We start from the raw sequence: 72,089 nt of genomic DNA, 5'->3' as shown, positions 1-72,089 counted from the left end.
GATTTGTTAAGGAGGCGGCAATATCTCCTCCGGTTCTACTTTTTTTTTTACGAATCTAAATTTACTTGTTCCACAAACCGCACATTCGCCTCTGATAGCATTCCTGTTGTTGCGCGTAACGACTTCGATTGGATTTAGCGTAGCAGTTCGAGTGCGACACTTAACACAATATGAATCCATAATATTCTAATAACATGAATGTAATTGATTTTTCAGCCACGAAAAAACGCGAGCAAGTAAAACACACCGAGGCATTACCAAATTCGATTAGAATGATAATTATTGGACCATCTGGTTCTGGAAAAACGCAATTGTTGCTAAATTTGATAATGAGATGGCTAAAATGGGACAAATTGTATTTGGTTGCGCCGTCTGTTGATGATCAGCGATGTTATCAAGTACTAAAAGAATTTAGTGATAATACTGAGGATGGCACAATAGAATTTATAACGGATATCAATGAAGCTCCATCAGTGGAAAGTTTAGACGGTGATACTAATAATCTTGTTGTTTTCGATGATGTGATGCTGGATAAACAAACTAACCCAGCTAGGATATTCTCGCGTGGCCGACACAAGAACACCGATGTGATTTACGTGACACAGCGATATACGCAAATTCCAAAGGTAATTAGAGATAATTGTAATATTTTATCAGTTTTCAATGGCGTTGATACTCACACGCTAAGAAACATTCATCAAACTTGGTGCAACGGCGATATGGATATAAATAAGTTTAAAAAATTTTTCAGTAACGCTCAGGCAACACCGCACGGATTTGTCACGATTAATCTTCATGATCCACGTAGCAGGTATCGAGTTGGTCTTGATCAAATTTACTCATAAAATTGCAGTCCAATCTTGCAATCACACACAAATTTTACTATACCCCCCCCAAAAAAATTGCTGTTTTTTTATGTCTGAAATTGCATCCCGGGTCGAAATTTCGCGGATTAATTTTCGTAGAAGGCGTTATTTCTGCAATCTGAGGCTTCTACGGAGAAAGTTTGTGTGGGAGGCTTATTTTAGTCTGTGCCACCTGGTCTGTACGACTTCCCTGCTGCTGTGGGATACTAGAGCGACAATGGGAATTAGCATTACAGGACCCCTTGGGAACATATAGCGACAATGGAAATTTAACATGGAGAAAAATCGTGGGAACATATAGCGACAAGGGAAATTTAACATGGAGAAAAATCGTGGGAACATATAGCGACAAGGGAAATTAACATGGGAATAAATCGTGGGACCGTTGAGCGACAAGGGAATTGAATATGGAGAAAAAATCGTGGGACTGTTTAGCGACAAGGGAATTGAACATGGGATTTTTTTTTTTTTAAAAAAGGGGTAGGCAATGGAAAGACTATCTCTTTTCGAGAAATATGGCTGGCCCTGAAAAGGGCCTTTGGGTTTTTCTTCTTCTTCTTTTAACTTCTTAACTTCTTCCACCATCCTCTTATTTTGTCCATCATTCCTTTCTTCTTTTTCTTTTCTGTTTCCGGCAGCCAGTCCGGGTGGCCCATGGCCCGGAACTTCTCTTGGATTTTCATCCAGTTTGTGTTCAGTTTATCGAATTCATCCCTTTTTTTTCTATTTTCTTCTTCTTTTCTTTCATTGGACCACTTTTCTTTGATCTTCTTGACCTCTTTGGTCAGCACATTCCTCATTAGTTCTTCAGCTTTCTTAAGTTTTTCTAACCCCCATTTCGCGAAACACCAATCTGTCCATTCTACAATGTCTTCTAGAAAGAACCTTGCACTCGTCACATGATCTATCGCTTCTTTTAACTTACCCACTTTGACATACGGTGGGTTAATTAAACCTCTGATTCTCTTCTCCTCATCCTCTATCATTTCTTTTACAATATTTACGGATAAGTGGAGGCTGGTTACTTGTCTTGAGACGAAGTCTTTTGTCACTGCATACCTCCATTCCTGTTCAACCCTTTCTACTACACTCAATCCATCCACCATCCAATACCAACTTCCCATAAGATCATTGTATAAAGCTGAAGCTGCTGGCATCTTCTTGTTTGCTTATTCCGTAGAATGGGTTCCAATGGCCAACACTGTTAGTTTTATACTGAAAGCGCGTACGTGATGGAAAACATCCCCTAAAAACATAAAATTGATCTTACCTAGATCATGACCTAACAACGCGCGGACGTGAAGGAAAACATCCCCCTACTTTTTCATTTCATATAATATAACCCCAACTATACTCTTCACACACGCTAAGAAACCCATAATCTACTATTCACACAAACATACCTGAGCTCTTACAAACACAAACACACAATCACACAAACACATACCCTCACATTTTTTTAAAAAAGAGTTAGTGTTTATTTTCACACTACTCTACCTACACACATTGGCAAATCGATCGTTATTTCTTTTCTAGAGTATTGGGTAGCCCTGAAAAGGGCTGTTTTGTTTGGAACTTCATGGACACCTGGTTAATGGTGGCACCTTCCAGGCCTGGCGCCACATACGCATCTTATCCCCCAGTTACTTTTTACCTTTTGGGGGGAGAGAGCAGAGGCAGGATATTTCGCTTCAGAATCCCAATTTTCGCTCTCTGGGATTTTGAAATTTCTTCTCTCCTTTTCCTCCTCCTCTTCTTTGTTTCTTCTTTCCTCTTTATATCTTCTTTCTTCTTCTTCTTTATATCTTCTCTCCTCCTCTTCTTTGTTTCTTCTTTCCTCCTCTCTTATCCTTCCCTCCTCGACAATGGCTTCCGCGGCCAGTTCATTTAATATGCGCCTGGCATATTCCAGATGCACATGAAGCTCCAACAGTTTCTCAAGTCTCGTGTTCATTTTTTGGTGTTGATCAATCAACAAGGGTAGCTGGACTGCCGAACGAGTTTCAATTTATAGTGAAAGCGCGGACGTGATGGAAAACATCCCCCTAAAAAACATAAAATGGATCTTACCTAGATCGTGACCAAAATCAACAACAACGCGCGGACCTAAAAGAAACACTCACTCACTATTCTAAAATTTTTTATAAATCACTTCAATAGACTATCCACATACGCAAAGCAATCCAATCTAACCCCAAATATACACCTCAAACACTAAGAAAAGATATCATTTTAATCTACTATCCATACCAAGTTACGTGAGCACTTACTAACACACCAACACATACACTTCCACTATTCATAAAGAGTTAGTGTTTATTTTCACACTACTCTACCTACACACATTGGCAAATCGATCGTTATTTCTTTTCTAGAGTATTGGGTAGCCCTGAAAAGGGCTGTTTTTTGTTTTGCTATGGCATTCTTTTTTTAGTTTCTAAGAATGCGATGTCCTCTGATTATAGACTTTCTGGCAATAGGTCTGCTTCTTCGGAAAGAGAAGAAGAACTCTTTGGTGTCGATACGGCAATCGACAAAGCCTCTGTCAGGTTCAGGTTGCTGCTGCTGCTGTTGTTGTTGCTGTTGCTGCTGTTTTTGAAGTCTGTACTTCTCTGTCCATTCTTCTTTCTCCCTGTTCACTTCTTCTCTGAAGAGCTCTTCTATCAGGTCTTCAGTGATTTTTAACATTCTCACATTCTCTATTTCTTCTGGCTTCGGTATCAGACTGTGTCTGACCCTATGCAAATTCACGTAGGCTTCGTTGAGCTTAGCTAGTTTGGAGCACATCTTCGTAGGAGGATGAGTCGACAATGGATGGTTAGACTGGAAACAACCCCGGTTCTTAAAGTGAAAGCGCGGACGTGAAGGAAAACATCCCCCACACGGTTTTCGAGCCGCAACGTTCAGTGAGTGTCATGAGAGGGATAGTAAGAAATGAAAGAGCATCAATTCAACATTCTTATAGCTAAACAAAAGACAAAAGCATTTTTTCAAAACACAACATTTTTTTATTCAAAAATCACTTAACACTAAACAACAACATTTTTAACAATAATCCAACACTATAACATCAAACAATTTTTTTCAAATCACAAACATTTTTTTCTTCAAATACAATCTACTTTAAACAGGGCTGACAACGTTGTGAATGAAATTGTGATTTCCACTGTTGGAAATCATTAGGCCATTGATGGACACTACGTTTCCTAGCTTGAGACAAAAGATAAGCATAATGGTCACAAAACCATCGATCTACTTTCACATCGTTTCTAGCAGAAGAACGAGGATCAAAATGAGTCACTAAATGTTCTAAGGAATAGCCCAGGCTGCGATGATGCAGAAAATACACACAGTACTGTCCACACACCAAGGAATCTGTGCCTTGCAATTTCACATTATTGAATCGGGTGGTCTGAGCATTTCTTCTCATAAAGTCGATGATATCGTCTTCCAAAGGGGGCAATCCGTACGAATCGAAATATTCCACACATCCTTCTTGAGGAAAGTAGACGGCTACCCAGTGGGTTCCTGGGAGATGACTCTCGTCCGTGTTGATCACGTAAGCTTGATGGTCTTTAGGTTTGCGATGAGGGAGTTCATCTTTAGCACAGACGACGGGATTCCAAGAAGCCGTATACGAACTGTGGTTCAAAAGGTAATAAAGTTCCCAGGTATCCATTGTTTTGTGTTTTTTTCTTCTTCTTCACAGGTAATAATAAGTCGTCAATTCGATCCTGACTTTTTGCTTGAAAATGTCTGACGAATAAACGGTTATTCGTTCTGTTTCCTCACTCTGATTCAGGAGAGCTTCGATACGATGGATCTCTTGAGTGGTTAATGCTGGACAAGAATGTTCACGCAAGTCTTTATACCACTGGTGCAACACGTCTTTGTTTGAGATGAGACTCCAAGCTTCGTCCAGATACTCGTCCAATTTTTCTTCTTGACTCAACATCAGGCATTTATCGTGTTGAATTTGACTGGGATGATCGTTTTGACATCCATAGCAATTTTTCTTGATCAATTCCGTCATTTTGTCGACCAAGTGTTTGGCAAAACAGGAGACTAAATGGGCTTCTTGTTCTGGCCATCTCGACTTCATCATGATATCTTCTTCGTCTTTGTCTTGAGATTCTTCTCCTTCCACGGTCTCCTTACATTCCATCTCCAAAGTTTCTCCACTAGGTAAAGAGGGATAACAGTCTTCCATGGCTTTCTAATAATCTAGAATGACTTCTCTCAAACTGTTGATTTCTATGGTATTATCGAATTCTGCATACAGGATGACGTTCACTGTGTTATCTGCGGGTAGTGGACTCGCAAACTGAATTTCCACACGAATCTGGCCAGATTTTATAGGGTGGAAATGTCCCTCGTCGCTGCCTTGGTCTGGAGTGAAATCGAAAGCCCACAAAGTGTAGCCTCCCTCATAATCGTCGTACGTAATGCCATGACTGGTGTTGGTTCCTAACTGTCCGGTGGCTTCGTACAGGGACAAGTACGATCTCAAGTAATTCTTCTTCTCAAAGTCAGGCTCGAAAGGTCGGGTACACAAGGTCTTGCCATCGCGACTGACCTCGATCTTGGACACATTGTAATGCTTAAACTCAAAAGGATTTTCGTTGTAGGCTCCGTTGAAGGCTGTATTCTTGACGATACCAACAATCAAACGCTTGGGTAACTGTCCTTGGAACAGATGATCTTCGATCATGGATCGCTGTCCAGCAGGAATGGTGAAGGTTTTTACTTCTACGCGTCGGATCGGATACTTAGCGGTCGTTCTGCTCAACGTCTGACTGATGTCGTTACCCACTTTAGGTAACACTTCTACGCGTCGTACGTAGAGCCTGGCTTCCTCGATGACAGTTTTGCAAGCAGTTTTACCTATCAAATGGAAAGCGGTACTGCTCCGATTCAGTCTCAGGCGGACATTCACCCCGTTCAGCAAATACTTCTCTTGCAACCACATGTCCAAATGCAAACGATCCATCAGTTCTAAACTTTTGTTGTCTCCTATGATTCTCTTTCTTCGTTCTATAAATCCGTCATTGTTTTCTTTCTTTTCATCAGTTTCTAAATTTTCAAACTTTCCAGCTTCGTCAGCTTCCCATACCACACAGGCATTGAGATGAGTGTTCTTGGCGTCTATTCCGTACGTCAAGAGATTTTCCAGGTACGCTCGATAAGGGTAAGTATCCATGCTGCTGCTGACCAGTTTGTTGTTCAAGTACAAGTCCACTCCGCTAAACAAGGAATGCATGAAATTGTTGACGGGAGCTATTACCTCATCGCCATCTAGGGTCGAATTGTCCTCATCGACAACTTTGACTTTCAAGTACAAGTAACTGCTATTCAGATCGATGTAATCTTCGGGCTGTCCTTTGATTTCAAACTCGATGGGAGCTGAGGCTGTCAATGAGGAGACGGGGTGAAATTCCACCCATTGGGATTCTTGCATCGTCATCATGGTAGGGGGCATGGCAAACAGATCCAGTTCCGTCTTGGAACAAGCGCAAGATTCTCGGTGCATCATTTTGTTCTGTGTTTCAATAATCGAAAACGTCTAAGTCTCGTACGGTTCTTCTTTTCTTGGCCTTTCTCGCTTGAAGTCTGGTGAAAGGGTGTTTTCCTCTTCGTCGTCTCTTTCTGCCTTGTCCTTGCTGAATGCTTGACTCGGTAGCGTGCAGGGCATTTATAGGTGTGTCTCGTCGGCCTAAAATGTCTTTGCCCGTTTGCAGCAAGACATTTTTGCCTGCCCTCATGAAGGCTTCTTTAGGGTTTTGTTTGTCGATGATGACATTTTGGAGAAATTCTTTGCCTTGCGTCAGTGCCGCATCTTTCAAGGCGTGCAATCCGCGTGTCACCATCGGTTTCAACACCGGGCCACCGAACGAAAGGCCGATTTTAACATGTCTCCTAAACCGTGTCCTCGCTGCTGAGCCACCCCTCGGTACACTGGATACATGACTTACGAGTCGTGAGAGAACCGTTTTCGAAAATGGAGTTTCACCGTGACTTTTCCTTTGGTGAATGGAATATTTTGTCCCAGATCTCCTTTTATAGTAATGTTGACCGTGTCCAAATACGACTTGCTGACCGGCAAATAGTGAGGATGGACAAATTCGCGGTGGACGTGGTAAGTGTTTCCACCTTCCTCGTCAGCGTTCGTGGCAGAATCCACTTTGAAAGGAATGACACGCAGTAACGGTACAGAGGTGTGTCCCACCACGTTATACTCCACCACATCGGAGTACACAAACATCAAATTAAGTCCTTGGTTCAGTTCTACCGGGGCACGAAATAACTTGCTAAAAGACTCGTTGTCGTAAACGATGGGTGATTCGTTTTTCTTCATCATGGTCATTCTCATGTCCATGTCTCCGCCCAACATGTCAAACAATTCAGGACAAAATAAAATGGACAGGATTTTACTCCCGTCAAATTTCATCAAGAAGCGACGAGCTGTTTTGTGGTATTCCATGGTGACACTTTTTTTGACACTTTCCAAAGCTTTCAGAAACACGACATTAAACCTGGAGGTAATGGTGCTCACCAAATGTTGACCACTAAAATAATGCCCTGGGGGAATGAACAAGTGATAGGTGGTGTACTTTTGATTTTTTGTGCCAGGGGTTTTCTTGTCATATTTGCCATAGGTATCCAAGTACTGTTGCAATTGTTCGTCATGAACTTCCACATCAAAAACATTTTGATTGGGAAGGACATTGAGGACTTGGGTCGGGTGAATCATTTCCACTAAAGCCACTTCCCAATGGGCTTCGTGATCTAAGGGGATGGCTTGAGGTAATTTGGCCGTGTAACAGCACAACGTGTTGTGGGGAAACACCTCCATGGAACTGTCACTGGGTAAGGTTAAGTAAAATTGGTTTTGGTGACTCATAATTCCAGAGTTCTGTGGCTGTCCGAGGGGTTACTGGACGTCAGAGGCGTGTCTCCTCCCAAAATGGAGTTCTGGTTGGAGTGGTGACTGGCACTGGCACTGGACACAACGTTCCCGTTCGAGGAGAATTTCAGGGAGGGATTGGGAAGCAGGTAACCGATGCAACTGCTCAATAAAATGGTCCACAATTGTTTGTCTCCTTGTTGCAAACTCAAATTGGCGATGGCTGCCCCGATGACACAATACACCACGAAGATTTGGCAGAAAAAGACGATTTGCGTTTTAGGCACACGTTCTCCACACCACACCCACAAGGGTTGTTTTTGTAAATCTTGTACAGAAGAACTAGGGGAAGAAGGAGTGGTCGACGTAGCTGCGTCTGCTGTGTGAAAGGGCATGATGGTCACTTCTTCTTTTTATAGTCGATGACTTGCGAAGCGTCGATCCAAGAATCGAAACTGGGTGGATATCCTTTCCAACGTACTTTGACTTCTTTGACACGTCGTTTGCCCACTTTACGGGTTCTGCGTTCGAGAATGCTTTCGATGTCGTACACGTCGTCTTCTTTTTTGGTGACACGTTGTAACTCGGGCAAATAAAACGTTCCTTTGAGTACTTCTCCGTTCATGTCTTCCAATTTATAGACGGCAGGATGACGGCCATGCACTCGTCCAGTGACGCGAAACAATTCGGTCGTCCAGTTAGGTAAGTAACCTTTGTCGAAAGTGCGTTTGGTTTTGCCAATGCGCACCCAATCTCCTACGGTCAACTCTCCACTTTTCTTGGGGACAGCCCTCGTCGGGGACGTACCGAACAGACGCTCAAACACCAACACTTCGTTGTCGGGAGTCACGTCTTGCGGGGCACGTCCGATGCTTCGATGGTAAGATTGGTTGTACGCTTGCACCAGATGCGGTAAGATGTCGATGTACTTCAGAGTGTGGTGATGCGTAAAATATTTCCACATGCGTTCTTTCAAAGTGCGTTGAAAACGCTCCACGATGCTGGCTTTGGTTTCGGGATTCTCGGTGGTAAAAAAATGAATGTCACGTTTCTTTAATTCTTTTTGGAAAGCTTGGTTCAGAAATTCAGTGCCTTTGTCCGTTTGCCATCGAAGAGGATGACGACCGCTTTGTTTCAACACCCGTTGCAGGGCTCGCACTAACTCGCTGCTCGATTTGGAAGTCAAGGGCACGACCCAGGCAAATTTGGAAAAGACGTCGATGACACAAAACAAATATTTGTAACCACGATTGTAGCTGGCCAAATGAGAGACATCGGCTAAATCGGCTTGCCATTGATGATCGATGCCTTCCACTCGGGTACGACTTCTGGCAAACTTGCGTCGAATGGGTTTGTGCAAAGTGTAGGTAGCTTGTTCTTGTAACCATCGTTGCACTTGAGGTAAACGGAGACTTTTCAGTCGCGTTTTGGCAGCACGATACAATTTTTGAACTCCTGCGTAACCTGCAGGATGCGAGGGATCGTAGTAAATGCTAGCTAAGACTTTTTCCATTTTTTTGCTGTGTTAATAAGTCACCCACTCTTCGGTGATGCTACTTTGGGTGGGTCGAAAGGGTGGTTTGGAAACGGATTTACGTGTCCGATGGGCTACGGGAGTAGAAGTAGAAGGTAGTGGTGGTGGTGGAGGTGGCAATGGAATGGCTTTGGTTTTCTTTTCTTTTTTCGCTTCTGGTTTCCCTTCTTTCTTTTTCACTTCTGTCGAAGGAGGCGTGGACATCATCTTTTTAACCCAAGCTTTCATTTCTTCTCGTTGGGGTGTGGGGGACGGGGTCAACAAGGATGCTGCAATCTTACTCGAAATGGGAGCTGCTGACGGTGTTTGAAACACTTCGCGCATCTCTTCTTCCTCAGGTCTTTGTGGGGTAGCATCTCTGGTGACCCTTGGGGATGGTAGTGGTGGTGGGGGTAATGATGATGATGGTGCTGGACTTTTCATCAAGGTCTTAAAATCTTTCAGAGTGGGTAAAGCTGTTTCGTCTAAAGCTTTCTGGTGAAAGAGTTGCAGTCGTTGCAAGAGTTGACCGTACTTTTGCGATTTTTCTGTTTCGGACAAATCTTGGCGATCCATCAAGGATTGCAATTCGTGTTGTAACTGGGACATCTCGCTCAAATGGGGATTGGGAGGTAAATGCGGGGTGCGTTGTTCTTGCCACCGATGGTATTCCATCCATCGTTTGTAAGGCACTAAAGCTAGTTTTCGTCCTTCCATGGGGTTGTCAAGGGTCGATTCTGAGATCTTGGAACTTCCGAGGGCCTTTTTATCTTGCTCCCACCAGTCCTCCCAACATGGTTCCCAAGACTCCTTTCAGTATGGGGCCTAACAAGAGAGGTAAAATACCTCCACGTTGGACCAACATCTTCTTTTTTTGACGAATGGGAATTTTCTTTCGAACCATTTGGCGAAGAACGTGACGATGTTTGCCTAAGCATTGTTTCTGGTGTTTGGACAAAGGGATCGTGCCTTTCAAAACGTTCAAACAACATTCGCACACGGTATCGATGACCTCTTTGGAGGCCGTTTGAATGAGTTTTTTTCGTAGGGGTGAAGAAGCTTTGGACAGGACAGATAACATGTCCCCATGTTTAGCTAAACGTGGTGGCAGTCCTTTTCTTTTCTTTCCTTGGGGTTTTCTGGAGGGTGACATTTTTGCTTGTGGGTTCCGGGACATTCACCGAACAGACACTAACGTCGATGACTTAAAGCACACCCTTTTATCTTTTTTTGGGACTATCGCTTTGTCATAAAGGTGACAATGTTTTTCCCAAAATCACCAAGGAATCCTCCCCTTTGTTGACGCCTCTTTTTCTTGGAACGACTGTGTCTTTTCTTAGGGTAATGTCGATGCTTGCCTAAGCGCTTTGTCGGATGACGCGTCTGCCTTTGTCTCTTTCTTTTGTGGCTTCTTGGAGGTGACATCTTTTTTACAAGTTCACTGATACCCCGACTTGGTCACAGGCTCTTTTTATACTGGAACGCGTCGCCACTGATTGTCTTTACGTTTTATCAGTTTGAGGACAGGCATGACACGTCGTGCAGGGGTACGCAACGGACTAAATCGAGCCAGTTCTTGCTTGGACAAATCCAGTAAACTTTGTAACATGCCCGATCTTTCTTGGACTTTGATTTTGGGAGAAGGTACTTTGTGAGCAGCAGCCACTGCCACTAAATTGGAGGGTTCTGCCACTGGGGAAGTTCTTTTGGGGGTCATCAACGGAGATGTTCTTGGTGTGATCAACGTCTCCAAGTACTCTTCAGTTCTGGGTGTCATCAACGGAGAAGTGGATGAACGTGAGGATGCCGGAGACGCAGTCACTGCCGTGGCAGGTCGTGGTTTGCGAGTGTAAGTTTGCGTCCTGGCCGAAGTGCCTCTCTTGCGACTAGTTTTCTTCTGTGGACTTTTCTTTTTCTGGGGACTTTTTCTCTGTTTCTTTTTCTGGGGGCTTCTTTTCTTTTTCCGGGTTGGTGTCTGGTAAGAGGAGGGTCCTGCCACTGGAGAAGTTATTCTTCTTGGGGACCTGGTCTTTTTCTTTTTCTTCTTGGGGCTTCGTTGGACTTTTGTCTTGGGGATAACTTTGGGGGCATTAGGATCCCATCTTAAGAGTGAGCGAATGATGACCCCTCCTAGAGTACCGCTCCCTCCAGGTTTCAAAATGATTTGTTTTTTGGTTTGAGTGTCAATGCGGGGATCGGCCAGTTGGACCAAAGCGACTTTGTTTCGATCGAAAAAGCGTTTGGTTTGATGAGGAATCTGAATGATTCCTTGGAGTAATTGACGTGCCGTCACCGTGAACCATCGTAAGACTTCTTTGAGACTAGCTTCTAAGACACGGGCTCGTGTTTGTGGATCTTTTTCTCGACTGATGCCATACAAGGCACGAATCAATTTGACGGGAAGATGCGACTGAAGGGACGTCATGTTCACACTGTGTGAGACAGACGAAAAAGGGTCTGAGGTTTTTATAGATTTTTTGATGGGGAGTGAAATGAAGTCGAGGACGGAGACGTGTACAGGACAGGCCCTCCGTCTTGGCACCAGTGGTGAAACAAGTGGGTACGAAATCGCAAATCCTCGGGGGTCGTAGGTTTCAAATCGACGAGTAAATAGGCGTGTGGCGTTTGAGTGGCATCGTCGTACGCCTGAGTCAGCCAAGGCGTTCCTAACTGTTTGGCTAAGACTTGCACTTGCGATTTATCTCGAGGGCTTTTAAACAAGACCACGTAATGCGCATTGAGACTGATGGTGCGATGGGCTTTACTTTGTTGAAACAAATTTTGGGTGATGTAAATGACACTGGCATTACGGTGATGCCCTTTGCGCGTGAACCACAATTTAATTTCTTCTTCGTCTTCTCCTAACATGTCGTCGAAAATGACCAAATGGGTTTGACGGGAGTCAGAGACGATGCCGTCGTCTTCTTTAGGAATGCCTTCCACAAACACGATGGAATCACCTTGACTTTCTCGCAAGAGGCTGTACGCCGATTGCCACTCTTTGTAACACCACACGATCCGTTGAGGGGGCCAATCGATCAAATGATGTTTATGTTCGATCAAACGTTTGACGAATTCGGTTTTGCCTGAACCGCTAGGTCCAGCAATGAGCATGTTAAAGGGATGGCGAAGATACAAAGCCTCCCAACTGGCACGATCTAAGTGTTCGTCGATGACTTTGACAGTAGAGATAGAGGGAGCAGAGACAGCAGAGGTAGCCATGGTGTGAGAAATGTCACTTGTGACACGAAAACAAACAAGACAAGAGTTTATATACTTTTTCAGAACACGTTTATTGAATGTTTTTTTTCAAACATGAATACGAAAGAAAAAAATACATAAAAGCCAAAGGCTTAAGTACAAGGATAAAAGGCACATGATAACGATGAACGTGGAATAAACACAAGTGTCTGTACAACATGTTTTGGGTAATGTTCTAACCAGTTCAACAGGGGGTAAGGTCACACAAGTGTCCTCCCGAAAGGGTCTTTCAGGTCTGTCCACGACAGTCCTGTCCTGGGTGACGGGTTCTTCTGGCACCGTCACTAACACGGGTTGAAAAGTAACTTTTTCCTTGAACAACTCTCGTGCATACTGGGCCACTTCTTGGGTCCAAGCCTCAAAATCCCATTCTTTCCAGGCACGGACATCTGTCCAATGGGGATGTAAGTCACAAGCTACACACACATCGTCATACACGTCTTGGGTAGCTAAAAGTTGACGAATCTTTTTTTCCCGTAGAGGTCGAGAAGTATCCAGATGAAAACGCAAGGCTTTGAGCAAAAGGAGTTTTTCGTGACCATTTAAGGCCATGGAGGTGGTAAGTACTGATCGTAAAGAGTCCACAAAGAATCGGCTGGTAAACGAAATCCCAAAAAACAAGTCACTAAGACACACACCACTTGTCGTCCCAAATTGAATGGATACAGTTCTTGCAATAATCGATGGTAATGATCCACGGTTTGAATATGGTCATTGAGTTCCTTCCACGGAATCTGTTGGATGACATGTGACATAAGTCGTGGCATGGCAGCCTGTTTTTATAGTCTCTTTGTTTCGGAAACAATACACGTACTTTCTAGCCAGAGATCTTCGTTCTCCAGTAGGGAATCTAAATCTTGCATACTGTAACCGAAACTTCAGAGTTCGTTTAGAAGTTTCCTCTTCCTCTAAGTAGATTCCACGTAAAATATGTTGATAATCCTTTAACTTGTCTTCCTCGATGTATTGCTGTAGGTGAATCTCGAAGTAACCAAAATAATGAACATTTCGATCATTCACTAACTCAAAGTGTTGAACAAGGTCTGACCACTGAAACAATTTCTGACGAATCAGTTCTCTTATACCATTCAGGTACCAGTGGTTAAAGATCTGGTGACGTAACGGATGCAATTGTTCTTTACGTTTCACTTGTATTTTCACCAGCTCTCGGTAAATGCGTTCTCTCAACTCCACAGGCAAAGCACGAATGTTCTCTAGCAAAGTATCCATGAATAGGTCATACTAAATCCTCTTTGGTCTGACACAAGAAATGTACTCTTTGCACAAACATGGTTTCACTTCAGTGTCGAATTTAAATCGTTGAGTCACTAATCTACACATTACAATTCGTTCAGAAGTTTCCTCTTTCACTAAGTTGACATTGTGTTCAAGATGTTGGTAATTCGTTAACTCTTCCTCTGGAATTCGATGCAGTACGTTTACAATGATGTAGGTAGAATCGTCCATACCAAACCAATCCTTTTTAAAACTAGAGGATCGTTGATCAATGTCTGTCCGATGGAACACTTTCAATTGAATCAATCCTTGTATAGCCTTCAGGTACCAGTGGTTCAAACACCGGTGACGTAACGGATGCAATTGTTCTTTACGTTTCACTTGTATTTTGACCAGCTCTCGGTAAATGCGTTCTCTCAACTCCACAGGCAAAGCACGAATGTTCTCTTGTAAAGTATCCATGAACAGATTATTATGGTAAGAAGTTACTTCAATGTCTCGGTCCCACTAAAGGTAAGTAATGACAATTCGGTGACCATCGAGCATGTTCTACGTAGGCCGAATCTTGCGGTTCCCAGTGGTGAAGTGTCACATCGCAACTGAAGCACCTGACTTTATCTCCTTCGCCCAAGTAGAAAAATCCGGCTCTGGCTAATTCTTCGGGGGTCGGTCCTCCCAGATACTTTGGCCATTTTCCTTTGAACGATTGAAGACGATTTTCAAAGTCGCAGTATTCCGACAAACGCACAGGAAACGAATATTCGTTTTTCACAGGTTCGTTTCGATGAGGGTTGAGTGACATGGGTAGGAGTTTGCTCAAGGCTGGATGACATCCGTAGGGGGGTAGACGTGAAGGTGAACATTCCCCTTTAAAACGAAACCCAGTAAAATGTCCAAGAGGACGAGCGGCATCACTTTCGCATCCGACAGGTTTGACACGCACAGCATCACTTTCCATGATAGGGGTAGGGGCACTAAAGTTCCCATGATGCTTTACGGCATCGCTCAGGTCACAAGGTACAGCATCGTATCCATCGCAAGGCTCACAATCGCACTCGTCTGCAAACTCCGTTACGCAATTACAATGGTAACCACATGGACAATCGCAGTTTCCTTCCGGACATTTTCCGTCGCAATGCCTGGGTCTTATCCATCCAGTATTAGTCACACTAGAGGAAGATACAACTTTTTTACAATCCCCAAACTGGAACGATGTCTCTTTCAAAGTATTCATCTTGTTCGCTCGGTCTTGGTAGTCACAATGAACTATCGATCTTGCCTAGGGTTCCTTTTTATATACAGACCAATACCGACGTGACCGTACGGTAACGTAAAGTGATTGGGAAGTCGCACTCGCTTCTGGTATACAATTTGATAGACTTTTTCCAAGGGTCGACTGACGATGTGGTGAGTGGGTAAACGTACAATCTTGTTCGGTTGATAGGTGGTCACTTTAAAGTTTCCATCCTCTCCCGATTGCAAGGCTTCTTTCAATACCCCAAAGTTGACCACTCGACTGGTACGATGATTCAGAGTCAGTCCTTTCACTTTGCACGTCGTGTGCACTTCTCCTTGTTTGTCCCGGTATTCGTAGCCGTAATTTTTGGGACCACCACTAACGAAATTTAGAATCTTGTCGTCGGGATGCTCGTCTGTCCAGGCTCCTAAACGGTCTCCTTCGATGTCAGGGTGCTGTTGAATCGGGTGATGGATGTAAATGCAACTGTCCGTGTCAAAGTACAGGACGCGTTCTTCTAACAGTTCTAAAGCTTCGTACAATTTTAAGCGAGCATGAGCTGTCACGTAAGCCGCAATGATGACATTTCCAAAAGGGTCGTCTTGTACAAAGTCCAGATCTTCTTCGTAATTGACCAAGATCAAATCCTCTCGAACGACGTCCACGTGTTTCATGTATTTGGTTTTGTCGTGAATCATCTGGAAGTAGCGGGAAGGTTCTGTCAAATATTCCGTCTTGGGTAAACACGGTCGTTGTGCCATTTTACCCCACAAGCAATTTAACATCACTTTGGCAAACGATCGCCTGCCTTCGTTTTTCTCGATGTGGTCTAAAGTGATGCCTTCTTGTTCGTAGTATTTCTCTTTGAATTGTATTTGGTCTTCGGGAGTGTGACACCAGGAAGGATAGCCGCTGGCTTCTTGTTTCAGTTTCAAAAAGGCATCCACGTAGTCGGCGAAAATGCCTTTCTGACTGGGATCACCCTTGTGGTATTGTTGTGTCTTGGGAAAGTGACAAATTTCGTACACTTCTAACAGTTGGTATCCCATGTCCAAAGCTTTGAACAATTCTACGCTGACCCAGGTTCCCGTCAAGGCCCGTTCTTCCTGGCTGTGATGACAAGGCTGGTCTTGGTTGCACGTTTCGGCACAAGTACGGCACAAGGGAAACATCAGTTTGCCTTGACAATGGTGAGGTAAGACGGGATGGTATAGGTTCGTGGGAGGCAAAACTTTGCACTTGATCAAGCCTTCGTATTGTCGAATGTTTTTCAGGTCGATGTGTTCCGTGAACAATTGTGGGTGCCCTACAGGAAAGCGACAATATTTGCACACGTAGGGATACAGCGAACACACGTCCAAGTATTTGATTTCTTCTCCTTTCTCTTCGTCGGCTTGGTACAGCAAACAGGTGGCATTGGTCCTTCCTCCGTACAAACTATCCCTCGGGTTCAGCGAGTCCATGAACTGGTAACTTTCCACGAGGCGTTTAAACTCGGGATCGGTTTTCATACGGTGATCGTACTCGTGTTCCCACATTTCCACCACTTGGTATCCTTGCTGTTCTAACTTTAGGCGTCGCTGACAAGTGTCCTGGTACAAGTCTTCCATGGTTCGTTGCAAAAACTGATTTTTAGTGCCACGGTCAGGGTAACAAACAGGACATCCGTGAAATAAGCAACCGTTAAACTCGTACACGATCTTGGGGTTTTCTAAGTCCCAGCCATCGACCGAATACGTTCCGATGGTCTTTTCGCCCCCTCCGTTGCGGGCATGCTGAATCCACTTGTCTTCCTTGTCGCACAAGTAATGTAACCAACGTAGGGCTTTGACCGGGTATTGACGTTTGACAAAGTGGGTCGTTTGAGGGCTGATGACAGCCACGGTGTTTTCAGGCATGAATCGTTGTCGATACACTAGGGAACACGCTTTGGCAATGGTGCAAGCTTCTTTCAAAGGATCCACCCCTCCGTGTTCCATGAACAGTTCTCGAAATTTTCCACAGCAACGCCGTAAAATGTCCACGTCGGAACGACAATACTTTAGCATTTCTTCCTGAAAGTCGAAAGGGTCCGAGGCGTGAGCCTGGTACCAAGCGTAGAAAGCTTCTCGTTGTTCGGTACGCATGTTGTCGGGGTCGTAATAGTGAGCCTCTGGTAAATGGGGTAGAACGGCGTGTTGATTGGCTTCCGTATTGAAAAAGTGTGGAAAGTACCCTTTAGCCATTTCTGTCATTCCAAACGTTTTAGGCATTCGACTCAAAGGCATGGCCAAATAGCTCATCGAATCTTTAAACTGTACTTGTCCCACTTGCATGAAAATGATTTTGGCTCCGTTCAAAGTCACTTTAGGACGCTCGGTGCCTTGTTCCGTATAGTATCTGAGAAGAAACTGTCCATCGTATCCGGAAAAATTGTGAGCCATCACCGTGGCATGACGATGACAATCTCCGTAACGTTCGATGTCCTCTTGGCTCCACGTCTTGTCGACGGGGTCTAAGACCCATTGGGCAAAATCGGCTAACGTGTTCGGTCCTCGAAAGATTTTTTCACGTCCTCCAGGAATCTTGCTGCAGTGAGGGCAATGACTGAAGATAGGTTCTTGAATGCACTTCTCGCACGCTCGATGAGCCACGCAGAAATTAGGGATGTGAATGCCAGTCTCTTGCATGCATTCGAAATCGAAAAAGATGAAATTGCCTTTCTTCTTGTGACCGTCCTCTTTCTCTGGTGGGGGTTGGTATTTTTGCACGTAACATTGGTGTTCCAAGTCCACGATGTGGTGACAAATGTGACATTTTTTCTTTCCTCGACATACGTGTGCCTTGGCATTGTTGGTAAGTATGCCTTGTCCACACGTAGAGCACAATCTCAGGAGTTGACAAGCACATTTCTTCTGTGAACCTTGTGTTTTCAAATGTTGTTGGTAACAGGTAGGGCTGACAAACGTGCGCAGACAAGTTGAACAAGGCACTGGTTCTTCGCTCAGACAGGGTGGAGAGGCCAAACATCCTGGGCATTTCGATCCACAATGCTTGTGTTGCTCTCGATTGTTATAACCATAATCACATTTCTCACAATAATAACCGTATCCTAGGAATCCAGTGATACTGGTAATGGTATCGAAATGGTCATCGTGATGATAAACGTGAATGTATTTTCCGTCCTTAAAATCTTGCCCTCGAAACAACAAAGACCCGCGCACTTCTTGAGGGTACACTTTCAAGGTGTATCGTGGAGCTAGGGCATCTTGCAATTTTTGCATCTCAGGTATGCCACAGGGTGTGTCTTTGGACATGCCAGCTTGTCGTAACAGGAGTTCTGCTTCACTTCGTTGTTTGGCTCGATCGGATCGTTGAATAGTTTTCCAGGTTCTTTTCCATTCTACCGTGTCGTTCTTGTTGGCATAGGTTCGTCCCACCACGATGGCACGGGCTAAACACATCTGGTCATGAGGATTGTGAATTTGGACAAGGCTACGCTTAATGCTGCGAAGGTCATTCACCAATAACATCTTTTTGCGTCCGGTTCCTTGAGGAGGAGAGACGTGGGTCATGTCCAATGTGGCTTTTCCATCGGTGATGTCAAACTGGTCATTAGATTGTTGCACGTGTTGAATCTTGTCCATGACTTTGGAAGCGGTCAATTCTGCAGGGGTGCTAAACTCGATCCAAACAGGGGATTTCAAACCGTCGTGTTGTATGGAAAGTCTCAAGCGATCGTCTTCTTTGGGTTGACATTGTCGCTTGAGTGCAGTGAGCAGAGAATCCCACACTCCGGTGATGAACCCTTCTGCTTTCTCTAACGGTACTTCGGACTTGAAATCTTTAAACTTCACCGTGTATTTGTAAGCCGTGGTTCTAAATTTTCTAGAGGAGCGCTTTTCCGTCTCTCGAATGGAATAGTATTTTTCAGGGTTGACTAAGGGTGGTGAACTTGGTTTAGAGGGTTCTGATTCTGGTTCACTCATGTCCTCTTCAAAATCACTGGCATGAATTTGTGCCAAGATTTCAGCCCTGGTACGAGGCGATAGATCACGTTTCTGCCTCTTACTTTCTTTTTCTTCTTTCTTCTCGAATGAATGGGATCGTTTCATCTTGAAAGCAAAAAGTCAAATGACTCAAGTTCAAACACCATGAGCTACTTTATAGTCATAGCAGACCAGCGTATATAAAAGGGTGTGTGTCTTATCCTTTCACTATTCATTTCACTCTCAAGCCGAGCACAACGATGGAAGAGACTAACCAGATGGAACGTTTCGTCAGAGCTTTGCGAGGGGTCATTAGAAAATTCTCTTCAGACCAGCCTACGGACTACTCTCCTTCCTTTCGAGATAAAAGTCAAGATACTTGCTATATCTGTCAGAAGAAAGGGCATTGGTCTTCAGAGTGTCCAGACCGTCAAAAAACAGGAGCTAAAAAAGACAAAAGTCAAGATACCTGTTATTATTGTAAAGAAAAAGGACATTGGTCTCCAGATTGCCCAAAAAAGAAACAAGAGGAGTCAGAAGAAAAGAAGGATTCTTCAGAAGAAGAGAGGGATTCTTCAGAGGAAGAAAGCAGACAGGTGAAGAAAAAGAAACAGGAGAAGAAAAGAAGAAGGGAAGAAAGTGAGGAGGAAGAAGAGGAAAAGAGTGTGACGGTGAAGAAATTCAAAAAACAGAGAGACTAAACAAGGAGAAAGAAGAAGTCAATGAACTTTTTATTAAAGTGTTGTGCTGTGAATTGTGAATTGGATTGTAAAAAATGGAAAAGAATAAATGAATGATATAAGGTAAGAGTCTTTGAGTTATGATTTTAAAATAAGAAGCTACACTCACGCACTCATACACAGACACGTACTATAAGGGTAAAATGGGTGGGGTTTATTTTAGAGTTATTGGCAAATTGAAATTGTATTTCTTTTCGAGATATGTGGGTGGCCCTGAAAAGGGCCTTTTTTCTTTATGGTGCAGGGGTGAGTTTAAGCAATCAATTTTAACTGCCTTAAGCCTTTGCCACGGCCAAGGCCTACTTCTGGACTGCGTAATGATGATAATGATTGGGTTGAAATCACTAAGGGTGGTACGGTAGGCTTAGTCACAGGGTTGACGTGTTTAGCTCGGGAAGGTCGTATTCTCTTCGGTCGTGATAATGAAGTCTGATACATTTGTTTCAGACTTCTTAACTCCGCTAAAATGTCCAACAGTACCGTGACCGTTTGATTTTCACCCTCTTGTTTCTTTGCTGCTACTTCTTCTTGCTGTTGTTTTTTTCTTACCTCTTCTTCTTGTTGCTGTTGCTGTAAGAGAAAAGCCTGTTCCGCTTCCTTTTGTCGTTGTATAAATTTCTCCAATTCTTCTTTCTGTCTCTGTCTAAAATTCTCCACTTGCGGTAATGAAGAAGGTAACGAAGGTTCCGGAACAAATTCTTGCGAGGAGAGAAAATCGACAAAATCCCAATTCACCTCTTCTGAAAGTAAGTCCGGGTTCCCTTGGGCGGTCTCCCCTGCTGGTGCACCCCATTGAATCGTTTTCTGAGTTTCCGTCATGTTGAATCACTGTCGCATAGATTGACTGCACACAAGCGCTAGCGAATCTATATAGACTACGTGACGTCACAGACTGCTCTCTTCGGATTGGATGCGGGCTGACTGAATTCTGTAACGCGTGTTCGGATTGGTGAATGAACTCAATCCGTTTCAATCCTTTCTGTCCCTATAAATAAGCGCAGTTCACTGCATTGATTCACCTATTGTCAGAGCCTCAACATGTGGACAGACGTTGAATCTTCAACCCTTGTGTCAACAATGATGTTCAGGACGGACATGCTCATGTATGTCCGATCCAAGTGGACCGTTGTCCACAGGACCAGCAGCAGCCTGTGGATAAGAAGAGTCTATATAGAGAGACAAGGTTGCCTCAAGAGGACTCTGATGTATGGCCCTGCTGTAAGACGAAGTTTGAGGACAAGAAGATGTCGCAAATGCCCTTTATGTTAAGGGCATATTAACATAAACCAAAGGCCCTTTTCAGGGCCAGCCATATTTCTCGAAAAGAGATAGTCTTTGAATTGCCTACCCCTTTTTTTATTTTTTATTTTTTTTTTTTTAAAAAAAAATCCCATGTTAATTTCCTTTGTCGCTATATGTTCCCACGATTTTTCTCCATGTTCAAATCCCCTTGTCGCTCAACAGTCCCACGATTTTTCTCCATGTTAATTTCCCTTGTCGCTATATGTTCCCACGATTTTTCTCCATGTTAAATTTCCCTTGTCGCTATATGTTCCCACGATTTTTCTCCATGTTAAATTTCCATTGTCGCTATATGTTCCCAAGGGGTCCTGTAATGCTAATTCCCATTGTCGCTCTAGTATCCCACTTAACTACTCTCATGGCCTTTTTTAAAGGAAGGAGAAAAAAAGTGATGCCTATCAATAACAATCAATCACACAGTCCTTGACCATATTCTTGTTATGCATAGATCTCTCAGAGTGATGTGAATCGTCTAACTAATGCATATTTCTGGTTTTTTTTATGTATTTGTGGAAACGTCCAAACATGTTCTAATTAATTGCAACCCATGTGCGATTCACACAGTTTGCTTCCTCTTCGTCCTTGAATTAATTGTTTCGGTGGTACGGTTTGGAGGTCAAATAACTGGTGCGCACTTAAGCATGGCCTGTGTACAGATGGTACATTTTTCGAATGGCGGATCAAATTAAGAAACACAAAATAAGTGACACCTATCTATAACAGTCAATCATACCGTCCTTGACCATTTTGTCGTGAGAGTCTGGCTGAATGAGACTAACCAACAGCAATATTATCCTTCATTGTATTTCAAACTAAGACATATAGTGGCTATATATGTCATAACGGTTAAGTGGTTATTGGGTTCCAGTCACACAACTTTCTTGAGAGAATACATCAACATAACATACATCTGCACATATCGTCTGACTAATGCATATTTCGGGCAGTGTTTTATTCCGATCAGTTGCGGAAAGGTCCAAATATGTTCCAGTTAATTACAATCCATGTGTAATTCATAGCTTGCTTCCTCTTGGTCCTGCTGACTGAAATGATTGACTAGGCCTTTTCTGTTGGAACGTGATTTCAAATGATTTTCAAAAATAATTACTTAAATCATATCCTAGGGTGGGGTGTGAAAAGCATGTGACATTTTGGATAAGTGTCTGTTTCGAGAAACGGTCAAGATGTTCAATATTCAATCCTGAGATCAAAACTGCACATGAAATTGAGTCAGATAAGAACGTTCCAAACTGAGACAAATAAACAGTAAGTGTTTAGAATCATTAAATAACTAATGTCTTATAAAAATGTTTAATCCTACTGATTATGTAAAGACTGAGGTACATCATTTTAATTGTATATCGTAGCCATAGATATATACATACACTGTTGTTGTTTTCATACCAATAAGAAATAAACGCCACTATATATGGAGGCAGTGAGGAATAGACTGAATGTTACTTTTTAAATCGTTATACAGGCTTGAATGCTCTCTAGTTCTGCATTAGTGTATTTTTTATACACTACATTTTCTGCATCACTGTTCACTACGCAGGAATCTGTAAGCAGCATCGATGAGATTAGCTATTTGCCATTTTGCACCGTTCTGTTCTTTGATCAGTTTCATGGACTTGCAGAGAATATTGTAGGCGTTAGTTAATCTCCCATCTTGCGTCAGACAGTAAGCCAGAAGGTTAAGAGCGGTGTCCTCAAACACGAGATCCTCATGTCCGAAGACATAGATCATGTTGTCCAGAGCAGCGTTCTTGTGTGACCTGTTGTTCTGTCGCTGATAACATAGGAATTCAAGGAAATAGATATAAAATTCCGGGTTAACTACCACAAATTTTAGCAAGTATTGTTTATATGGATTGCCTTGATCTGACCCTGTCGAACAGAACATCTCTGGGATTAGTGCTTTAGGAGTGCAGTTAATCTCTGAAGGGTGATAGAATACCGGCAAGGCAAAGTATTGACTTATTAGTTGTGTTGTTGATAGGTTTTCACTTAATATTGCTTGAAGTGTATGTTGAGATACAACTCCTGTTTCCGATATTTTGTAGTTGCAGTATGTGTGTATTTCACTGAATACATCCTTAGACATATCAAAGTTGTCCTGGATCAAATAAAAAACAGCTAGCTTCAGTTTTTCAGATGCAACATCAGACGAAGACCACTAACGTAGAAGCTCCTGGGCCATATCCAGACTATTCTGGTCAGAAGTTTCCTCAGAAAGACTTTTAGATGCAAGTTTTGAACCTATAATGGAACAATGCAATTTCCACAATATGGTGTTTATTTCCCGTCTTGGTTCATGAGTGGGAAAGTACCTATCTACTTGATGGGTCTCAAAAATAAAATCATATTTAAGATATCATACTATAACTACTCCTAAGTTCATAAAGAGAAATCAAACTGAGGTCATCAGAATTTGTGTGACATCTTGACTTTGTAATTCAAGTTCCATGAGAGGAATCTGACAAGTTCTCACCAGCATCTGCGCAAGGTTGTCATATGATATCACTACAAGATATCCAGCTGACCCTGCACATGGCCATACACTTTACACTGGAACATATTTTCTTCTGGAATAAAGTAATTAGGGCACATTTTACTTTCATTCCAGTTGTACAACAGTCTTAAACACAGTTCAACACATTGCAGTAGATTGTCAGGTTGCCAAATGGCTGTCCGTGTGTTTTCCATTATGTAAAATATGCATGTTTTCCAATGATAGCTGCTCAATGCATCATCACCTACAACTGGTTTTACAGTTTCAGTAGAATATAGCACTTATATTGTGTTGAATTAAATAGCCACATGAGAAATTTGTCTCCATACGAAATAGATATTCCCCATTCGATGTGTTTGTCTTAGCTATGATTATGACCCACAGGAACCAGCAGTGCACCCGTCTCCTGAATGAGACCAATTGTTTCATGTGATGGCCAGTTGCGCCATCTGTTCCTTGTTAATCACTAAGAAGCCTGGTCTGGCCAGGCATGGAGTCGCATTCCAGACATAAAGTCAGATTTATATTCTCCAAAATGACCTGTATTAGCAGGACCGTGGTACTCATTAGAATCTTTTTGGTAAAGATGATCACTGCAGAGAACAAAGCGACCACATATATCCAATTGGAACAGTTTTTCATGTTTTTTATATAAAGGCTATGGTAGATGACTGTTTACACTGTGTAACTTTACATACTCTGGAGGTGTGTTTTCATCACTTACTATAAGGACTGTTGGAATACGGGGCATCCATCTCTCAAGATCCTTTATAACTCTTAATCCCAAATACACAAATAATGTTGTTCCCTTTTAGATATCACAGAGATCACCTCCTCTGATTGTATCCACATATTAATTCTATTCCAACGAATATTCTCCGCGAGTCCAACTGTATCGAGAAATCTATTCAGCCTCAAGGACACTTCGATGTAGTAATCTGTAATGTTTGATGTCATCTTTTGGGGTGATTTTTATCAGTGTCCAAAATAAAATGGCTTGCATTAAAAAATAATATCTTACCAAAAGTGTCTATGTGTGTAGCTTGCTTAGTTCAATTTCAGAAATTGTTCTGATTAAATTTAAGTTACTTTTTAAAAAAATATGTTAAGAAAGGACTTATGGATATAGAAATAGGGCATACACCTTTTTACCGTTTGTGCTTATGTAGAAGAATTGCCTAACATGCATCCGTGTTTATTGAAATTCACTACAAATTGAATTAAATATAAACTGTAGGACCGCATATTTATATATTGTTGTTTGACGAAAGTAAAGTGATAATTGAACATATGGTACTTTTGGAATATCATTTTGTTTTTATTTACCGTAACTACAAGAATGATTAAATGATGAAATGGATACGTGGATATTAGACTAGTAGTGATCATTGAAACATGCAATCTGCTAAAACAGAACTGAAAATTTACTATTATTTTTCTTTTATTGCATTGAAGATACACACATACACATGTGTGTGTGTCTGATTATATCATGTCTATCTGACAAGTGTCAAAATCTGTGATAAATCATTTTAAGAATATTGTCTAAGTGTGCTTTTGTCTCATAGCTGTGTCATTGATGATTCAAGATGATCATTGGGCCAAAGCGGCACTGGCACAAATTAGTAGGGTTTATTTTATTTCTGTGACAATACACTTTGCATTTTATTCAATTTGGTTGGATGAATTGCAATGTAAGTGTTTCCAAGATTTTATATTATTATTTCTTTCTAAAAAATCACAGAATTTCAATTCATTTAGGTAATATTTTGACTTGGATATATTTTTAATGAATGGCTATTCCGACTTCTGTTTGTTTTGTCAGCCTGTGGAAAGTTCAGATAAAGGTGCATTTTGGTTTAGGTTCGTTATGACTTGATCACGCTTTGGTTGATTACGTTTCGGTCAAGATATGCTCTTACTTATGTAGATTTTGACTCGAAATCATTTGAACAGTCTAGAAATGGGTATTGGCTAACAAGTGCAACCCACATTACGGATGATAAATCTAGTAATTATTGATTTAAACTATGGTCTTTGGTATGATATACTTTAAATAATGTAATGTTTTAGAAAATACATTTTAAACAAATTAAATTAGGTTTTCTCGTAATTCACCAGGAATAATGTGATTTATACGGTCTCAAATTTGTAACCCAAACAAGACAAATTTATTGCTGATGTCCTAGATCATGATGTTATATAAGCATGCTTTATTTCTATAAATGTATTAAAGTAGAAAGAGTAATTGAACTGTATGTATTGTCTACCACATAGGTTTTATCTGGTTTATATTTAGCAGTTCCTTTTTCAAATTCGGAATAAGTTTAAAAGTTAAAATTAATTTTTTATATTGTTTTTGAGACCTTCATAAGACAAGGTTAGAGGTTAGTTTAATTGCCATTGTGTTTTTAATCATGGAAATATATACTGTGCTAAAATTCTTCTGCTTGTCTTACGATATATTTTGCACTGTTTGAGTGTATGATAATAATAGTATGAAACTTACACAAAATTCACCCAGAAAGCATATTTTATTTTATTTAAACAAATTCAATAACAAAGAATTTCAACTGATATGTCACTCACATTTTTACATCCATTTTTACATACAAATGAACAGACTCCGGAAAAAAAGTGTTCTTTGTAACATCCCCTGCACAACTGTAGTGCATCCAAGTGTAGATTTTGTTGCAAAATACCATATTTTCATACAAATTTGGCAGTTGACACATTCTTTGGCAATCTATTTTCATTGATGAATATTATTTCTTTCTTCTCCAGGTTAAGCTTTGGTTGCTATGATTGGTATGTATATTTAAATTAATTATTTGTTTGTTAGTTTTAATTTTTTTAAATTTCCATTACATGTTTTACATTATATGTTAAATTGTACAAAGCTTGTTGTCTTCACTTTTTTCTGTTACTTTTTGTAAGAGCCTAGACTCGTAACATGATGTACTCTTCAACTTTGGGAATAAAATCATTCTATTTTTTTTTCTCAACATATTTGACAAGGTGGTGTCTTATGGTATTTTCATCAAACTGTAAATTTTACATCCCCAACATCTACGCTATTACAGAATTCTGACATGTTGGTTATGGTATAAACCCCACAGTTGACACCATTGGACTGCTGTTGGATGCATGTATTTTAATACCTAAACCGTTAGTCCCTAATGTTAAATGCATGATAACTAATTCGGTATAAAAGAAGTTAAAAGTTTACTAGTAATTGTATTTTTCAAAATGTAATTTTTTTGTGTGTCTTTTATTGCAGTGACCCAGTGGTCATGCCCTGTATGATGAACATATACACTGGACAAATGTGCAGTGAATATTCCCATTTGTTCCATTTGGCTAAAATTGGTGCATGTCCAGTAAACTGAAACCCGTCGATATTAGGAAACTGCAGCCTGAACATTCGCTGATCTAGAAGTTTGCCAGCAAAGCTTTGATCAAGTAAAAATGCCACGTTTGTGTTTAATCAGAAATACAGCGTGCAATTCTGGAATCTAGTCCAGATCCTTTCGTTGGCTTTTTAATTGCTTGAAGGCGAGTTCTGAAAACATCGTAATGGTGAACGTTTTGAAGATTTTGTAACTTCATTTTCGAGTGTTTTTTATGTAATGGTATATTTCTGTACAGAAACTGCTGGTTTCTGGAAGCAGCCATGAGATTTCCAGAGATTTTGGAGAAATTCATTAAGTTGTCGAAATTCAGTTGTACTCAGAAATTGCTGCCGCATGTGTTTGTGGTACATTTTCAGGAGAATTGTTTTGAAGAAAGCTATCAAACTTGATTTTTTTCCTTGAACATGGAACTGGTGATTAGCATTGTTTCTTCATCATGGAGCGAGGTGTTTTCACAATATCATTTTTTCCAGTTCAGTTGTAGCACTGAACAGGTGAAAAGTGGTTCTTTTACTTCAGAATCCAGTTGATTTTTTTTTAGTTGCGACGTATCCTTGCGTTCTTGCAAAGTTGAGTTAAATATAAGACTTTTTAATCTGATCATCGAACAATAACCTTATCTTTCACCTTGAAACGAATGTTCAACTATTTTTACTAAAACACACAGTACAAATAATTGTATTAAAATCTATATTATCTTGAATTATAATCTTAAATGGAACAGTAATTTGTGATAAAGAAGCTTCATACAAAGATTTATAATACTTTTGTTCTGATTATTTTATGTTATTTGCAATTAAAAGAACAATTATTTTGTCAACATTTCACGAATATCTATGTCCTAATATTTGTGTGAGTATTACTGATAGTTAATAAAAATTAAACCTAAGACAATTGCAATAAATATTTTTGAATGTTATTTTGTTCTGTTTTTTTTTTTTTCACTGAAATTTCTTTAAAATCAAATATATGTATTTAAAATGCACAAAAGTTTAGGTTCGTTATGACTTGATCACAAACGTAACAATATATATTATTCCTGTCATTGTCTGGCCTTATCTAATAATTTATAATACAAATTATACTAAAAGAATTTTTCACTAAATACAAAAACTTAATGAAAAACTGATGATGTATTTTCTGTTTTTATTTTTATTATACATACTTTGAAAAAATGTCATTAGAGAAATTGTAAGTGGGAAAAGAAATAAAAATAAAAACTTTTTGTGTGGCAACAATTTGAATAATTTTGAACATAAAAACTAGGAACTACCAGATTAAAGAAGCATGATGTCTGGAACTATGGCTAGGAAACTGAAGACACTTGCATTTCTTTCTTTGCCAAAAAGGAAAGATTTGTCCAAGCTCAAAAGAACTCTTAATTGTTTGGTAGGTTATTATAATGCCTGTGTGATGTTTGCTTATGTTGTCACTTCCATCTCTTCTTAATGAACTGTCAGATTTCTGTCTCAACATACCTAGCTAAACTTAAATTATAATTATTCCCAATATGTCAAGCCAACTTTCTATACTTTTTGTAATTAAGCCAAGCCAACTAACTATAATTATTCCTATCATACCAAAGCAGTTTGCCTAAATTAGTTGTAATAACGGAAATATTAAAGTATTGAGCATTAATTAAAAGTAATATCATTGAAGAGTCTATCGAAATACCCCAAACCACTCCGAACCACCCCAAACCACACCAAGCACAAACCCTCAGGTTACATATATAAAGTAATTAAATAACAAATACTTTTCCATTTATATAATTTACTGGACTGGAATTTCGGTAAACCAGCAATCGAAAAATTGCTCGCCCCATACTGTAATTATCGTCTCGATCACGAATACGGTAATTATTCCTTTGTCTTGTTCTTACCTTTGTATTCAGCCGGTACGTTTTAAGGCGACAATAGCCAGGATATCAGTTCAGTGAGTGAGAGGTCTACATGACTGATTAATCCTATGACGTTAGTATGCTGTTTGTTTAACTGACAATCTTTGGCGGCGTCGTTAAGGACAAAATATGACTTGAAGAAATTCAGTGGCATCTGTTATTTACTTTAGACCGACTTATGAGTCGATAATTTTCCACATCTGTTTGCTTACTCAATGCGTTATATCCACTCATTGTTTGTTCCGAATGCCCGTTTGATATTTTATATACGTCTATGTTATTATTGATGTACCTATGTTATTATTAATGTGATTTGAGAAATTAAACAACCGTACTGTTTTGTATCCCTGAAAACCTGTCTTCCAAAGAGAGGAAAGAACAGAAATAATGAAAAAAAGGTTAAAATAAATAGAAGAAGAGGGAAAAGAAGGAGCATTAGAGCAGGAAAATTCACACAATCATATAAAAAACTGAATGGGGGGGGGGAAGAAACTGGAAAAGATAAAAGATAACAATAAAGAACTAACAGAAAAGAATGACATTATGGAGTGTGTCCTACAGTATTACAAAGACCTATACACTACGCAACAAACTGATAACAATATCATAGATAGTTACCTAGAGGAAGTACATTGCGAGATGATATCAACAGAACATCTTAAGCCATTGGATAAAAACAAGAAAAAAAAATGACGGGATATAAATCCACAATTTACGGTATGAGTTCAAAATGCTTCAGCATGTAGATGATTGCACCAACTTTATGAGATACCAGATCCTACCAATACCTAGCAAAGCATCTGGATCTAAGATAAACCATGATCAAACAGAAATATTAAAAGTAGGCAACTGGTGGGGTGACCATCCGGGACTCCCACCACACCTAGTGAAAAATAGGGTAAAAGTACTAAGAGTTTATTTTGGGGAAAATGATGGTGAAGAAAACTATAAGAGTATGCTGAGGAAAATAAAGGAAAATATAAACATCTGGGCACAAACGCCATTATGCATAATGGAGCGGGCCCAAGTGGCCAAAACATACTTCTACTCGAATATGAACTATATCATGAAATCAGTAGATATCGAAAATAAAGTACTGAATAAAATAGATAATGCAATAATAAACTTTATATGGGGCTTTAAAACACACCATATAATAAAGGAAACTCTGTATAGATCAAACAGAAGGGGGAGGTTAGCACTATCAACCCCACTACTACTAAAATGCGCAAATATACTGAGCAGATTCAAAGCGATAAATGTAGAACCAAAGACTCCATGGGAGACCATATATATATATATATATATATATATATATATATATATATATATATATATATATATATATATATACTGGTTTGGTTTTAGCCTAAAAAACAGACCAGATATATACAAAAACAATCAATTAATGAAAAAACTGGAGGTACCCAGAAACTTTTGGAATATTAAAGATCTCATAATTAAATTATGAGAAAAAAAGGATTTGTGGAATAAAAAGAAAGAGGAAACATATAACTGGATAATGGAGGAAATCACTAAAACATTAGACTTAAAATAGAACAAAAAAACTGGGGGGAGGAGTAATTGGTCAAGAGTGTGGGGGCACTGGTCCCTAATCAAATCACTAAAATCACAAAGCCTAATTTTTAAATACCTTCACAATGCATGGCTAACTGGGGATGTTGCATTAAGGAGACATTTGTGCAAAAGAGCTTATTTTACTAAAAACCATGTAATCACACAATGCGAAAAAAAGGAAAGACCAAAGAATACAATTAATTAGAGAGATCTGCAAAAGAGAACGGTACAGAAGGAATAACATACTCTTCCTAGATGGAGATTTTGACAAAAGCACAATTTTGAAGGTCAATGAATACATAATTGAGATCATGATGGCATGCGGGTAAATCATACAAATAAACAAGTATGCTTAACAAATCTATGTTTAACTTGTATGGATGGGGTGTGAGACACCATGAGGGGGATGGGAGGGGGAGCTTTGGTTTGCTATCCATTAAGGGTGTGCTACTGCCAGTGTGCGGGCCAGACCCCCACCTCATCCCTCAACTCAAACATGTGTTCTCACTCTCTTTAAGCATCTAAATTATCAAATTAAGAGCCAATTTAAATCCCGTTGGTAATATCTCAAATTTTAAAATTACTGAAATAAAGAAAAGGAATGGGAGGGGGGATGGGAGGGGAGCTTCGGTTGCTACCCATTAGGGGTGTGCCACCGCCAGTGTGCGGGCTGGAGCCCAAACCCTATCCCTTAACCCGGACCTAAATTAAAATGTACTTAACTTTTATTAGGGTTAAGAAAAAGAAACCAATGGATGGGACAGGGAATCTATGGGGGCGGGGGGGGGGGGTAGTACGAGGCAATGACGTCATGGGGCTATGTTACATGGCGCTACGCGAAGTGAACAGGCATATGAAATAGTCTGGGAAAAACACCCCACGTACGAAACTAGCAGACCAATCAGAAAAACAGGGGAATATGCTAGTTGGCAACTAATAATCTTCTATACCTTTCCTATCTAACTATACAGTTCCATTACTGTATAGTTCTTTTCCCTCCTGTGGAAATTTCTTTAAACCCTTTTGGATCTTTTGGTTAACATGTTGAATAATCAAGAGGCGGTCAAACTCGAGTCGGGAGAAACACAATTAAATAAAGAAGGTGTGGACCCCCACTCGAGCACAGCCGGCCTCATTCTAGAATTTAACTAATGTGAGGAACGACACATACCAACACGCATATAAAACAATAGGTTTATTTTTTAATAACAAACCTGTAGTACACCGTTCACTCGCCGGAATTCAAAAATATTAATTAAAATAAATATCTAAATTTTATCAAAATTATCAAATGGATCTGTGATATCCAAATAAAAATATATATTAAGACAACTGGGATGAATTGAAAAAGTCGTGCTGTCCCTACACAAAAAACTATATGGCACACACACAATATAGCATATATACAGATAGCACACACGGGACGTAGAAGACATCTAGCCAAGGTCAACTAAGAACTCAGGGGAGGGATTTCGAGTAAGGTGATAGAAACCGAACTCGGATGAACAACCCTATTGATAACACTAGGACATAACAAATACCCTATCAAAAATTTATTTTAAATTTTTTTTTTATCAAAATTCTTTTTAAAAAAAATAAACAAACAACATACCTGGTGGAAACAACAACACATAAAACACCCATTTTTGGGATTTGGGGGGGGGGCTCTGTCTGGTGCCCCCACCCACCCCAAAAAAAGAGTTTGGGTTGTTTTTGAGTGTTGACAGTGTTCGTACACATGGAGCCAGTGTACCAGCAATGAAATTGAACTTCCTTACAAATTACTCTCGTGGATTAATCCGATTAATGCAGGTAATGGATAAGTTTACAATCAGTTACAAAACGTAGAACCTAAAATACACCCAAGTTCACGAAATTTTGCTAAGACTTTACGAATGTTCGATCAACGGGTAGGTACCCAAAAATTTAATTTGTCATAGCTTAATAGCTGCTCACAACGTGGAAGATAGAATCCCCAAATCAGTAGAAAAAGGGTGCATCTTATTACTGAAATACACTCAAATATACACAAATTCAATATAATATACTTAAATGAACTCAAATACATCATTATTAATATTATAAGTATATTTATATTGTTTTATTGGTTTATTTAATGAAAATGTAAAGTATTTTATGTGAAATATTAATAATATATTATTAATAATCTGTAACTTTAGCGTGTTAATTTTCATGTATGGATGTAGTTCTCAAATGATGTTGTTGTTGGGCTTAACGCCATTTTTCTGCATGGCGGACAGCATAAATGGAGGAGTAAGAACCCGGGAAACCTCAGAAAGAACCACCGACCCACGAAAAGCTACTGGCAAGCTTTCTCACATACCCACATGAGCCGGACCCGAGAAACGAACCCACGCAGAGAGAGGTGAGATGGCAAGGATCCGTAACGGTGAGCGCTTTAGACCACTTGGCCACTCAAGGCCACGTTTTCAAATGAAATATAGATTAAACATGCAATATAATCCGTGGTAACTGATTTGACGCTTTAGTACCTATTTGAATTAATTATTATTAATATATTCTTTATGTTTTTAATATTCATTTCATTACACACTGACATTACATTTCAACTGCTACAACTAACCAAGTGTTAATCAAGCTATAATGTCGGTATATTAATTATTAACAAGCAGAAAAATGCAAAAAGGTATTAATTTTGTCATCAGATAACACGGATTCAGCTGCAGGCTCCGGGACTACTCGGCCCATAGCAGAGTTGGCCCATTAACTTTCTCGGCCAATAATAAAAATTGGCCTACCCAACTCGGCCCATAACGTCATTTACTTTGCAATAGAGATACAGGGAATGAATGATAATCCATGATTATTTAACTTACATACTGTATAATCAACATTTTGAGTCTGTCCTTGTCCTGTCGCTTGTTAATTGAGTTGAAGATAGCAAGTGTCTACTATAATAATTGTGGTTGTAAATATGTGTTGACACGTGTGAATCTCATTGCAGACGCATATTCCATCCATATACTGCACATTTTGTATCATCAATGACTTTTTATCATTCTAAGATTAAAAAGATCACTGCCATCTCACCTCTGTCCGGGTGGGTTTGAGTCTCAGGCTTGTCCCATGTGGGTATGTGAGAAAGTTGTTAGTTTCCTGTAGGCCGGTGGTTCTTACCGGTATTTCCCCGGGTTATTCCCGCATCAGTTATACTGGCCGCCATGGATGGTGAATCTTGCGCTGAGAAATGGCATTAAACCTCAAACCAACAATTTCTTTATAAGGTCGGTATGTTAATTGATTTAAATAGATATATCGCAAAGAAACATAGCAAACATTTCTAATTATGCTTTTATTTATTTAGTATAAAGTTTTGTATCTTTGACCGTCTTTGCTCTATTTAATTTCTTTTCTCAATATTAACCGTAATTAAATATTTGTTTCTCATAAATATATCAGCAGCAACTATTCGGCATCCTCTTTTCTTGACAGACACAATTTAGTACCTGTAAAAGTCCAAAGGATGAAGTTTTTTTTAAAATGAGACTTAAGCTGCCAACTTTGCTATAGGCTGACTACGTTATGGGCCGACTTCGCTATGGGCCCACTATGTTATGGGCCGTGTTTGTTATAGTCCGAGATCTAGAGTAAACATTTTAAAATGTATCAAGTATGTCCGGGACTATAATTACGGTTGAAAGTTTATATAGAGTTTATACCAGAGTATGTATAGTCGATATGTTCTCATGCAATTTTAATTCTTATTTCCAGATAAAAACAAAAACAAAACAGAATTGAATTGTTGATAATGTACGATTATTATTATTATTATTATTATCATTATTTGTGCAGGACGTCGACCCCAGGCCGAGTCATACCAAAGACTTATAAAAATGGTAGTAGCAGCCATGAACGGCGTTTGGGGGTGGCTAGTGGGGCGACCGCCCCAGGCCCGGCTTTTGAGGGGGCCCCGCGCTTCACGCCTAAGGTCGTCCTTATAAGTTTGTCAAGTTATATTCTCCGGTAAATTGGAAACGCTGTTACAGGCCACACGTAATGTACCCAAAGTTGCGAAAGTTGATCTGTCTAGACAAAACATAACTAGTGTTTGCAGTAGCATACCAATCGAGATACCGATACTTTGGCCCCGCGCGGTCAAGGTCGGCCCTAGGCCCCGCGTACTCCTAACGTTGCCTATGCTAGCAGCTGCCTCGCTTGTTGCTCAGCATTAAGAGGTTCGTGTTAGGACTGGTCGACTTGGTGTCAGGATAATGTCACTGGGTTGGAAATGATACCACAGTAGACATTAAGGTTCCACTGAGAATAATTTACTGATCATTGCTAAAACATTCTATGAAATTTCAGGTATTCATCAAAACAACCACCTCTTATTCCAATTAACTACATAAACACGTTATTAAGTTATATGAACAGATCTCCAAAATATTGCGAAGTCAATTTATTTTCTTAGACATGTTCTCAGAACTAAGACTATATGCTTCGTTGCTATTTTTTCTGTTATGGTGTTTTTATTTATATTATTTTAATGACGTTATAACATCACTCGATCAAAACAAAGAAGAAAACTCAATCAAAACATGCGTGATATGTCAATATTGTTAAACTAAATTAAAGATTTCAAGAATTTCAATTATAATCAGAAACTAATACTACTACCCATTATATTCTTTAGTACTTTGTATGCTTTAAAACCAAGTAAAGGAAAAAGATACAAAGGTTCATGAAAAAATCATATCCTCCCATTGTAATCTTACATACACCATTTACGGACATAAAGCATTTCAAGTCAATTTAAATTGTTAATTAGGTATGTCATGTGCCATCAACTACCAGCCTCTGCAAGAAGTAGACGAATTCACGTACCTGGGCAGCAAGGTCGCCACGGATGGAGATTGCACAAGGGAAGTCACAACAAGAATCAGCAAGGCCAACCAGGCCTTCGCAATGCTGAAGCCCATCTGGAAGACAACAAACCTCAGCACCCACACGAAGATCCGTATCTTCAAGAGCAACGTGCTGAGCGTCCTTTTGTACGAGTCAGAGTGTTGGAAGACCACTGCTACCATACAACGCAAGCTCGAAGTCTTCCAGACCAAGTGCCTGCGACGGATCATGAGGATCTTCTGGCCAAACATGATCTCGAACGAGGAACTCCGGCACAGAGCGGACGCAAGCACTATCGCTGAAACCATTACAACTCGTCCACGTCTGCAGAATGCCCCCTGACTCACTACCAAGGGTGGCACTGAGATGGACTCCACAGGGGAAAAGGAACCGTGGCAGACCCAAAGAGACCTGGCGCCGAACGGTGGACCGAGAACTCAAGACCAGAGACCTCACCCTGCAGACCGCCCCCGTAACAGCAGTCGACAGACCAAAATGGTGCCCCCTTGCTGTCGCCTCAAGCACCAGACGGAGCAGAGAGGATTATTGATTGATTGATTGATTGTGCCATAGTTATTAATAGAGTTGATGCCAATTACATCAACAGTCAACAACACAAAAAGTGGAGGCTACAAGTGTTTGCATTCATCAATTAACAATTATAAACTAGTGTACGTATATAAATATACCTCCAAAGATATATTGAATGTGCATATCTGTCCATCTGTCTATCTATCCATCTACCTACCAAACTATATTCATTGGATGAATTACGATCTTTGTTTTGTTTCTTTCTTTTGTCAGTCATTTCAACACGGAGAACAAAGCTTGACATTTGCAGCAAAACGAAACAACATTGACCTTCACGATTTTGAAAACGACGCAAAAGCAGTAATCTCATCCGGTTTCATTGAGACAGACAGAAACTCACTGACCGTTATGGGGCAAATGTGGCCTTACTTCTTACGGTGTTCCCTCGGGAATGGCAATTGTCTTTTTAATACAGTTTCAATAGCACTTACTGGAAGACATGGCGTTAGAACTTAGATTACGAACAGCAATAGACATGGCAATCAATGCCGACAATGATGACGTGCAGACTTTAGTGAGTTGCTCCTCACACAGTTATCAATAATCTCTCAGATCTCTTGCTTCGTTGAGGGCTGCTACTCTTCCATACTTATAATAATGTCATGATGAGTTGTTATCGACAAGCCAACAACTTCCCTCTATCCATCTATGACTGGCACTGCCGATAGATGTCACCAAGTCTTGAGAAAATCTCTCTGGACTCAGTGTAATGTAAAACACGACGTTACAATACTCGGGAGTAGAAAGGGCCCCATGAGACCAAACACTTGGACTGCCAATCATGTCGAACTGGTACTTCCCATCACAACCAGTACCACCAACAACACAGGCCAGAATATTCGACCGTTTTCCCAGCATCGACTACACCAAAACAAAGACAATAGTAGCACTACTCCAACAGTATCTCAACCGATGAGAGATATTAGTACCGGTAATAACAGCAACACATCCAGTAGCATGATACTTTTTCGATGGACGCTGAAGTATATATTGTGCCTATTGAGAGCACACCTGTAACAGATAGGAAACGAAAAGCTACATTAACGTTGACCGATGAGATTATAAATGAGTTTAACCTAGACATGGTCAAAAATGTAAACTTTCCAGGGCAGATAGAACAAAATCAAGAGCGGCAACATCTTAGATACGTCTGCTGACAATAGTATCAGCGAAACAAACATACAGACTGCTGCCGGAAGTGTATAGTATCTTAGTTCAAATAGATTTGTTTATAATGTTCCATCTGTCAAGTTCTCACATGTGAATTCTATGATGGCTGTGAAGTATGGGGTTTTAAAGAAGGAAATACTACAAAAACGACCTATGTTGTTGAAAGCAGTGGACTCCAGCACATAGAATATCGAAACGAAATGTACTGCATCAGGCGATGTCAGAAAGGGAAAGTCATCTGGGAACCACTTTGTCCACATCCACAGTCAAGACACTAAATGCATCAGCACTGGCCTTCTGTTATTCGACTTCCGAGTATTGAGCTCCTGTCTGGGCTCGATCATCCCACACTAAGTTAATTGATATCCATCTCAACACAACAATGCGCAAAATCTCTAGAACACTACGTCCAACTCCTTTACCATGGCTACCAATACTGAACAATATTCCTCCTCCACATATGCAATGTCAGGAAGCAACCACAAAAATGTTGGCTAAGGGATATACCGTGAGAAACTTCCACTGTACATGGACATCACCTCACATTCAGCAGTCCATTTGACTTCGAGACGCCCAATCTTGTTAGGTGAGTTGCCGGAGGATATGACAGCTATTTCGGCATGGAGTATTGAGTGGTCTTCTACAGATGTGGTAAACCACTCCCTCGTAGCAGAGCCATCTGTCTACCCTCCTGGCGTCAACATTCCAAGTCATCAGTGGTCCACACTGAACCGCTTTTGGGCAGGACAGGGTCGTTGTGCAGTCAGCCTTGTCTGATGGGGCCTGGCCGCTAACTGTTCCTGTTGCTGTGGAGCACTTCAGACCATGTCACACATTGTGAATGGCGTTAGAACTGAGACTACAAACAGCATTAGACATGGCAATCAATGCCGACACTGATGACGTGCAGACTTTAATGAGTTGCTCCTCACACAGTTATCAAGAATCTCTCAGATCTCTTGCTGCGTTGAGGGCTGCTGCTCTTCCATATTTACAATAATGTCATTATCAGTTGTTATCGACAAGCCAACTACTTCAGTAGTAAAGTGGGACAATGTGGGGAAAATGGAAATCTCAGCCAAAAAGGTCGTGGTCCTGTATTGGGACAAGATTTATAGGGAGTTTAGCGTGTAGCGGGTGGCTGATAAGTTCAGCTAGTTCAGCGAGTGGCGGGTAGTGGGTGGCGGGTAAGTTAAGCAAGTGCAGCGAGTGGCGGATAGCGGGTGGCTTGTAAGTTCAACTAGATCAGCTAGTGGCGCATAGTGGGTGGCGGGTAAGTTCAGCTAGTTCAGCGAGTGGCGAGTAGCGGGTTCAGATAGTTCATACACTATACTAATAAAACAACGCTTGACGGGGCGGGTAAACAAACAAACAAACAAATAACGATACTCATATATGGCAAAGAAAAGGCAAATGTTTTCGAGGCATATGAGTGGCCCTGAAAAGGGCTTTTGGTATTTTTGTTAACACCATTCCGTTAACATAGAGGACTTAGCATAGGTCTTTTTCTCTTCCTCAAACTTCCTCTGACTTCTGGACCGTAGATGAGGACTCTCTTCAGACAGCATTTTCTCTCGACATAAATATTTATAATAATGTCTTTATCAGTTGTTATCGACAAGCCAACTACTTCCCTCTATCCATCTATGAATGGCACTACCCATAGATCTCTCCAAGTCTTGAGAAAATTTCTCTGGTCTCAGTGTAATGTAAAACACGAAGTTACAATACTCTGTAATAGAAAGGGCCCCATGAGACCAAACACTCGCACTACCAATTATTTCGAACTGGTACATACCATCACAACCAGTACCACCAACAGCACAGGCCAGAACATTCGACCGTATTCCCAGCAACACTAAACCCAACAAAGACAGTATTAGCACTACTCCAACATTATCTCAACCGATGAGAGATAGTAGTACCGGTAACAACAACAACACATCCAGTAGCATGATACTTTTTCAATGGACGCATAAGCATATATTGTGCCTTATGAAAGCACACCTATATCAGACAGGAAATGAAAAGCTACATTAACGTTGACCGATGAGATTAGAAATGAGTTTAACCTAGACATGGCCGAAAATTTAAACTTCCCAGAGCAGATAGAACAAAATCAAGAGCCGAAATAACTTAGATACGTCGGGTGACAATGGTATCAATGAAACAAACATCCACACTGCTACTGGAACCGTAACTAGACGAGCTGACAACTTGCATGACAGTCACAGCGGTGCAGATACACTTTATGACGGTGAATCTAATAAACTCGTGGACAAAGACGCTATTACGAACATCTTTGACTCCTCTCTTCAGAATGTAAAGATTATGTTCTCCCCACACAAAATACTGTAAAATCCTTACCAGGTGAAACATGGCATTCAGTCGACGAGGTGTATGGTCTCTTAGTTCAAAAAGATTTGTTCATAATGATGTTCCATCTGGCAAGTTCTCACAAAAAATGTGAATTCTATGATGACTGTGAAGTATGGGATTATAAAGAAGGAAATACTATAAAAACGACCTATGTTGTCGAAAGCAGAGGACTCCATCACGTAGAATATCGAAACCAAATGTACTGCATTAAGCTATGTCAGAAAGGGAAAGTCATCTAGGAAGCACTTTGTCCACAGCCAAGACACTCAAGACATCAGCACTGGCCCTCTGTTATTCGACAGCCGAGTATTGAGCTCCTGTCTTGGCTCGATCATCCCACACTAAGTTAATTGATAGCCAGCTCAACACAACAATGCGCATAATCTCTGGAACACTACGTCCTACTCTTTTACCATGGCTGCCAATACTCAGCAATATTCCTTCTCCACATCTGCTTTGCCAGGAAGCAGAAACAAAAATGTTGGCTAAGGTCTATGCCAGTGAGAAACGTCCACTGTACATGGACATCACCTCACATCCAGCAGTCCGCTTGACTTCGAGACGCCCAATCTCGATTGGTCCGTTGCCGGAGGATATGACAGATATTTCGGCATGGAGTATTGAGTGGTCTTCAACAGATGTGGTAAACCACTCCCTCGTAGCTGAGCCATCTGTCTGCCCTCCTTGCTTGAACATTCCACGTCATCTGTGGACCACATTGAACCGCTTTCGGACAAGTCATGGTCGTTGTGCAGTCAACCTTGTCCGATGGGACCAGGCCACTAACTATTCCTGTTGCTGTGGAGCTCTTCAGGCCATGTCGTACATTGTGAACAACTGTCCACTGACAAAGTTCCCCGGTGGATTGCAGGCTCTGCACGTTGCTGGTGATGACGTTGTTAAATGGCTGAGCACGCACTGCACACGATAATAATAATAATAATAATAATAATAATTACAACAGCCAAGTCATGACGATATTGTAGTTCTTAGCTGATATTATACCAAGACAGATTCCATTTGTAAGAAGAGAGTATCATACTTCATTAGGAAAAATGACACAACTTTGAAAACTTTATATGAATACTTAGGTACTAATCCAACCAAAACTCTTACACATGGTAACTCAAACGACAGGCAGGCTTTGTACGAACAAATCCTAAAAGATTTGACAAAATAGCGGTGCAGATGAAAAACTTCAGTCGAAAACCGAGAGCTATCTACCAAGAACTAAACAAACTAACATGTGTACTGATTACACAGTTATCAAAAATGTACTGTGATCAGACAAAGGATAAGAATGTCACGTCATTCAAGGCTAATATGCCGATGAGCTGCTGTAAGTAAAAGGAATAATACATTGCCATCAGTTTGTTCAGATAATAATTCATTATCAAGATAAAGTTCCATCAGTCATCTGTTTTATTTCAGACTATATGGAATACCGCTGGCATCTCCTGAAATATGCGAAGTACGAGCCAGTGGGAATAGACAGAACAGTGAATCTTGCCAATTTATATGTCACAACAATTGTTTACAAGTTCCACAAACTCATCAGGAAAACAAAAATGAAAATCCAATCTTCTTGGGACTTATTCCTCTTCTCAAAAGCGCCTATTAGACAACTTAGAAAGGCTTTCTTGAATGTTCCTACAAAACTGGACTCTGAAGTTGAAGTTGTATAGCCCCGAATTTCAGAAAACATGGAATTTGGCACATACAAGGAGAAATTGCTGACGAATGCCATTGAACAAGTCTTTCCGTAGGCAACGCGCTTTCTGAGTACAAAGCACCTCAAAAATTATATCAATCACTACTTACAAAGCAATGTTGGGGTGAAAAAAAGAAGGTCAATTTTATAGGAACTCCTCTTTTTGGACAAAGTTTCTTGCCTCAAAATTTCATGTCCGATAGCGAACGCCAAACGAAAGCACCTTACATCCAATCAAGCGACGGAAAATATTCTATTAGACACGAAGCAAAGGGAACAGCTAAAACGCCAGGCAACGAAAGCAACCGATGAATGAAAGAGCAAATAAAAGATTTGTATATAATGTATTTATTTTAATTCCGTGACAGTGCATTAAAATCAAGTAGCAGTGCCTTCATGGGCATTATTATGTTCCAGATACTGAGGCTTGGCACGTTTCGTAATAACTATCATGATCTTCACAATTTTGTTTTCTGCGTTGTTATGGAAACATGTCAGGTGTTTAATATATAGAGGATCTCAAATGGGTAATGATTTAATATTGAATTTATGAAACGAGTTGAATAATGTCCAGCCTTTGCGAGTCTTGTCGAGCCAAAGCTGGACATTATTCAACGAGTTTCATAGATTTAATATTAAATCATTACCCATTTGAGATCCATTTTTTTTCACGTAGTTTTTATTTCTGTGTAAATTATTTAGATAGACGAACGAATAATTTCGTTCAATCTGACAGACGTTACACATTTTATTGAATGTGTGTAAAAAATAGTCATAAAACAAAATTGAACTAGTATTAACGTTTAAAAGTAGATTATACTTTTCTTACAATTTATAAACAAACGTCTTTCCGAATAAACAGAACATTTTACACAAACAAAATCATTTTTCAGCAAAATGACAAATGTACGTGATGTCACACTGTTTGACGCAGTACCGGCTAGAATGCAGCAGACTGTCCATGTTTACGTAACCTAGCATGTCACTTTCACAACTAAAGATTACATTGTTGCAATATGAAAGAAGTTTTCCTGGATGCAGAAATTCCCATATTTACTTAATGTATTTAAAACCGGATATTTACAGTATTTGACTCGGAACAGCAGACTACAGAATATGTAAACAACATTCATTTTGAGTCGGAATTGCATCACATATTTGCCGCGTAAATATGCAGTGGTTGGATAATGTTCTGTCAGTTTGGAGACCGGTTTATGTTTACATTCTTCTCTGAACAGAGGTGACTTTATTTACTTCTGTAATTTAACGTTTAAACCATGCTTGTATATAAGGTGGATTTCATGCTTCAGGTTAACGCATCCCCCTCCAACCCCAACGTACACATTCACTATGAACTTGACAATATCCTTAGTTTTACTTGTTGTTGCTGTTGTTCTTATTGTCTTGGTTTTATGCCATTTTTCATTATATATATATGACATAACAAGCCCCTGTGGTCTTAAATTGGCCATATTCAGACAGACGAGACCATTTTTCCCCCAATTCCTTTTGTGAGTCGAATAAAAAAAATGTTGGCCAAAATGTTTATTGACAAATAAACATTCCAGAACGCGGGGTTAAAAACGTTTTCCCACGATCGCAGCCAATCGGTAAAGAGAATACTGCACAATAATTTCAAGAACTTATTTGACCAATCAGGATCACATAAAGTGATATGTTCCCATGTTATAGCCAAAAAAAAAAAAAAAACTGCACACACTATTGGCAAAGTGTACCGACTATGTAATAAAAAACAATATATTTTTGTTGTTACAAAGTTATATATGTAATTGGTTAAACTTCAATTAACATTAACATTTATCGAGACATTTGTCTACAACATGTAGAAAAGATCAGGGAGAAGTACTGGATACATAATTTAAGAGCGGAAATAATTATGAAGTTTTACCGATACTGTACCTTATTCGTGGTCTTGTATCCTATTGGTGATGATGATTATGATGATGATATGTTGATGATTATGACGATTATGATCAGCAAGAGTACGAATTTATGTACATATGCTGGTTTCCATGTTATGCGGGATAATTTTAGATACATTTTATTTGCACCTCTGAATCAATCTCTGCATTATTTGCCCATTTAGATATTTATGGAGCGGTGTAGTTATTTTCCTTCCTTTATCCTGATTTTTTAAAATCTGCTTCTGTTCTGTTCTCATGATTATTTTAGCTGTTTGTGTTCTGTTTTCATGCCCTCAATAGACAGGTCAGTGCGTTCATTTATAGTTGTCTATATGTCTTGATACATGCATGTATGTCTATATAATTATATATTTATTTCATCCAAAAACATTCCTACACAAATGCCTGTCCTTCCGTCCCTAGTTATCTAAGATAACGTATCTAAGATAATAATATTTCTCTCCTGTAATGAAAAAGACTATGTGTGGATGTCTCTCCTGTAATGAAAAAGTCTATGTATGTATGTATGTATGTATGTATGTACTTACGTACGTACGTACGTGTATGTATGTATGTATGTATGTACTAAAAGAAATTTGTTTGTAATACTTCAATAGTCGTTTTGTTCTCTTTTGTTTTGAAGTTTCTTTCTATGTTTGTATCTTTGTGTGTACATCTATGTAAATTTGTTGTAAAACACTTTGAGCTTTTTACCGATAATTCCAGTAAAATATATAAATAAAAAAGTATTTTTATTTTAAATTCTTTATATACGTAACGAGATGGTTTGGGGTGATTCAAGGGCTTGGTGTGGTTTGTAGTGGTTTTTAGAGTGTTTCGGTGGATCGTATCATTATGCCATACATTGCCAGACTTATCGACAATAATGTGTTTTGTGTACGGGAATTAGTGGTACGGGTTCGGCTTATACTTTTTAGTCCACACCCTAGAAATCTTCTTGCTGGTATTAAGAAGCAACGCTATATTTTATAGTAATCTGTCTGTTAAATACAAACAATGAAGTAAATATGGCTGACAAAGGATGTAGTTTCGATACTGATCTTTGATAATCTACTTCCTTTTTCATTCTTACTTATATATAATGGAAAAATACCTACCTAGGGCTTATCACAACATGATAAATAAATTGTACCTCCTGTGTTAATTTCTAAAGATGTTCTTTTAAGCTAATTACGACTTGTTATAACTTTGATGACAATTACGACTTGTTATAACTTTGATGACAATGTGAAGGAAACTGGAGACTTTATCAGGCGAATTACACAGTGGACTATCCACGTATCTATTTATATCTCTTTATTTATGTACTTGTAAATTGAACGCTGTGCATGGCGCGGTATATTACGGACCACAAAATACTATTCAAAGACACATAAACGGAATTGACATAGTTTCTACGAAAATACATTTAAACTCACCGTATTTGACCATTTATTTATTTATATTAGGAATATATTTACAGGTCTACCTTGATATTAGTTTCTTGAATTAACATATAAAAGGATTTCATGATATCAATAAATGCAACAGACGAGTCACATATGAATGCAGACATGTACACTGTGTGCGCTCAGATGTGCACAGTCGCCATTATAAAGACAACTCTTGAAATACCTTAGACCAAATTGTGGTTGCTGGTATGGTCTGATCACAACAACATGCATGGTCTGATTACAAGAGCATGTATGGTGTCTTCACAACAACATTTACTGCTTATGTACCTCAATGTCATCATTACCAAAGCGTGTGTGTGTGTGTGTGAATTTGTGTGCACATTATCTACGTTTGGAGGAAAACCCTGTGTTTACAAACAAACATTAAGAGGACATCTGAAATAAGGAAGAAGTCCTCCATATGTTCCCCACTAATGTATGTAGAATGTGATGCTATATAAAAATATATGAATATAGGGGATTCTTGAGGCTAGGTTGTAATAATTGTTTTGTTATCTAGGCTATTCATAAATCTTGGAACGATATAATAACACATTAAGAAACGTATGAGAAACAACTTTACCTTTGTTGCATGACCTAACGTGAGAACCTCCTACACATGCTGAAACATTGCCGCTGCAATGAAATGTTGTCATATACCAAATAGCAAAGAAAAACAACATATTTCTTAAGTTTCTAATCTTCTCGATAGTTACTTTATAATTTGAGAGAATACATGGCAATTTACTAAAGCCATCTTTACTTTTCTGTGTATACAAGCGACACGGTGAATTCTCAACTTGTCAAATTGTTATGAGGTGCCGTAGCGGGCAAAAGCTGGTCTAATGAGAAAGTCGCAGTTGAAATTTCTGTGTCGTATGGCGAGAAATCCAATATCACGTGTCCAATCAAATTACATGTCCTTAAAGTTCCATTTTCTAGGTCGATATTTTAGATTGTATATTTTGAAGTATAAAGTGGTGGCTTAAAGTTATGTTTCCTATGTCGACATTTTACGTTATATATTCTGAATTACACAGCGGTGGTTGAAATTTCAGTGTTATATGTCGAGAAATCAATCCAACTTCATTGTACTCGTATCATGATAAGAGAAAACGAGCCAGGACGCAACGCAGCCTCCTTGTTTCAAAATAACGCGGTCCGTTCACGGTGGTAACCTCTAGCGAGGAAATTCATAGTAATTCACGACCTGTGAATAGTAACTTTCAAAACTGTAAATGAAATGTATTTGGCGCCTCATAACTGAATACACGAATGATGTATCTTAATACTCCATAATATTCTGAATTGTTAAAGTGAACATTCTGATTGTGTAATATAACTCAGACTTAAGGCATACCATTGTTTTTGACGTTTTGCTAAAGGTTTTTTTCTGAACACAATAAAAATTATCACGCGACAAAATATTAGGTCAAAGTTTTACGCACTGATACATTTCTGTATTTTCAGTACACGCGATGGATGTCCGAAACATATCAAGGGTTGTTTCCACTTTTTTGGAATAAGACGGTTTGCCTTCGTAACGGAACGGCGTATCCAGGTAAGAGCCGCTCTATAAACCACATTCCTGTACGAATACCAGCACGGGGTCTGTGGCTTCATTTGATCAGGCCAATAAGTAAAATAGGTGCTAAATGTATGTGGTCATTATTAAATCACTGACATGAGAGTTGAGCAAAACTTGATCACACATGACTGATATAACGATAAAGCATCGATTTAGAACCTCTGCCAGATAATGATACAATATAACCAGGAAGTTGTGTAGTGGGTGCGATTTATTGATTATTCCTAAGGAGACAAATCAGTGAGTCACAACACACAAGTAATAATGCACCTACACCAAACTATGTTGCACATTTCGTAAAGACTGTTAATCACATGTTATATAGCTTCCATTTGAGGAGGGGTATGCCACAATATTAATTTTATGCATCAAGTTCTTTCTTTTTTCAGCGTCATAGGTTAGTCAAAGATCGGGAACAACTCTTAAAGACTTTATGAGGATGAAACGGTGGATTACTAAACACAATAAAGAACTTCCGTAGTTAAGCCTATCAGCACAAGGCAATGAAGATTGTGATTAAAACGAAGCACAAGTCCACAGCTTGATATTATGTAACGCAACAACTATGTATAGTAAACCTCCAAATATAAAATGTCGTGAATTTAAATCATTAAATATACAGACTATCAAAAATATCATTTTTATGATTATTACTCGTTATTCAATATTTTTAGTACATATTTAAGTTTAAAAATTTCTCTATGATATTTAATTTGTCATGTGCTATATTTATAAAGATATATAATTCTACTTTCTTTTCTCATTCGCGACAATCACTAACTCCTTAAATATTGCCAGACAAGCTTAATCAAGTACATTTTGAATATAGCTTGGCAAGCGTAGATTTTCAGTTTGTGCATCCCATTCTGATGCTTCCAAATTTACATTCATGAAATTTGCTTCACTGTATACCGTGTGAAAATGATGTAGTCAATTGCCAAATGTTGATGCATCTATATATGTTACCAAATATATCTCTGTACCTTTCAAATACCGATGGGTTATATATATATATATATATATATATATATATATATATATATATATATATATATATATATATATATATATATATATATATATATTACTAGCCATTTGAGGGTTTGAGCATCTAACTCCTTACAACCACTTCTAGCCGACAGAGCTGTGGATGCGAAAAGCGGCATCAGTCTAAATTTTTGTGAAATATAACATACAGACCTTTACCAGATCCTCGTATGATAAAAGATCTCATGGAGCCATGTGAGATGTCTGGATAAACCAGGATGGGTCTGTATAAGCCGTTGTAAAACTGAGGCTTACCTATTGTACCAGCACCTCATCCTTCATCGTATTTCCAACTAAGAGGTAGAATGGCTATATATGTCTCCATGGTTAAGTGGTTATTGACTTTCAGTCACGCAACTTTCCTGAAGGAATACAACTGCGTAACAAACGTAAATCTGCACATATGGAGTAAATTTGCATAGTTTGGGTAGGGTGGAGTAGGGTAGGGTATTTTATTCCGATCATTTGCGGCTAGGTCCAAATATGTTCTAATTAATTGCAATCTATGTGTGATCCATACAGTTTTCCTCCTCTTGGTCCTACTGCCTGAAGTGCATGACAAGGCCTATTTTTTTATTGGAATGTGATTACAAAATTATCTTCCAATATAAGTGCTCTAATCAAATGCTAGGGTGTGAAAAATATGTAAGAGTTTAGAGAAGTGTACTTTTCAGGAAACGGTCAAACTGATAAATAGTCAATCATAAGATCACAATTTTAAAAAAATCACAGATATATTACACTTGCACTTCAAATTCAGAAACATAAAAACTTTCCAAACTGAGACTAATAAAAAATAAGTTTCAGAATCATTATATAACTATTCTATAATGAAAATGTTACATCGTATTGAAGATGTAAACCATGAGGCACATGATTTGAGTTGTTCATCTTAGCCATAAATATATACATACACTGACATTGTTTCCTTATCAATAAAAAGTGAACACCATTAAATACGGATCCAGTGACGAATAGCCTCAATGTATCTTTTAAATTGTTATAACTGGCGATTTACCCTCTAGATCGGCATTCGTATCCATTGTGTATGCTACAATTTCTGCATCACTGTCCACCACGTAGGAATTTGAAAGCAGCATTGATGAGAGTAGCTATTTGCCATTTTGCACCGTTCTGTTCTTTGATCAGTTTTATGGACTTGCAGAGAATACTGTAGGCATTCGTTAATCTCCCCTCTTGCGTCAGACAGTGAGCCAGAAGGTTAAGAGCGGTGTCCGTATATATGAGATCCTCATATCCGATGACATGAATCATGTTGTCCAGAGCAGCGTTCTTGTGTGACCTGTTGTTCTGTCGCTGATAACATAGGAATTCAAGGAAATAGAGATAAAATTTCGGGTCAACTCTTACACAATTTCGCAAGTGTTGTTTATGTGGATTGCCTTGATCTGACCCTGTAAAACAGAACAACTCTGGGATTAGTTCTTTAGGAACGCATTTAATCTCTGAAGGGTGATAGATTACTGGCAAGGCGAGGTATTGACTTATTAATTGTGTTGTTGATAGGTTTTCACTTAATATTGCTTGAAGTGTGTGTTGAGATACTTCGCTTTTTTCCGATATTTTGTAGTTGTACATTTTGTGTATTTCAGTGCACACATCCTTTGACATGTCAAGCTTGGCCTGGAGCAAATAAAATGCAGCTAGCCTCAGTTTTCCAGATGCAACATCAGACGACGATCCCCATAGGAGAAGCTCCTGGGCCAAATCTAGACCATGCTGGTCAGGGGTTTCCAAAGAAAGACTTTTAGATGCTAGTTTTGAACCAATAATGGAACAATGCAATTTCCACAATATACTCTTTATTTCCCGTCGTGGTTCATGAGAGGGAAAATACATATCTAATTCATGGGGCTCAACAATCAAATCATTTTCAACATCCAGTGTTACAGCTAATTCTAGATGACTAAACAGACACGCAACCGAGGTCATCAGAATTTGTGAGATATCTTGACTTTGTAATTCAAGTTCCATGACAGGAATCTGACAAGTCCTCATCAGCTTCTGTCCAATGTTGTCACATGATATCATTACCAGAAATCTACCATCCTGTCTCAGCAGATTGCCAAGAACACCGAGCAGCTGACCCTGCACATGGCCATACAGTTTACACTGGAACATATTTTCTTCTGGAATAAAGTAATTGGGACAGATTTTACTTTCAACCCAGTTGTACAACAGTCTCAAACACAGTTCAACACATAGCAGTAGATTATATGGTTGCCACATGGCTATCGGTGTCTTTTCAATTAAGTAAAATATGCATGTTTTGCAATGATAGCTGCTCAATGCATCAGGACCTAAAACTGGTTTTATAAAACATGTTTTTATCATTTTCAATAGGATATAGCACTTATATTGTGTTGAATTAAATCGCCACACGAGAAGCTTCTCCCCATAGGAAATAGATAATCGCCATTCAAGATGTTGTTCTTGGCTAAGTTTGTGACCTACTGGAACCAGAAGTGCGCCCATCTCCTGAATGAGACCAATCGTTTCATGTGATGGCCAGTTGTGTCGTCTGTTCCTTGTTAACCACTCAGAAGCTTGGTTTGGCCAGGCATGGAGTCGCATTCCATACACAGTGTCAACGACGAATTGCCCGCACAAATGTGTTTTAGCAGGACCGTGGTACTCATCAGCATCAGATTTTATAAGATCATTGCAGAATACAGATCGACCATATCTATCTAATTGTACAAGATCATCATGTTGATTATATACAGGCCATGGTTGATGACTATTTACCATCTGTAACTTTACATATCCTGCAGGTGTGTTTTCATCATTTACTATAAGGACTGTTGGAATACCGGGCACCCAGCTCTCAAGATCCTTTATAACTTTTGTCCCGACACAATGAAAATTATCTACGTCTGACTGCAGGCCAAGTGTCGTAGTTGCCTCTGCTTGACTCCCAAAAAAATGATATCGATTTCCAAATTTCACAGAGGACACCTCCTCTGATTGTATCAACATATTTATTCTCTTCCAACGAATATTCTCCTCCAGTCCGACTGTATCCAGAACTCTATTCAGCCTCAAGGACACTTCTTTGTAGTATTCAGGAATGTTCGAAGTCATCTTTTGGGTGCTTTTTGTCAATATCTAAAGTAAAAGTATATACATTAAAAATGAATTGAATATTCTGCCAAACGTGTTTATATGTATTGCTGGCTGAATTAAATTCCATAAATTATTTTGATTAAACTTAAGTTATTTTTAAAAACAAATCTGTTCCTATGGTGCTGAAAAGACTTATATGTACAAAACTGGATACGGACCATCTTAACTTTTGTGTTTATTTAATATTATTGACTAATCATAGCTATTATATTTGTTCTTTTCATGCCAATTATTCCTATCGCACCAAACAAGTTTTATTAATTCTTCCTTTGACACAAACAAAGAAAAAATATAATAAAAGAAAGATTAAAGAAATGTATTATTAATTAAAATATAAATCAAGCACATATATTAGTTCTTGAAGAGATTAAGTTTGAAAACATAGAAAGCTTATTTAGATGTTAAATAAAAGGGTAGTAAAGAAGAACATAAAAACAACACCAGAAACTAAAATCTTAATTAAAACGATACACTGTACCATATCATAAAAACGAAACGTGAGATCCTTATCCGAGACAGCAGAACTTAACTTGTCTTTTTGGCTTACAAATTTTATTTCCGCGAAAACACATTATTCCAGGGAAAACGCATAAAAAAGTACATGCAATTCAAAACTTATATATGTTCTTAAACACTATAAATTTAACGGTAAATATGGTATTTTATGATTCGTTACAAGATTTATCCAGGATAATGTGTTTTGATATGCGAATATTTGGAACATGTTTGACTTACACAATTTTCCCAACACTTAGAAATGGTCTTTATGGTAGGAAGAACCAACACTATATTTTAAAGAAATCTGATAGATGCAAACAAGACAGAAAACATGGCTGAAATAGGATGTAATTTCCACTTCCATATTCATCCTTTTGTATGATGTAAAATAAACATACGTACATATGTTATTCCAAAATAATAAGATCTTACCTCTTTGCTAATTAAAATGTTCTTCTTTAGCTAATGACAACTGGTTATTACATTGTTGCCCTACTGTAGGATAATGCAGAGTTTACCTAGTGAATTACATAGTAGACTCTTTTTTTTCATCTATTTATACTGTATAGCGTAACGTATTGACGTTGTACGTGGCGCAGTAAAATACCGACCACACAACACTAATCAGAGGAAGTGAAACGCAATGGATATAGTTACTAGGAAAGACCTGGCGTTGGAAAAGTTGAGATAGGTGCTTAAACACTGTCGCTGGAAAGCAGTGTTCCTCGTATACGTATTAGTAAACAAAACACATTTCTCAAGTTGTAATATTCACGATATTTACTTTATTAGCGAGACAATACATCCCTATTTACTAAAGCCATCTCCACGTTGATGTGGTACACAAGCGACACGATGAAACCTCAGATTGTGCATGTGCAACAAGTGAATCATTATGACGTGGTAGAATCCAAACGTCAGTGAATATTGAAGTCTTGCACGACTGTTTGACGTTGATGCATTAGTCATATTTTATACAGATACTGAGTAATGCGGACAATCAGTGTCATCGATATGTATTGTTTGAAAAATCAGACTTGTTTTCAGTTTTAGAGGGATTGATAATATATAATGACTTCTGTTTTTTTTAAAATTTGTAAGTCTTATGTTAATGACTCAACGAAACTTTCGTCGAAAACAAGCTAATTTTCTTTCTCTAATACTTATCCAGAGATAAAAATAATGTGTACAAAACCAGCACGCCGAAGACGTTATTACGGGAAGTTACCCCTTTGGCATTCAGGTCGATATTTTAATATTGCAGGTGGTGTTTAAAATGCGTTCCGAAAATATTCATCAATGTTTCAGAAGCCATAATGACCTATACAATTTCGACTGAAGTAATATAGATGTAAATTAAGGTGTGGTGTAACTCAAGAAAACAAGGTGTGGTGTTTAATGCAACGAACCCTTTGTTGCTGAGATACGAAAGAAGTGATGATACATTTTCTTGCAACTAATCATCAAAATTATGTTGCCAAACTTACTCTTTTATCCAAGTTAATTTAATGTTCAATTTTCTGCAATATTTCCCTTATAATTGAACGAATTGTATTTTTGTAATCTTCCGATTCCTCATTGATGTTTTCTGAGACTAGTATATATAATGTCCTTGATTTCATATAAATGTAGTTCATTTTATATTAACACGTTTTCTCTCGCTACATTGACGTATATAGCCTCTATGTCTGACGTAGAATTGGTAGCATACAACAACTATTCATGTGTAACTTGATATTTGCAAAGAGGAATAGTGAAAAAGTGTACATTTAGATTCACGCGTCAAAGCTTCTCGGGTAACGTTTCTGTCAAGCTGATGCTAATGATCGATGTAATGGAGGGGGTACACATTTAAGTGGATGGAGAGAGGTTGGTACAAGGTTTAAAATCTATTTTCATATTCACCTGATGATCTCTGTACTATATCAGAACGGAGAAAATATATTACCACGTTTTGTGCGATTCCACACGTAGAAGAAGGCATGATGGATGGTCGCAGTGGCAAAATGGAGTCCTTATGGTTTCCTTAACGGAGGTTTTTAAAGTATACGATAAGCTTCTTTGGGAAATAATCAATAATAACGATAAACATCATAATACTTATTCCTTACTTTCAGAAATAATTTGATTCACGGACAGATTAGGATGTGAAAAAAAAATATCACATTTTCTCAAAACCTTACGATATTTTTATCCTATTGAACAAGCGGGTTTTCTTCTCTGTGTAAGGGTAATAACTTGTACATGGAAAGTATGTATACTGCCCTCTTGCGAATGAAGAGTACCAACCAGTGGGAATAGACAGAACAGTGAATCTTGTCTATTTCTAAGTCACAACCATTATTTTTCAGTTCCACAGACTCATCCGAAAAGAAAAAAATAAAATCCAATCTTCTTGGGACTTAATCTACAATTTTGAAAGGCTTTCGTGAATGTTGCTACAGAACTGGACTCTGAAGTTGAAGTTGTATAGCCCCGAATTTCAGAAAACGTGGAATTTGGCACAGACAAGGAGAAATTGCTGACGAATGCCATTGAACACGTCTTTCCATAGGCAACGCGCTTTCTGAGTACAAAGCACCTCAAAATTAGTATCAATCACTACTTACAAAACAATTTTGGAGTGGGAAAAAAGAACGTCAATTTTATAGGAACTCTCATTTTTGGAGCTGGCGGTATTATTGATGCAGAAACGACGATTGATTTTGAAAGTCGTGCAGAAAATTTGGATAACAGTGTAAGGGAAAAATATCCTGTCTTTGCCAAATATTTTCAGACCAACCTTAAACAGTGACTCAGAATGTACGTCTTTGAATTAAATAGAAGAAATCGCTCCAACAAACTCTGGACCAATAATAATGCAGAGTCAGCGTAACTACACTTTGTTAGGAACTATCGTAGCGCTCTACACGAAGGTTGAAATTATCGCCTTGCAACACATAAACAGCATTATTTATTTCATGATGCAGTGTGAATGTGCAAATCGAAGGAAGACAAAACAAAGCGTTTTCAAAATTTCATGTCCGGTAGCAAACGCCAAGAAAAAGCACCTTACATCTAATCAAGCGACGGAAAATACTATATTAGACACGAAGCAAAGGGAACAGCTAAAACGCCAGGCAACGAAAGCGACCGATGAATGAAACAGCAAAAATAAAAGATTTGTTTATAATGTATTTTTTTAATTCTGTGACTGTGCATTAAAAGCAAGTAGCAATACCTTCATGGGCATTATTAAATTCCAGATACTGAGGCTTGGCACGGTTCGTAATATCTACCATGATTTTCACAATTTTGTTTTCTACGTTGTTATGGAAACATGTCAGGTGTTTAATATATAGAGGATCTCAAATGGGTAATGATTTAATATTGAATTTATGAAACGAGTTGAATAATGTCCAGCCTTTGCGAGTCTTGTCGAGCCAAAGCTGGACATTATTCAACGAGTTTCATAGATTTAATATTAAATCATTACCCATTTGAGATCCATTTTTTTCACGTAGTTTTTATTTCTGTGTAAATTATTTAGATAGAAAGACGAACGAATAATTTCGTTCAATCTGACAGACGTTACACATTTTATTTAATGTGTGTAAAAAATAGTCATAAAACAAAATTGAACTAGTATTAACGTTTAAAAGTAGATTATACTTTTCTTACCAATCTATGAGTCAATGAACAAGCGTCTTTCCGAGTAAATAGAACATTTTATACAAACAAAATCATTTTTAAACAAAATGACCAATCTACGTGATGTCACACTGCCTGGCGCAGTACCGGCTAGAATGCAGTAGATGGTACATGTTTACGTAACCGAACATGTCACTTTCACAACTAAAGATTACATTGTTGCAATATTCATTTGAAAGAAGGTTTCCTGGATGCAGAAATTCCCATGTTCACTGTAAGTATTTGCGACAAGATATTTACAGTATTTGACTCGGAACAGCAGACTACAGAATATGTATAAAAAAATCATTTTGAGTCGGAATTGCATCACATATTTGCAGCGTAAATGTGCAGGTGTTTGATAAATGTCTGTCAGTTTGGAGACCGGTTCGTTTTCACGTTCTTCTGTGAACAGAGGTGAATTTATTCACTTCCGTAATAACATCTAAACCACGCTTAAACATAAGGTGGATTTCATGCTTCAGGTTAACAGCCCCCCTTCAACCCCAACGTACACATTCACTATGAACTGAGCAATAACCTTTGTTTTATTTATTGTTGTTGTTGCTCTTATTGTCTTGGTTTTGTGCCATTTTTTCATGTTAAGATATGTTATATATGACATATCAAGCCCCTGTGGTCTTTAATTGGCCATATTCAGACAGACGAGACCATTTCCCCCCCAATTCCTCTTGTGAATCGAATAAAAAAAGATATTGTCCAAAATGTTCATTAACAACTAAACATTCCAGAAGGCGGGGTTTAAAATGTTTTCCCACGACCGCAGCCAAACAGCAAAGAGAATACTGCACAATAATTTCATCGGCTTATTTGGACCAATCAGAATCACATAAAGTGATACGTTCCCATGTTATAATATCAAAAATTTGAAATTGCACATACTATAGGCAAAGTGTACCGACTATGTGATACAAAACAACATATTTCTGTTGATACAAAGTTATATATATATAATTCATTAAACTTCAATTAACAATAATAATCATCGTGACATTTGTCTACAACACGTAGAAAGGATGAGAGATACGTAATGGATACATAATTTAAGAGCGGAAATAATTATGAAGATTTTCCGATATTGTACCTCATTTCTTTGTCTTGTATCATATTGGTGATGATGATCATGATGATGATATGTTGATGATTATGACGATTATGATCAGCAAGAGTACGAATTTATGTACATAAACTTTTTTCACTACATGTTATGCGGGATCATTTTAGATAGATTTTATTTGCACCTAAGAAACAATCTATGCATTATTTTCCCATTCAGGTGGCAGTGTACAGTTTCGTAAATTGGCCCCTGGCAAATTTCTTTACATAAAGCTATGGTGTGACTTTTTCAGTCATTATTGTTTACTATTAAAGATTGGATATATTTTCGAGGTAGGTGTTTCGGGATTGTGTTGTTAATGAATTTGATGTCAGGCATGTACACCTTCCATAGCCGCTGTGCGGTATGTTGATAGTGAAATACCAATAGTCGGCTAGGAAGAAGAGCTAGCCTTCCATAGCAGTAGACAAATGGGTTTGGGGGAAGTAGAATATCACAAACACGGTTTGGATGCCAACTATTTTCAATGGCATCAGCCTGTTTAGTACATACTGCTTTGCAGAATCGTCATCTAGGAAAAGGGCTTGTGTTTGCACTGTGAGCATCAGATGGTGTCAAAAATGATCTTCGGACATGAAAAATGTAGGTAGAAATTTGTGGTGGGGTGTATAACCTTCTTCTGCTATGAACTGCCATTGATTTCTCTGGTCAAGTGGATAATATTTGTATGCTTTGTCTTAATATAGGTATCTAAAACTATGGATCTTTTTGACCTCACTTGTGTATTTGATTTTTTATGATTTTTTATATTAGGTCACAGATTGCGGCATTAAATTTGTGCATAAAAACTGGCCCCTGACTCCATAAGAATTTTTTAAAAATTTTTGATGGACCAATCAGCCAAATCTATTATACTTTTCTGGTTTTTTTGTGTGTGTATATTTAAATAATTTTTATGCATTAGCTTCATTAGATTTACTTCCTTTTTCCATATATCATTAGTGTTGTATGTAATGCTCTTTGGAGAGGGAGGTAACTGTGTTTTGTATCTCAATGTGAGAACTATTTACATCATGACAAAGTAGCATATTTCTAGCTTAACTTATTAAATATGGGAACAAAATGGTGACCCTAATGTACTGTCTTGCTCTTTCTGTAGTTGTCAAAGATTGTACCCCTAATTTTATGAATATTATTCACATTTCAATGCAGACACTTAGAAACAATTGCACAGAATGTCAACATGCATTCTTAAAAGTAATTTAACTCCACAGGAGCAGATAGACTTCAGAGGAATGATACATAAACATACTGTTGTGAATGTTGAATTTCACTAGTGGAACGGTCTTAGAAATAATGATGCATATTGCATATTGCTTGCTATATTTGATGTCAGGCATGCATATCTTCCATAGCCACTCTGCGGTATGTTGATAGTGAAATATCAATAGTCGGCTAGGAAGAAGAGCTAGCCTCCCATAGCAGTAAACACATGGGTTTGGAGGAAGTAGAATATCTCAAAAACGGCTTGGATGCCAACTATTTTCAATGGCATCAGCCTGTTTAGTACATACTGCTTTGCAGAATCGTCATCTAGGAAAAGGGCTAGTATTTGCAATGTGAGCATCGCATGGTGTCAAAAATGACCTCCGGACATTAAAATTGTAGGTAGAAATTTAGGGTTGGGTGCATAAACGTCTTCTGCTCTGGTCAAGTGGATAATATTTTTATGTTTTGTCTTAATATAGGTATCTAAAACTATGGACCTTTTTGACCTCACTTGTGTATTTGATTTTTTATGATTTTTTATACTAGGTCACTGATTGCGGCATTAAATTTGTACATAAAAACTGACCCATGCCCCCTTAAATATTTATGGAGCGGTGTAGTTATGTTCTGTTCTCATGCCTTTAATAGATAGGTATGTGCGTTCATTTATATTTGTCTACATGTATGTTTGTCTATATATTTATATATCCATTTCATTCAAAACCATTCCTACACAAACGCCTCCGTCCTTCTGTCCCTCGTTCTCTAAGATGACTTATCTAAGATAATAATATTTCTCTCCTGTAATGAAAAAGTCTATGTATGTATGTCTCTCTTGTAATGAAAATGTCTATGTATGTATGTATGTATGTATGTATGTGTGCGTGTGTGTATGTATGTATGTACTTACGTACGTAGGAACGTACGTACGTACGTGTGTGTATGTATGTATTTATGTACGTATGTATGTATGTATGTGTGCGTGTGTGTATGTATGTATGTACTTACGTGCGTAGGAACGTACGTACGTACGTGTATGTATGTATGTATGTACTAAAAGAATTTTTTTAAAAATAGTTCAATAGTCGTTTTGTTCTCTTTTGTTTTGAAGTTTCTTTCTATGTTTGTATCTTTGTGTGTACATCTATGTAAATTTGTTGTAAAGCACTTTGAGCTTTTTACTGATAATTCCAGTAAATTATATAAATAAAAAGTATTTTTATTTTAAATTCTTTATATACGTAACGAGATGGTTTGGGGTGATTCAAGGGTTCGGGTGGCTTGGAGTGGTTTGGGGTGTTTCGGTGGATCGTATCATTATACCATAAATTTCCAGATTTATCTACGATAACGTGTTTTGGGTGCGGGAATTAGTGGTACGGGATCGGCGTATATTTGTTAGTCCACACTCATGAACTGTTCTTTGAGGTATTAACAAGTAACTCTATATTTTATAGTAATCTGTCTGTAAGATACAAACAATGAAGAAAAAATGGCTGACATAGGATGTAGTTTCGATACGGATCTTTTATAATCTTATTCCATACTCATTCTTAATTGTATATATTGCAAAAATACGTACGTACCGCTTATTCCAATATAATAAATAAGTCTTACCTCCTGTGTTAACTTCTAAAGATATTCTTTTAAACTAATTACGAATTTGTATTACTTTGCTGACCTTGTGTAGAAAGCTGGAGAGTTTATCAGGTGAATTACATAGTGGACTTTCCACGGATCTATTTATATCTCTTTATTTATGTACATTGTGCATGGTGCGGTATATTACAGACCACAAAGTACTATTCAAAGACACGGAAACGGAATTGACATAGTTTCTACGAAAATACATTTTAAACTCACCGTATTTGGCCAATTATGTACTTATATTAGAAATATAATTAAGGGTCTACCTTGGCATTATTTTGTTAAGAAACATATAAAAGGATTTCATGATATCAATAAACGCAACAGTAATTCTTGAAATACCCTAAGACCAAACTGTGGGTGCTGGTATGGTCTGATTACGACAACATGTATGGTCTGATTACGACAACATGTATGGTCTGTTGACAACAACGTTTACTGCTTATGTACCTCATTGTCATCATTACCAAAGCGCGCGCTCTCTGTTCTGTGTGTGTGTGTGTGTGTGTGTGTGTACAATTGCTCTACGTTAGGAGGAAAACCCCGTGTGTACAAACAAACATTGAGAGGACATTTGATATAAGAAAGATTTCTTCCATATGTTTCCCACTAATGTGTGTAGAATGTGATGCTATATAAAAATATATGAATACAGGGGATTCTTGAGGCTAGGTTGTAATAATTCTTTTGTTATCTAGGCTATTCAAAAATCTTGGAACGATATAATAATAGATAAAGAAACGTATGAGAAACAACTTTACCTTTGTTGCAAGACATAACGTCACATAACCTGTAACAGATGCTGAAACGTTGCCGCTGGAACGAAATGCAGTCCATATACAAAATAGCAAAGAAAAACAACAGATTTCTCAAGTTACTAATCTTCTCGATAGTTACTTTATAAATGAGAGAATACACGGCTATTTACTAAAGCCATCTTTACTTTTGTGTGTATACAAGCGACACTGTGAATTCTGAGCGTGTTAAATTGTTATGAGATGACGTAGCGGGCAAAAGCTGGTCTGATGAGAAAGTTGCATTGAAATTTCTGTGTGATATGTCGATAAATCCATTATCACTTGTTGAATCAAACTGCATGTCCTTAAAGTTCCATTTTTTAGGTCAAGATTTTAGATTATATATCTCGAATTATATAATGGTTGTTTAGTGTTATATTTTCTATGTCAACATTTTACATTTTATATTATGAATTACACAGCCGTGGTTGAACTTTCAGTGTCATATGTCGAGAAATCCAACTTCACTGTTCTCGTATCCTGATAAGAGAAACGAGCCGCAACGATAAGCAGCCTCCTTGTTTAAAAATAACGCGGTCCGTTCATGGGAACGACCTCTAGCGAAGACATTCATAGTAATGCTCGACCTGTGAATAGTAACTTTCAAACTGTAAATGAAATGTATTTGGCGCCTCATAACACTGGTCAACAGTGAAATCATTACTGACTTGAAAAGGCCCTAATCTGTAGTATTTTGGTGTGCCGAACACGAATATAACCGTGAAAAATTTGTATTGGCTCTCGTTTTGAAGATATTCATATACCTCATTTTCTATGTTTCACTGTGTAAATTTCTCCAGTAGGACTGCAGCAACATCCGGAATAATGATGTAACATTGCATAATACCATCATGCTCACATCATCCACAGTTGATTGCATCATTTTCTGATGCAATGCAATACTAATGCCATGCGGCTGCTGAAGTAAGTTGACGTCAGCAGTGTACTATACATGTGTAGGCCTATTATACTAATGCCAGGCGGCTGCTGAAGCTGACGTAAGCAGTGTACTATATAAAGCCCAATCAGATAGGTTCAGCATTTAAAATATTTTAGACGTTGTGCGAGACAGTTCAAGCTACTGTTACATAAAACTTATTATTTTATCCATTTACGTACAATAAAGAACAGTAATGCCTCGAAAGTGTGTTAATACCGCGGACAATTTTTGCTATATTTGTGGGGAAGTGACATTTGCCAACCAGAAGAAAAGTATCAATTCTCAAGTGAAGAAGGCATATCATCTTTACTTCGGATGCAAGGTTGGTGACCTAGACAAGCCTTGGGCTCCGCATATATGCTGTGCTACATGTACAACACAGCTTTCACAGTGGTTGAATTGCAAAAGGTCATCAATGCCGTTTGCAGTCCCAATGGTGTGGAGAGAGCCAAGCAACCACCTAAATGACTGTTACTTCTGCTTGGTTCCTCCTCTTTCCGGCGGAATAACGAAGCGAAAGAAGTCGAGAATAGTCTACCCAAACATTCCGTCTGCATTGAGACCAGTTCCACATGGTGAGGGACTTCCTATTCCAGAACCTCCAGCAGAATATTCTCTTGATTCATCTGACGAAGACAAAGGTGAGTCGACCTGTTCTTCTCCTGGTCCATCAGCATGCAGTGATCCAGATTTTCACTGTGGTGCATCATCAACCCCACACAGAATAACACAGGAAGAACTAAATGACCTGATTCGTGATTTGGACTTATCAAAGAACAAGGCAGAATTGCTAGGATCAAGACTCCAACAATGGAATCTTCTAGAAGAAGATGTCACAATTACTGCATATCGAAAGCGCCACCAGCAATTGGAGCCTTTCTTCAGAAAGGAAAGTAATCTGATATTCTGTTCCGATATTGAGGGCCTCATGAATGCTTTAAAAATCACTCATGACCCACAAGAATGGAGACTATTTGTGGACTCTTCGAAACTGAGTCTCAAGGCTGTGCTTTTGCACAATGGAAACATTCTTCCATCTATTCCAGTAGCGTATGCTGTCCACATGAAAGAGACATACGATAACTTAAGGCAGCTACTGAATTCCATTGAGTATAACAAGTACAGCTGGCACCTCTGTGGTGATTTGAAGGTAGTTGCCCTTTTAATGGGACTGCAGCAAGGATATACAAAATACATGTGTTTCTTATGCGAGTGGGATAGCCGAGCAAGGGAAATGCACTACATGAGGAAGGAATGGACTCACAGGCAGAATGTAGCCATTGGAGAGAAGAATATCCAACACCCAGCTCTGGTTGAGGCTCAGAAAATCTTGCTACCACCCCTTCACATCAAACTAGGTTTGATGAAGAACTTCGTGAAAGCCATTGACCGGACTTTGCCAGCATTCCGATACCTGCATGAAAAATTCCCTCGACTCAGCGAAGCAAAGATTAAAGAGGGAGTTTTTGTGGGTCCTCAGATTCGAGAGCTTTTCAAAGATGACCGGTTCAACAACTTGCTGGAAGGTGACGCGAAACAAGCATGGAATGCTTTTCGCCTAGTTTCTACAAACTTCCTCGGAAATGTTAGGGCAGAAAACTATAAGGAACTAGTAGAAGACATGTTGATGAAGTATAAGAAACTTGGCTGCAATATGTCTCTAAAGATTCACTTCCTTCATTCCCATTTGGATTTCTTTCCTAGCAACTGTGGTATTGTTAGTGATGAACACGGCGAACGTTTTCATCAAGATATCGCAACAATGGAACAAAGATACCAGGGAAAATGGTCCACTACAATGCTGGCTGACTACTGCTGGACACTCCTCAGAGATGCTCCCGAACAGCTGTACAAGAGACAGGCGAAGAAATCTAAGATGTAGTCAATGACTTGATTTTTTATAGGTAGGCTATTACAGTTGACCTTTTACTATTGAAATGCATTTCGTTATGTAAACATTAATTTCTTGCAGATTACAAAAAAACTAGAGCCAATTTTGCAATTTGACTGTCATATTCGTGTTCAGCACATAAAAATTGATAAGAATTGACTAATTTTATTTCAGTAACATGACTTTTGTAAAAATTTGTTGTCCAGTGTAATTGAATACTAGAATTATGTATCTTAATGCTCGATATTATCATACGATTAATTCATCATTGTTGGGTATTGATCGACGTGAAAATTTTACCTAATCACTCACAAAGTAAATAAAGTCCGAAGGACTTTTTGTTAAGTTTTTGAGTGATTATGTAAAATTTACAAATCGATAAATACCCAACCATGATCATTTGATCCTTATAATTCCAATTTCGTCCTTTGTTTCGTCAAATATATTGAGATGGAAAGATATAGAAGGGTTGGCCCAAGGTTTGGAAACATTGAAAACTACGATGTGGAGATGCTTCGATCAAAATTAAACCATACCATTGGTTGACGTTTTGCTAAAGGTTATTTCTGAACACAATAATACTTATCACGCGACAAAATATTGGGTCAAAGTTTTACGCACTGATAATTTCTGTATTTTTAGTACTCGCGATGGATCTCGGGAACTTATCAAGGGTTGTTTCCACTCTGTTGAAATAAGACGGTTTGCCTTCGTAAAGGAACACTGTATCCAGGTAAGAGCCGCCCTAGGAACTGCATTCCTGATCGAATACCAGCACGGGGTCTGTGGCTTCATTTGATCAGGCCAATAAGGCCAATAAGTAAAATAGGTGCTAAATGTATGTAGTTATTGTTAAATCACTGACATGGGAGTTGAGCAAAACTTAACCATACATGACTGATCTAATGATAAAGCATTGGTTTAGAAACTCTGCCGGATAAGGATACAATATAACCAGGAAGTTGTGTAGTGGGCGCGTTTGATTATTCATAAGGAGACGAATCAGTGAGTCACACCACACAAGTATTAATGCACCTACACCAAACTATATGGCAAATTTCGTAAAGACTGTTGATGACATCTAATAAAGCTTCTATTTGAGGAGGGGAATCCAAGAATATTAATTTTGTGCATCAAGTTCTGTATTTTTTTCACCGTAACAGATTGGTCAAGCATCGGGAACAACTCTTAAACACTTTATGAGGGCGAAACGGTGAATTGCTATATACAATAAAGAACTTCCGTAATTAATCCTATCAACATAAGGCAATGATGTTTCTGATTAAGACCAAACACTAGGCCACATCGTACTACTGTGTAACACAACAACTATGTATAGTAAACATTCAAATATAAAATGTCTTGAATTTAAATCATTAAATATACTGATTATCAAAAACATCTTTTTATGATTATGAATCGTTATTCAATATTTTTGGCACATTTTGAGTTTATAAATTTATCTATGATATTTAATTTGTCATGTGCTATATTTATAAAGATATATAATTCGAGTTTCGTTTCTCTTTCGCGACAATCTTTAAGTCCTTAAATATTTGCCAAACAAGCTTAATCAAGTACATTTTGACTATAGTTTGGCAAGCGTAGATTTTTAGTTTGTGAATGCCATTCAGATGCTTCCAATTTACATTCATGAAATTTTCTTGTCTGTATTCAATGTGAAAATTATGTCCTCACCTGCCAAAGGCTGATGCATGTATATATGGTTCTATGAGTTTCTGTGTACCTTTCAATTACCGAAGAGTTAGGCATATATATATATATATATATATATATATATATATATATATATATATATATATATATATATGACAGATATGACAGAGCTGTGGATGTGGACAGCAGCATCAGTCTAAAATTTTGTGAAATATAACATTCAGACCTTTACCAGATCCTCGTATGATAAAAGATCTCGTGGAGCCATGTGAGATGTCTGGATGAACCAGGATGGGTCCAAATAAACCGTTGTAAAACTGAGGTTTACTCATTGTACCACCAGATCATCCTTCATCGTATTTCCAACTAAGACCTCGAATGGGTATTCATGTCATCATGGTTAAGTGGTTATTGGCTTCCGGTCGCACAAGTTTCCTGAAGGAATACAACTGCGTAACAAACTTAAATCTGCACATATGGTCTAAATTTGCATACTTTGGGTGGGGTGGAGTAGGGTGGGGTATTGTATTCCGATCATTTGCGGATAGGTCCAAATATGTTCCAATTTATTGCAATCCATGTGTGATCCATACAGTTTTCTTCTTCTTGGTCCTACTGCCTGAAGTGTTTGACTACGCCTATTGAGATGTAATGTGATTACAAAATGATCTTCAGATATAATTACTCTAATCAAATGCTATGGTGTGAAAAGCATGTAAGAGTTTGGATAAGTGTCTTTTTCAGCAATCGGTCAAAATGATAAATAGTCAATCATAAGATCACAATTTAAAAAGAAATCGAAGATATATAACCCTTGCACTTCAAATTGAGAAACATACAAAGTTTCCAAACTGAGACCAACAAAAAGAAGCTTTTAGAATCATTATATTACTATCATATTATGAAAATGTTACATTGTAGTGAATATGTAAATCCTGAGGCACATCATTTAAGTTGTACATCATAGCCATAGTTATATACATACACTGACATTGTTTCCTGATAATAAAAAAATAGACACCATTGTATACGGAGCAAGTGAGGAATAGTGTCAATGTAACTTTTAAGTTGTTATAAGGGCGGTATACCTTCTAGATTGGCATTCATGTCCATTGTATACACTACAATTTCTGCATCACTGTCCACCACGTAGGAATCTGAAAGCAGCGTTGATGAGAGTAGCTATTTGCCATTATGCACAATTGTGTCCTTTGATCAGTTTCATGGACTTGCAGAGAATACTGTAAGCATGCGTCAATCTCCCCTCTTGCGTCAGACCGTAAGCCAGAAGGGTAAGAGCGGTGTCCTTAAACAAGACGCTCATCTCCGATGACATAGATCATATTGTCCAGAGCAGCGTTCTTGTGTGACTTGATGTTTTGTCGCTGATAACATAGGAATTCAAGGAAACTGAGATAAAATTTCGGGTCAGCTGTAACACCTTTTCGCAAGGGTTGTTTATGTGGATTGCCTTGATCTGACCCTATAAAACAGAACAACTCTGGGATTAGGGCTTTAGGAATGTATTTAATCTCAGAAGGGTGATAGACTACCGGTTGCATTTTTTCTGTATTTTAGTGAATACATTCTTGGTCATGTCAAGGTTGTCCTGGACCAAATAAAAAGCAGCCAGCTTCAGTTTCCCAGATGCAATATTGGAAAAGGATCCCCAAAGGAGAAGCTCTTGTGCCATATCTAAACCATGCTGGTCAGGGGTTTCCAAAGAAAGACTTTCAGATGATAGCTTTGAACCAATAATGGGAAAATGCAATTTCCACAATATAGTGTTTATTTCTCGTCGTGGTTCACGAGAGGAAAAGTACCTATCTAACTGATTTGGCTCAAAAATCAAATCATTTTGAACATCCCATGTTACAACTTCGCCTAAGTTTATAAACAGAAATGTAGCTGAGGTCATGACTTTGTAATTCAGGTTCCATGACAGGATTCTGTTAAGTCCTCATCAGCTTCTGCCCTATGTTATCACATGATATCCTAACAAATATCTACCCCCTGTCTCAGCAGATTGCCATGAACACCCTTCAGCTGACCATGCACATGGCCAAACACTTTACCCTGGAACATATTTTCTTCTGAAATAAAGTAATTGGGTCAGCTTTCTTTCAATCCAGTTGTACAACAGTCTCAAGCACAGTTCAACACATATCAGTAGATTATCAGGTTGCCACCTCGCTGTCGGTGTATTTTCAACTATGTAAAATGCACGTTTTGCAATGAAAGCTGCTCAATGCGTCATCACCTATAACTGCTTTTATAAAACTTATGTTATCATTTTCAATAGAATATAGCATTTATATTGTGTTGAATTAAATAGCCACACGAGAAGCTTCTCCCCATAGGAAATAGATAATCGCCATTCCAAGTGTTTTTCTTGGTTAAGTTTATGACCTACTGAAACCAGCAGTGAGCCCATCTCCTGGATGAGACCAATCGTTTCATGTGATGGTCATGTGTGCCGTCTGTTCCTTGTTAACCACTGAGAAGCCTGGTCTGGCTAGACATGGAGTCGCATTGCATACACATAGTCAGCTGTGAATTCACCATAATAATTTTTATTAGCTTGACCGTGGTACTTATCAGCATGAAATTTTATGTAATGATGCTCATTGCAGAAAAAAGCAACCTTATCTATCTAGTTTTAACAGTTCATCATGTTCATTATATACAGACGATGGTTGATGGCTCTTTACCTTCTGCAACTTTGCATACCCTGGAGGTATGTTTTCACCATTTACTACAAGGACTGTTGGAATACCGGGCACCCATCTCTAAAGATCCTTTATAATTCTGTATCCCATACAATGAACAATATCTACCTCTAATTGTAGGCCAGTTGTCGTAGTTGCCTTTGCCTGACTCCCAAAATAATGGTATTCCCTTTTAAATAGCACAGAGAACAGAGTCTCCTCTGATTGTGTCCACATATTAATTCTCTTCCAACGAATATTCTCCTGTATCGCCTCAAGGACACTTCTTTATAGTAATCAGGAACATTTGAAGTCAACCAAAGCGTGATCTGTGCGGTTTTTATGTGTCAAAAATAAAAGTGCTTATATTAAAAAAGATTTGAATATCCTCCCAAAAGTGTCTACGAGTGTAGCTTGCTTAGTTCAATTTCAGAAATTGTTCTGATTAAAGTTAAGTTACTTTTGTAAAAAATATGTTAAGAAAAGACTTATGGATACAGAAATAGGGCATACAATTTGTGTTTATGTAAAATTATCGCCTAACTTGCATCTGTGTTTATTGAAATTCACAACAAAGTGAATTAAATAGAAACTGTAGGAACGCATATTTCTATATTGTTGTTTGACGAAAGTAAAGTGATACTTAAACATATGATACTTTTGGACAAAATGTTATTGTTTCCTATTTACCGTAACTACAAGAATAATTAAATGATGAAATGGATACGTGGATATTATACTAGCAGTGATCCTTGAAACATGCAATCTGCAAAAACAGGATTTAAAATTTATTATTATTTTTCATGTATTTCATTGAAGATACACACATACACATGTGTGTGTGTCTAATTCTATCATGTCTAACAAGTGTCAAAATCTGTGTGATAAATCAGTTTAAGAATATTATCCAAGTTTGCTTTTGTCTCATAGCTGTGTCATTGATGATTTAAGATGATCACTGGGCCAAAGTGGCACTGGCACAAATGAGTATCGTTTAATTTGTTCCGTGACACTAAACTTTTTTCCAATTTGGTTATTATTTTTTATTATAAATCACATAAATTCAGATCATTTAGGTAAGGAAATATTTTGACTTGTGTATATTGTTTAAGGGATGAATGTTTCGACCTCTGTTTTGTCGGCCAGTGGAAAGTTCTGATAAAGGTGCATTTTGGTTTAGGTTCGTTTTGACTTGATTACGTTTCGGTCAAGATATGCTTTGACTTCTGTACATTTTGACTAAAAATTATTTGAACAGTCTAGAAATGGGTATTGACTAAAAAGTGTAACCCATATTACGGATGATGAATCTAGTAATTAGTCATAGAAACTATGGTCTTTGGTATAATTTCCGTTAAATAATGTAATGTTTAAGAAAATACATTTGAAAAAAATGAAATTAGGTTTTCTCGTATTTCACCAGGACTAATGTGTGTTCTGCGGTCTCAAATTTGTAACCCAAATAAGACCAATTTATTGCTGATGTCTTCGATCATGATGTTATATAAGCTTGCTTTATTTCTATGAACGTATTAAAGTAGAAAAAGTAATTTAACTACATGTATTGTCTACCACATAGGTTTTATCTGGTTTATATTTTGCAGTTCATTTTTCAAGTTCGTAATAAGTTTAAAAGTTAAAATTAAATTTTTTTATTATATATGATACCTTCACAAGACAAGGTTAGAGGTTAGTTTAATTGCCATTGTTTTTTAGTCATGGCAATATATACTGTGCTAAACGTCTTGCTGGTTGTCTTATGATACTTTTTGCACTGTTTGAGTATATGACAATTATAGTGTATAAAACTTACAAATATTTCACCCGGAAATCATACTTTATTTTATTTAAATAAATTCAATAACAAACAATTTCAATTAATAAGTCACTCACATTTTCACATACAAGAAAACAGACTCCGGAACAACTGTTGTTTGTTGTAACATCCCCTGCACAAGTGTAGCGCTTCCAAGTGTAGCATTTATTCCAAAATACCATATTTTCATTCAAATTTGGCAGTTGACACATTCTTTGGCAATTTATTTTCATTGACGAATATTGTTTCTTTCTTTTCCAGGTTAAGCTTTGGGTGGTTTGATTGTTATCTATATTTAAATTAATTAGTTTTTGTTAGTTTTAAATTTTTTATTTCCATTACATGTCATTGTAATGTAACTTTATTTACTTGATAGTGCAGAAATTTAAATCAGTTCTGTTTGACCTGACTTAATTTTAATTTTAATGGAAACACTCTATCAAGTTTCGGTCCTTGATTCTGAACTAGTGGCAGTTTTGGGTAAACAATGTTTTTATATTTTTGTATTCTTTCCCAGAGTAAGAACCATTGATTTCAGTTAAGGACATAAGGGAGTACGTCATGTGATGCATGTAAAAAGCTTCTATTTTGTTCTGGAAAGATGACCATGTGTCCTTCATCCGGGAATCTGTTTTGCGTCTTAAACTTGTGTACAACTGTTTTCTTTATATAATTTAGTCAGTCGTGCCTTAACACTTCAGAAGTCAAGTTTTTCTATGTTTGTTGTGACCAGTCTGGCTGAGTTTTTTTATTTTCTTTAAATTATTGAGTTTTTTTATTTTCTTTAAATTATTGAATTTCAAGTGATCATTTTCCCTGGAAATACGTAAGTGCTCCTACATAATTCTTGGATAAAGACACTTATTGGAAATTATGCTGAATTCAAAATTGGAATAATATTTTCTTTGATTCAACAAGAAACTGTTGACATGTCAACACTTTGAAGGTTACAACATATGTCATTGCCTTCTATTTTGGATTTCATCGGGATTCGAACTCAGTTTGACTTAGGACATTTTATTGCTAGGATTTCTATTATTAAGTCCTGAAAATGTTTTGAATTTGATTCGTAAAACAGAAGTTCTTTTTTCTCCATTTTCACTTGATATTCTAAGGAAATAAATTATTTGTTATATTTACAAAGCTTGTTGTCTTCACTTTTTGGTGTTACCTTTTGTAAAAGCCTAGCCTCGTAACATGATATACTCTTCAACTTTGGGAATAACTGCTTCGGAGAAGAAGAACTTAAAAAAGTTTACTAGTATTTTTACTTTTCAAAATGTAAAAGTTTCTTTTTTTTTATTGAACATGGAAATGGTGATTGGCATTGTTTCTTCATCATGAAGATAGGTGTTTTCACAATATCATTTTTTCTTCAATTTAGACGTAGCATTGAATAGCGGAAAGATGGTTCTTTTACTTCAGAATCCAGTTGAGGTTCTTTTGGTTGGGACGTATCCTTGCGTTCTTGCAAAGCTGAGTTAAATTTAAAACTTTTTAATCTGATCATCGAACAATAACCTTATCTTTCACCTTGAAATGAATGTTTAACTATTTTTATTAAAACACACTGTACAAAGAATTGGATTAAAATCATTAATATCTTGAATCATTATCTTAAGTGGAACAGTACTTTGTGATAAAGAAGCTTGATAGAAAGATTTACAATAATTTGTTCCTTATTATTTTATGTTATTTGCAATTAAAGTACAATTTTTTTGCCTACATTTTACCAATTTTTAAGTCCAAATATTTGTGTGGGTATTATTGATAATTTATAAACTTTAAGCCTAAGATAATTGCAAGAATTACTTTTGAATTTTTTTTTTTAATACAGAATTTTCTTTAAAATCTACAAAAGTAACAATCTATATGTTGTTCTTGTTGTTATTGTCCGGTCTTATCTAATAATTTATAATACAAATTAGAACAAAGAAATTTTCTAATGAATACAAAAAGTTAATGAAAAACTGATGATCTATTTTCTGTTTTTATATTTGTTTATTATATATATTTGGAAAAAATGTCGTTGGGACAAATTTTAAGTGGAAAAAAACACCTTTTGTGTGGCAAAAAATTAATTTTGAACATAAAAACTAGGATATGCCAATTACCAAAAGCATGTATGTCTGAATCTTTGGCTAGGAAAAGACACTTGCATTTCGTTCTTTGCTAAAAAAGTTAACACAAGCCCAAACTCAAAGAACTCTTAATTGTTTGGTAGGTCATTATAATGCCTTTGTGATGTTTGCTTATGTTGTCACTTCCATTGTTTGTTATGGAACTGTCAGATTTATGTCTCAACATACCTAGCTAAACTTTAATTATTCCCATTATATCAAGCCAACTTTCTATAATTTTTGTAATTAAGCCAATCCAAACTAACAATAATTATTCTTATTATACCAAAGCAGTTTGCGTAAATTAGTTGTAATAACGGAAAGATTAAAGTTTTGAGCATTAATTAAAATAATATCATTGTAGGGTCCATCGAAACACCCCAAACCATTTCAAACCACCCCACACCTTCAAAACACCCCAAACCAATACAAACCTCCCCAAACCTTCGAAACACCACAAACCATTCCAAACCACCCCAAACCTTCGAAACACCCCAAACCATTCCAAACCATGCCAAACCTTCGAAACGCCCCAAACCAAAGCAAACCAACCTAAACCTTCGTAACACCTGAAACCAATCCAAACCACCACAAACCTTCAAAACTCCCCAAACAACTCCAAACCGCCCCAATTAATCTATTCTTTATGTTTTTTAATATTCATTTCATTACACACTGACATTACATTACAACTGCTACACCTAACCGAGTGTTAATCAAATTATAATGCCGGTATATTAATTATTAACAAGCAGAAAAATGCAAAAAGGTACTAATAGAGTAATCAGTTAGCAGATTCAACTGCAGGCTTCGGGACTACTCAACACATAGCAGAGTCGGCACATAACGTCATTTACTTTGCAACAGAGATACAGGGAATGAATGGTAATCATTGATTAATTATCTCATGTACTGTAAAATCAACATTTTGAAACTGTTCTTGTCTTGTCGCTTGTTAACTGAGTTGAAGGTAGCAAGTGTCTACTCTAATAATTGTGGTTGTATAGTAGTAAGGTGGGTCACTTTAGTGACAATGGGAATTAGCATTTAAACGACCCCTGGGTCGTTTTAGCGACAATGGAAATTTAACATGGAGAAAAATCGTGGGTCGTTTTAGCGACAAGGGAAATTAACATGGGAATAAATCGTGGGTCGTTTTAGCGACAAGGGGAATTTAACATGGGGAATAGAGTTTGGGCTTGTCTAGTGACAAGGGGAATTTTTTTTTTTTTTAAATTTTTTAAAATTAAAATTAAAATTTAAATTTAAAAAAGGGTAGGCAATTGAAAAGGCTATCTCTTTTCGAGAAATATGGGTGGCCCAGAAAAGGACCTTTGGGTTTATGTTAATGTATTCATTAACATAAAGGGCACCACATTGGTCTTCTTCTTGTCCTTAGGCTGCGTCTCACTGTTGGCCCGTAAATCAGCACTCTTTTCAGGCATCCTTGTCTTTCAACGTAGATCCTACGTATCCACAGGCTGGTGTTTGTCCTGTGGACAACGGTCCACTTGGATCGGACATACATGAGCATGTCCGTCCTCAACATCATGGAAGACACAAGGGTGGATGACTCAACTGTGGTCCACATCTTGAAGCGACGAGAACAGGTGAATCAATGCAGTGAACTGCGCTTATTTATAGGTACAG

At 38.2% G+C, this 72,089-nt stretch overlaps 1 protein-coding gene across 1 annotated transcript; it reads right to left on the bottom strand.

The window, feature by feature from the left end:
* Window positions 1–47,231: 47,231 nt before the first annotated feature.
* On the bottom strand, window positions 47,232–58,547 carry LOC149801234 (uncharacterized). Its single transcript, XM_089955306.1, has 2 exons — window positions 58,461–58,547; window positions 47,232–50,311 (listed from the first exon to the last, which is right to left on the bottom strand). Exon 2 carries the CDS (start codon window positions 50,285–50,287, stop codon window positions 48,248–48,250), a length of 2,040 nt encoding a protein of 679 aa, XP_089811432.1. The 5' UTR covers window positions 50,288–50,311; window positions 58,461–58,547; the 3' UTR covers window positions 47,232–48,247.
* Window positions 58,548–72,089: the final 13,542 nt, after the last annotated feature.

The sequence above is a fragment of the Sinohyriopsis cumingii genome, chromosome 4 (assembly GCF_028554795.1).
Source record: "Sinohyriopsis cumingii isolate HCF-2022 chromosome 4, ASM2855479v2, whole genome shotgun sequence".
Taxonomy (NCBI): domain Eukaryota; kingdom Metazoa; phylum Mollusca; class Bivalvia; order Unionida; family Unionidae; genus Sinohyriopsis; species Sinohyriopsis cumingii.
The sequence above is the reverse complement of the archived record's forward strand: the minus strand, read 5'-3'. Positions and strand labels throughout refer to the sequence as shown.

Coding starts and splice junctions, on each gene's coding strand:
- LOC149801234 (XM_089955306.1), bottom strand. CDS start 50,287: ATGACTTCGAACATTCCTGAATACTACAAAGAAGTGTCCTTGAGGCTG.